This window comes from Oncorhynchus tshawytscha, linkage group LG21 (assembly GCF_018296145.1).
Source record: "Oncorhynchus tshawytscha isolate Ot180627B linkage group LG21, Otsh_v2.0, whole genome shotgun sequence".
Taxonomy (NCBI): Eukaryota; Metazoa; Chordata; class Actinopteri; order Salmoniformes; family Salmonidae; genus Oncorhynchus; species Oncorhynchus tshawytscha.
The window spans coordinates 40,945,192-41,007,890 of NC_056449.1; the positions used below are offsets into that span (position 1 = coordinate 40,945,192).

The window sequence follows — 62,699 nt, forward strand, 5'->3', positions numbered from 1 at the left end:
TACATACCCTCTACCACCTATAAACACCCTATACACCCTCTACCCCTATAAATACCCTATACACCCTATACACACCCTATACACCCTATATACACCCTATACCCCCTATAAACACCCTATACACCCTCTACCCCCTATAAACACCCTATACACTCTCTACACCCTATACACCCTCTACCCCCTATAAACACCCTATACACTCTCTACACCCTATACACCCTATACACACCATATACACACTGTATACGCCATATACACACCCTAAACACCCTATGCAGCCGAAACACCATATGCACCCTATACACCTTATAAAGACCCTATACACACCCTATACACCTTATAAAGACCCTATACACACTGTATACACCCTATAAACACCATATACACACCCTATACACCATATACACCCTATACACCCTACACACACCCTATACACACCCTACACACACCCTATACAGCATATACACACCCTATACACACCCTATACACCCTACACACACCCTATACAGCATATACACCCTATTAACCCTATTCACATCCTATACACCCTATAAACCCTATACACCCTCCTCATCTACCCTCTACACACACCCTATACACCCTACACCCCAAATACACACCCTATCCACCCTACACACACCCTATACACACCCTATACACCCTACACACACCCTATACAGCATATACACCCTATACACCCTACACACCCTACACACACCCTATACAGCATATACACCCTATTAACCCTATTCACATCCTATACACCCTATACACCCTCTACCCCCTATAAACACCCTATACACCCTATACACACCCTATACAGCCTATACAGCATATACACCCTATATACACCCTATTAACCCTATTCACATCCTATACCTCCTTCTCTGTACCTCCTCCTCCTCTCTACCTCCTCCTCTCTACCTTCTCCTCCTCTCTACTCCTTCTCCTCTCTACTCCTCCTCTCTACCTCCTCCTCCTCCACCTCCACCTCCTCCTCTCCACCTCCTCCTCCTCTCTACCTCCTCCTCCTCTCTCTCTCTCACCTGTGATGAGTGAGTGTGGCTCTGACATGAGATCCACTATTTATTTGGACTTTAGTGTTCCTCATCCTTCCCACAGGCAGAGTGTTTTCGTCCCACATGGAATAGCAGAATTCCTGTATCCTAGTATAGAGTTCACCACTGATAGGACCAGATACTGCAGGACAGCCAGATGGACAGAAAGACAGAAAGAGAGGGGGAGAGAGAGAGCGAGGGGGGAGAGAGAGAGAGAGAGAGAGAGAGAGAGAGAGAGAGAGGGAGAGGGGGAGAGAGAAAGAGATAGAAAGAGAGAGAGGGAGACCCAGGATCTCCAAAAAGACCCATGCTGTAGAACAGTGGTGAGAAAATCAATCAATCAAATGTATTTATATTATACTGTATTTATAATAATAAAGCCCTTCGTACATCAGCTGATGTCTCAAAGTGCTGTACAGAAACCCAGCCTAAAACCCCAAACAGCAAGCAATGCGGAGAAGTGGAGAATTGGGGACTATAGTGGAGAAAATAGGGAACTATAGTGGAGAGAAATAAGGTGGTGGTGAGAATAGGGGTGGTGGTGAGAATAGGGAACTATAGTAGAGAGAATAGGGGACTATAGTGGTGAGAATAGGGGACTATAGTAGAGAGAATAGGGGTTGTGGTGAGAATAGGGGACTATAGTGGAGAGAATAGGGAACTATAGTGGAGAGAATAGGGAACTATAGTAGAGAGAATAGGGGTTGTGGTGAGAATAGGGAACTATAGTAGAGAGAATAGGGGACTATAGTGGTGAGAATAGGGGACTATAGTAGAGAGAATAGGGGTTGTGGTGAGAATAGGGGACTATAGTGGTGAGAATAGGGAACTATAGTGGAGAGAATAGGGGACTATAGTGGTGAGAATAGGGGACTATAGTAGAGAGAATAGGGGTTGTGGTGAGAATAGGGGACTATAGTAGAGAGAATAGGGAACTATAGTGGTGAGAATAGGGGACTATAGTGGAGAGAATAGGGGACTATAGTGGTGAGAATAGGGGTGGTGGTGAGAATAGGGAACTATAGTGGAGAGAATAGGGAACTATAGTGGAGAGAATAGGGGACTATAGTGAAGAGAATAGGGGTGGTGGTGACAATAGGGGACTATAGTGGAGAGAATAGGGAACTATAGTGGAGAGAATAGGGGACTATAGTGGTGAGAATTGGGGTGGTGGTGAGAATAGAGGACTATAGTGGAGAGAATAGGGGACTATAGTGGTGAGAATAGTGGACTATAGTGGTGAGAATAGGGGACTAAAGTGGTGAGAATAGGGGACTAAAGTGGTGAGAATAGGGGACTAAAGTGGAGAGAATAGGGGACTAAAGTGGAGAGAATAGGGGACTATAGTAGAGAGAATAGGGGACTATAGTAGAGAGAATAGGGGACTATAGTGGTGAGAATAGGAGTGGTGGTGAGAATAGGGGACTATAGGGGTGAGAATTGAGAACTATTGTTTGCTAAAACAACCCTAACCTCTGGAGCACCTCTGGGGCGCAGGGCTACAATAACACCTACAGCTCAGAGGGAGAAGAGAGAGAGAGAGGGAGAGGGAAAGAGAAAGAGAGATAGAGATAGAGGAGATAGAGATAGAGGAGATAGAGATAGAGGAGATAGAGATAGAGGAGATAGAGATAGAAAGAGGGCGAAAGAGAGAGACAGACAGATAGAGAGAGCGCGAAAGAGAGAGACAGACAGACAGACAGACAGACAGACAGACAGACAGACAGACAGACAGACAGACAGACAGACAGACAGACAGACAGACAGACAGACAGACAGACAGACAGACAGAGAGACAGAGAGACAGAGAGACAGAGAGAACGAGAATGAACAGAGGAGAGATAGAGGCCTAGAATAACACCCACAGCTGAGGTCTGGTTTCTAGGATGATCAGATCAAGCAGAAGTATGCGTACAAAAAACACCCTGCTAAAAGGCTCTATATGTCCTCTACTAGCTGGGACTGATGGGATTAATAGGTTCTCTACTAGCTGGGACTGATGGGATTAATACATCTCCTCTACTAGCTGGGACTGATGGGATTAATAGGTTCTCTACTAGCTGGGACTGGTGGGATTAATACATCTCCTCTACTAGCTGGGACTGATAGCTGGGATTGTGATTAATAGGTTCTCTACTAGCTGGGACTGATGGGATTAATAGGTTCTCTACTAGCTGGGACTGATGGGATTAATAGGTTCTCTACTAGCTGGGACTGATGGGATTAATAGGTTCTCTACTAGCTGGGACTGATGGGATTAATAGGTTCTCTACTAGCTGGGATTGATGGGATTAATAGGTTCTCTACTAGCTGGGACTGATGGGATTAATACATCTCCTCTACTAGCTGGGACTGATGGGATTAATTAATACATCTCCTCTACTAACTGGGATTAATGGGATTAATAGGTTCTCTACTAGCTGGGATTGATGGGATTAATAGGTTCTCTACTAGCTGGGACTGATGGGATTAATACATCTCCTCTACTAGCTGGGACTGATGGGATTAATAGGTTCTCTACTAGCTGGGATTGATGGGATTAATACATCTCCTCTACTAGCTGGGACTGATGGGATTAATACATCTCCTCTACTAGCTGGGATTGATGGGATTAATACATCTCCTCTACTAGCTGGGATTGATGGGATTAATACATCTCCTCTACTAGCTGGGACTGATGGGATTAATAGGTTCTCTACTAGCTGGGACTGATGGGATTAATAGGTTCTCTACTAGCTGGGACTGATGGGATTAATAGGTTCTCTACTAGCTGGGACTGATGGGATTAATAGGTTCTCTACTAGCTGGGACTGATGGGATTAATACATCTCCTCTACTAGCTGGGACTGATGGGATTAATAGGTTCTCTACTAGCTGGGACTGATGGGATTAATAGGTTCTCTACTAGCTGGGACTGATGGGATTAATACATCTCCTCTACTAGCTGGGACTGATGGGATTAATACATCTCCTCTACTAGCTGGGACTGATGGGATTAATAGGTTCTCTACTAGCTGGGACTGATGGGATTAATACATCTCCTCTACTAGCTGGGACTGATGGGATTAATACATCTCCTCTACTAGCTGGGACTGATGTGATTAATAGGTTCTCTACTAGCTGGGACTGATGGGATTAATAGGTTCTCTACTAGCTGGGACTGATGGGATTAATACATCTCCTCTACTAGCTGGAACTGATGGGATTAATAGGTTCTCTAATCAAATCAAATCAAATCAAATCAAATTTTATTTGTCACATACACATGGTTAGCAGATGTTAATGCGAGTGTAGCGAAATGCTTGTGCTTCTAGTTCCGACAATGCAGTAATAACGAGCAAGTAATCTAACTAACAATTCCAAAAAAAAAAACTACTGTCTTATACACAGTGTAAGGGGATAAAGAATATGTACATAAGGATATATGAATGAGTGATGGTACAGAGCAGCATAGGCAAGATACAGTAGATGATATCGAGTACAGTATATACATATGAGATAAGTATGTAAACCAAGGGCATAGTTAAAGTGGCTAGTGATACATGTATTACATAAGGATGCAGTCGATGATATAGAGTACAGTATCAACGTATGCATATGAGATGAACAATGTAGTAAGTAACATTATATAAGGTAGCATTGTTTAAAGTGGCTAGTGATATATTTACATAATTTCCCATCAATTCCCATGATTAAAGTGGCTGGAGTAGAGTCAGTGTCATTGACAGTGTGTTGGCAGTAGCCACTCAATGTTAGTGGTGGCTGTTTAACAGTCTGATGGCCTTGAGATAGAAGCTGTTTTTCAGTCTCTCGGTCCCAGCTTTGATGCACCTGTACTGACCTCGCCTTCTGGATGACAGCGGGGTGAACAGGCAGTGGCTCGGGTGGTTGATGTCCTTGATGATCTTTATGGCCTTCCTGTAGCATCGGGTGGTGTAGGTGTCCTGGAGGGCAGGTGTTTGCCCCGATGCGTTGTGCAGACCTCACTACCCTCTGGAGAGCCTTACGGTTGAGGGCGGTGCAGTTGCCATACCAGGCGGTGATACAGCCCGCCAGGATGCTCTCGATTGTGCATCTGTAGAAGTTTGTGAGTGCTTTTGGTGACAAGCCGAATTTCTTCAGCCTCCTGAGGTTGAAGAGGCGCTGCTGCGCCTTCCTCACGATGCTGTCTGTGTGAGTGGACCAATTCAGTTTGTCTGTGATGTGTATGCCGAGGAACTTAAAACTGCTACCCTCTCCACTACTGTTCCATCGATGTGGATGGGGGGGTGTTCCCTCTGCTGTTTCCTGAAGTCCACAATCATCTCCTTAGTTTTGTTGACGTTGAGTGTGAGGTTATTTTCCTGACACCACACTCCGAGGGCCCTCACCTCCTCCCTGTAGGCCGATGTCGTTGTTGGTAATCAAGCCTACCACTGTTGTGTCGTCCGCAAACTTGATGATTGAGTTGGAGGCGTGCATGGCCACGCAGTCGTGGGTGAACAGGGAGTACAGGAGGGGGCTCAGAACGCACCCTTGTGGGGCCCCAGTGTTGAGGATCAGCGGGGAGGAGATGTTGTTGCCTACCCTCACCACCTGGGGGCGGCCCGTCAGGAAGTCCAGTACCCAGTTGCACAGGGCGGGGTGGACCCAGGGTCTCGAGCTGATGACGAGCTTGGAGGGTACTATGGTGTTGAATGCCGAGCTGTAGTCGATGAACAGCATTCTCTACTAGCTGGGACTGATGGGATTAATAGGTTCTCTACTAGCTGGGACTGATGGGATTAATAGGTTCTCTACTAGCTGGGATTGATGTGATTAATAGGTTCTCTACTAGCTGGGACTGATGGCATTAATACATCTCCTCTCCACCCTGGTTGTGAGGAGAGCTGGGCTGAGACTGTCCTCAGTGGACTGATGGGGATTTCGTTCCTTTCTGTTCTCTTCTGGTCAGAGCTAGGCCTGGGCTAGGTCGGGGCTAGTTCTGGGTTAGGTCAGGGCTAGGTCGGGGCTAGGTCAGGGCTATGTCAGGGGCTATGTCAGGGCTATGTCGGGGCTAGGTCAGGGCTATGTCAGGGCTAGGTCGGGGCTAGGTCTGGGCTAGGTCGGGGCTAGGTCGGGGCTTTGTCAGGGCTAGGTCGGGGCTAGGTCGGGGCTAGGTCGGCAGGGTAGCCTAGTGTTTAGAGCGTTGGACTAGTAACCGAAAGGTTGCAAATTCAAATCCCCGAGCTGACAAGGTACAAATCTGTCGTTCTGCCCCTGAACAGGCAGTTAACCCACTGTTCCTGCCGTCATTGAAAATAAGAATTTGTTCTTAACTGACTTGCCTAGTAAAATAAAGGTAAAATTAAAAATAAAATAAAAAAAGGTCTGAGCTAGGTTGGGGCTTTGTCAGGGCTAGGTCCTGGGCTAGGTGTGGGCTAGGTCCTGGGCTAGGTCGGGGCTAGTCCTGGGCTAGGTCCTGGGCTAGGTCGGGGCTAGGTCGGGGCTAGGTCTGGGCTAGGTCCTGGGCTAGGTCGGGGCTAGGTTGGGGCTAGATCTGGGCTAGGCCGGGGCTAGGTCGGGGCTAGGTCGGGGCTAGTCCTGGGCTAGGTCGGGGCTAGGTCGGGGCTAGGTCGGAGCAAGACATTATATTTTTTCAAAATACTAACAACCCTGTTAAAAATCTGGGATGTGGTTCTCGGTTATGGCCAGACGGCTCATGACGAGAGGCGGGAAGTAATCTAGCCGGTCGGCAGGTAGGCTAGCGGTTATTAAGAGCATTGGGCCAGTAACCGACAAGTCGCTGTTTCGAATCCCCGAGCTGACAAGGTAAAAGGCTCCTGTAAGTCACTATGGATAAGAGCGTCTGCTAAATGCTAAAATGTTGGCTGAGATACGATGGTAGGGAGATTTGAATTTCAAATCGAGCTTCAATCATTCCTTACCGACCGGTTCGACTATAACTCAGGCTAACACTGACCTGTTCAACAGCAGAAGAAAGAAAATATCTCAGAGTCCAGTATGTTCAGCTCAGGGCTAACTAATAGACACACAGGCCTCTATTTGGGTCAACTACCAGAGCCATATTACAATGTATGTTCAGCTCAGGGCTAACTAATAGACACACAGGCCTCTATTTCAACTACCAGAGCCATATTACAATGTATGTTCAGCTCAGGGCTAACTAATAGACACACAGGCCTCTATTTGGGTCAACTACCAGAGCCATATTACAATGTATGTTCAGCTCAGGGCTAACTAATAGACACACAGGCCTCTATTTGGGTCAACTACCAGAGCCATATTACAATGTATGTTCAGCTCAGGGCTAACTAATAGACACACAGGCCTCTATTTGGGTCAACTACCAGAGCCATATTACAATGTATGTTCAGCTCAGGGCTAACTAATAGACACACAGGCCTCTATTTGGGTCAACTACCAGAGCCATATTACAATGTATGTTCAGCTCAGGGCTAACTAATAGACACACAGGCCTCTATTTGGGTCAACTACCAGAGCCATATTACAATGTATGTTCAGCTCAGGGCTAACTAATAGACACACAGGCCTCTATTTGGGTCAACTACCAGAGCCATATTACAATGTATGTTCAGCTCAGGGCTAACTAATAGACACACAGGCCTCTATTTGGGTCAACTACCAGAGCCATATTACAATGTATGTTCAGCTCAGGGCTAACTAATAGACACACAGGCCTCTATTTGGGTCAACTACCAGAGCCATATTACAATGTATGTTCAGCTCAGGGCTAACTAATAGACACACAGGCCTCTATTTGGGTCAACTACCAGAGCCATATTACAATGTATGTTCAGCTCAGGGCTAACTAATAGACACACAGGCCTCTATTTGGGTCAACTACCAGAGCCGTATTACAATAAGCACATCATCCTGATGTGATATGGCTCCACATGATTCAATTGGAGGTCTGTGTATCTATTATACCCCCTAGCTGTATGTTAGCCCCTAGCTGTATGTTAGCCCCTGTCTGTATGTTAGCTCCTGTCTGTATGTTAGCCCCTGTCTGTATGTTAGCCCCCAGCTGAACATGCAGGTTTCAGTCTGTGAATTCATGGTTAAAAAATATGGCTGTTGTTTTCAATTTCCTGAACATTTTCTGTCTTGGAGATAAGAGGTTTTCATCAGACAGCGATGATATGAAAAGAGAATCGAGGTCTGCGGTGTGGAGTAATGAGTAAGAATGAAACCTGCGTGTTGAGGTATTATCTCTGGTCTTCATGAACAGCTTTTTGAACACCAATCAATGATGAATAACTTTCACACAGCTCTACACTGAAACCTGCATATTCAGCTATACGGGCACATGTTCATATAACAGGCTTAACACCAGGTATCTCTGGCCTTCAAACTGGAATCCTTACCGGTGAAACTGCCACGTCCATTTGGGATATCACAACAACAAAGAAGTTAAAACAACAAACACCGTTTTTATTCCCCCCTCTGACGTCATAATATGTACCGCCATGTTTTTTTTACTGCGCTGCTGGACGGTGCTCACTTCCATGCTCACGCGCTGTTTTCCCTCCACTGCAGATTCCATCTTTAAATGACCAGCGGTTCAACACCAATCAATGACGAATAACTTTCAGGCAGAGTACACTACACTACGACCTGCATGTTGAGCTATGGGAACATTCCCATATGGACTTTTCAGCAATCAGCAATCAATCATGAAAAATAATAACTTTCACACTAAAACAATTTTGTTAAGTGTCATTTATCACAAAATGTCATCTTGAGTCACTGACATTAAGATCTGTACTTATCTATTTCATAATTATTATTATGTTTCCTGGTCAGATATTATGCTTTTTAACAATATTTTAAAAAACATTCTCATTACCGTAACAGTTTTTCGAAGTCCAAAAAGTTATGAACAAAACAAATGTTAACATTGCTGCGCTAATGAAAATGCCTGAACACTAAAAATACTAATATTTCAGATGAAATTATTAAATTATTATAAAATCGGATCAGACATTTCCCAATTGGATATCAATCGATCAATTCTTTAGCCGTTTCAGTAATGAGAAGGCCAATTGGGGTAAAGGGGGTGTTGGAGAATAAGAACCTCATTCTGAAGGCATATTAGCAAATAAATTAACATAACTTGTTCTCATCTATGGACTACTACATATAAAATAAACTAACTCGAGAATTTAACCGGGACGCATTTCGGTAATGAGAATTTACGGTGAAAATGTTACAAAATTCTGGCGGAAAAATGCCAAATGTATTTATAAAATGACACAGGTTTTTTTTCAGATGCATCATGGATTTGTTACTCAATTTGCCACAGACATTTTAAAACTGGTTTCATGAGAATCACCCAGCTAGGGACTAACACACACGGACCTCCAACTCGATCAACTAGAGCCATATTAGGAGACGAGTGATAGAATAATGAAATTAAACAAGGATGTTGAGCTATTCTCTCTTTATGTCTTTATGAACAGCTGTTCAACACCAATCAATAATGAGAATAACTTTCACACTGCTTGTTGAGCTACAGACACATCTCCATATAACACGGGCTGAATCCTGCTGGCTAACATAAACACACAGAAACCATATTCAGCATCAATCAATGATGAACAAGAATAAAGCTCATGACTCCAACCTGTATGTTCACCAGCAGACACCTGGTAGTCTATCTGGCCTTTTTTACTTTTTTTTTAAAATGTAATATTTATTTAACTAGGCAAGTCAGTTAAGAACAAATTCTTAATTACAATAACGGACTACACCGGGCCAAACCCGGACGACGCTGGGCCAATTGCGCGCCACCCTATGGGAGCTCCCAATCACTGCCGGTTGTGATACAGCCTGGATTCAAACCAGGGTGTCTGTAGTGATGCCTCTAGCACTGAGATGCAGTGCTTTAGACCACTGGGCCACTCAGGAGCCCAAATGACCAGCTGTTCAACACCAATCAATACTGCATTTAACACAGGTTAATAACAGAGACAGACTTACAGACACATTTACAATGTAAATACATATAAATACGGTTATATTTTATATGTAAAACAGGATAACATCCATCCATCCAGTCAGTTCATTTAATGAAACCTACTACTGGTAACCAGGCTGAGGGTTCCTCAGTCCCTAACCAGGCTGAGGGTTCCTCAGACTCTAACCAGGCTGAGGGTTCCTCAGTCCCTAACCAGGCTGAGGGTTCCTCAGACTCTAACCAGGCTGAGGGTTCCTCAGACTCTAACCAGGCTGAGGGTTCCTCAGTCCCTAACCAGGCTGAGGGTTCCTCAGTCCCTAACCAGGCTGAGGGTTCCTCAGTCCCTAACCAGGCTGAGGGTTCCTCAGACTCTAACCAGGCTGAGGGTTCCTCAGTCCCTAACCAGGCTGAGGGTTCCTCAGTCCCTAAACAGGCTGAGGGTTCCTCAGACTCTAACCAGGCTGAGGGTTCCTCAGAGGTTTCTCTAACCAGGCTGAGGGTTCCTCAGACTCTAACCAGGCTGAGGGTTCCTCAGACTCTAACCAGGCTGAGGGTTCCTCAGAGGGTTCCTCAGTCCCTAACCAGGCTGAGGGTTCCTCAGTCCCTAACCAGGCTGAGGGTTCCTCAGTCCCTAAACAGGGAGGTTCCTCAGACTCTAACCAGGCTGAGGGTTCCTCCTCAGTCCCTAACCAGCTGAGGGTTCCTCAGACTCTAGTTCCAGACTCTAACCAGGCTGAGGGTTCCTCAGCTGAGGGTTCCTCCCTAACCAGGCTGAGGGTTCCTCAGACTCTAACCAGAGGGTTCCTCAGACTGAGGGTTCCTCAGTCCCTAACCAGGCTGAGGGTTCCTCAGTCCCTAACCAGGCTGAGGGTTCCTCAGTCCCTAAACAGGCTGAGGGTTCCTCAGACTCTAACCAGGCTGAGGGTTCCTCAGTCCTAACCAGGCTGAGGGTTCCTCAGTCCCTAACCAGGCTGAGGGTTCCTCAGACCCTAACCAGGCTGAGGGTTCCTCAGACCCTAACCAGGCTGAGGGTTCCTCAGTCCCTAACCAGGCTGAGGGTTCCTCAGACCCTAACCAGGCTGAGGGTTCCTCAGACCCTAACCAGCCTGAGGGTTCCTCAGACCCTAACCAGGCTGAGGGTTCCTCAGACCCTAACCAGGCTGAGGGTTCCTCAGACCCTAACCCCCTATTTATCCTGTGGCTGGTATGTTGGTACTCTAGGGTTGCCTCCCAAACTAAACCCTATTCCCTACATAGTACACTACTTTTGGCCATTTGACCAGGGCCCATAGAGTTCTGGTCAGAAGCAGTGCACTATGAAAGGTAATAGGGTTTCATTTGAACGCACCCTAAGACTCCCCCTAGTGACGGTGCGTTTTATAATGACACTAAACCATCCTGTATCTAATGAATGTATCTTTCTCCACAGACCATCAATCACATCGTGGTCCGGAGCCAAAGCTGTTTTCCCATTCATTCACAAGTAAGCAATCGTACTTTTAAAAGCGATTGTTTAAAAAAATAAAATAAACAATGAATAAGAAAAACCCTGAGTTAGGTCGATAGCTGAAGTATGACAACCTCATATTCAGATGGACCCGTAGTTTTAGAGTTAGGCTATATTTCAAAAGGAATTTTCCCTGCGCATTTAGAAAATGATCACATCTACTTTATAACTCAATCTGTATTTTAGGATGATTTTTGACTTATCAAACTTCTGTCATATCAGATTGTAATGTCAATTAATATGACAATCAAGTCGGCCGGTTGAGTTGGTGAAGATTTCTTTTGAACTTTTTGCTAATTAAAACTAACAGGAAAAACTATTTAACTATTGTTAAAAAACAATTGGTTGTTATTATTCTATTCAACATCTGTTACAAAACTCTGATCAACACACGATAAAGATGCTATCCGAATCCCCACACCTCCCTCCCCCAACTTGTTGCCGCTGTTAGCTGCTGCGTGCAGATATTCAAAAACGGTCTGATAATCAAACAAAACGCCTTTCTCCACTTACCTGAAGCAGCAACGATCCCAAACCAAATCCGACAGAAACACGTCAAATCTCTCTTCATTTCCAGTTCTCCAGTCCCGCGAAGGTTTAACCGATGATTATTTTACTACAAAACGTCGCGTGTTTGAGGTGTTGATGAGTGCAGGGAGAGAGAGAAAGGAGGAAAAAGTCTTATGAGTTGAATGGGACAAACTCAGGTGCGCTTGCTGTGGAACCGGGAAACCGTGATTCTGTCACCAGAACCACGCGAGGAGGATGTGCATGGGTGAAATAGAGGAGAGAGAGAGAGGGGGAAAACGCGTTTTTCTCTTTTCCTGTTAAAAAACAAAAGGATTCAGCAAGACTTGAATGGACACCACAATAATTTTACTGGGACGGGCACATTGGACACACACACACACACACACACACACACACACACCCACACACACAACTCTCGTTACTAATTTAGGCTAAGCCCTCCAGTCACCGTAGAGGAATGACAAATGTCCTTCCTGGAGTGAAGATGTGATCCCAACACTATATTATCACCCCGTCAGACTGCTTCCTTTAACTGGTAGGTCACTGTTGCTTCTCTTGAAATTCAACACTTCACATCCAAGTCATTTACCAATTCACCGTTTTTAACTGTAACCTTAGACATAAATAGACGAGTTAATGAAAGCAATATGCTTGACTCAGACTCCTCCTAATTTCCCGATTACAACTTGAACCTTCTGGCATTTAAATTAGTTAATGAGAGTTTATTATTATAGACTTGATTCAGTCCCCCTCCATTTATTTCAGGATGATATGAAAACAATAACTTTTTAGCAGAATTGTAAACTTATTTTAATGGTTAACAATATACAATTGGATTCTGGTAAGGTCATGCCAAAAGTGTCTGTCAATATCAATTTCAGGCTCAGAGATCTTTAAGTCCATCAGAGATGCTATATATTTCGTCCATCACTATCTACCATGCATGAGAACATGTTGTTCCCACCCAATAACACAACTGACACACACACACACACACACACACACACACACACAGAGACACACACACACACACACACACACACACACACACACACACACGCACGCACGCGCGCGCACACACACACACGCGCACACACACACACACACACACACACGCGCACACACACACCCCTACTCTTACAGACAGGCGGTAAACAGAGGACCTGAGGTATCACTTCCACTCAACACACACACCGGACACACAAACACACACACATGCTTGCACGCACGCACACACACGCACGCACAAGGCTGTTGGGAATAAGCATCTCAGCAGTATCCTTATTTATCACCGTTGATGGAAGATCACATGTGGTATCAGTGGCATCAAGCTAATAACATTTCCAATAAAACACAAATTAAAGCTAATTTTCTGCTAACCTCCCCCTCTCCTCCTCCTCTCCTCCCTTCCTTCTCCTCCTTCACCTCTTCCCCTCCTCCTCTCCTCCCCTCCTTCACCTCCTCCTCTTCTCTCCTCTTCCTCTTCTCTCCTCCTCCCCTCATCCCCCTCTTCTCCTCTCCTTCTCCTCCCCATTTCTCTCTCTTCCTTCTCTCTTAATCCCCCCCTCCTCCTCCCCTCTCCTCTTATTCTCCTCCCCCTTTTCTCTCCTCCTCTCCTTTCCTCCTCCTCTTTTAATCCCCCCTCCTCCCCCTCTCCTCTTATTCTCCTCCTCCCCCTCTCCTCTCTCCCTCTCATCCTCCCCCTCTTCTCTCCTCCTCCCCTCATCCCCCTCTTCTCCTCTCCTTCTCCTCCCCCTTTTCTCTCCTCCTTCTCTCTTAATCCCCCCTCCTCGTCCCCCTCTCCTCTTATTCTCCTCCCCCTCTCCTCTCTCCCTCTCATCCTCCCCCTCTTCTCTCCTCCTCCCCTCATCCCCCTCTTCTCCTCTCCTTCTCCTCCCCCCCCTTTCTCTCCTCCTTCTCTCTTAATCCCCCCTCCCCCTGTCCTCTCTCCCTCTCATCCTCCCCGTCTTCTCTCCTCCTCCTCCTCCTCCTCTCCACCAGCCCTCCTCTACAGGGACTGGTTGGGGTGTGAAAGGGAAACATGTGTTAAGTGCCGGCCCAGTTCTGTGTGAACAGAGCCCAACATAGGGAATAGGGAATAGGGTGCCATTTGGGACACAGTTCAAGCTTGCTATCAGCCTTATGTTAGAGGAAGATACAGTTGAAACATTAAAGGAGAGTCGAACACTCTAGGATCTCAGATGCAATAATTGAATAACCTAAAAACCAATGTATGGACAGACAAGCTGTCTTCATCAGGGTATAATATGACAAACACTGTGGGTCACTAGTTTATATCGTGTTAAAGGACACACACAGGAGTCTGTAATCATGTCTGGGTGTGGCCTGATATCATTGGTTCATTCTCAGATATTAAAATAACATACCATAAACATGAATGGATAACGTACGATCTTAGATACAACTTAGGTACATAAGCCTACAAACATTTACTATAGCAAAATCATAATAATCACAAGAATGGCTTCAGATCAAAGTCTACGTTGAGACTGAAGGGAGCAAGAGTCTTTAATTAAAGATCCAGGCAGCCTCTCATTTTACCAAAGATTGTCGAGGTCACCCCCTCTCCTAGGGAGGGTGATGTGTTCGATGCTGATATAACTGATGCTGATGTAGGGACGAAATCGAGCGGTTCAATTCCAAAAAGTGGGCCGCAACTGGGTACATCGAGTTTTTGCACCTAATGGTGCTACAATGCTCCGAGATTCGTACTTTTAATTCACGCTTTGTTTCACCCACATAGATATAAGACATCTGGAAATGGACAGGCTCCACCCCCCACCAGGCTGTCACACCCTGATCTGTTTTATCTGTCTTTGTGATTGGCTCCACCCCCACCAGGCTGTCACACCCTGATCTGTTTTATCTGTCTTTGTGATTGGCTCCACCCCCACCAGGCTGTCACACCCTGATCTGTTTTATCTGTCTTTGTGATTGTCTCCACCCCCACCAGGCTGTCACACCCTGATCTGTTTTATCTGTCTTTGTGATTGTCTCCACCCCCACCAGGCTGTCACACCCTGATCTGTTTTATCTGTCTTTGTGATTGTCTCCACCCCCCACCAGGCTGTCACACCCTGATCTGTTTTATCTGTCTTTGTGATTGTCTCCACCCCCCACCAGGTGTCACACCCTGATCTGTTTTATCTGTCTTTGTGATTGTCTCCACCCCCACCAGGTGTCACACCCTGATCTGTTTTATCTGTCTTTGTGATTGTCTCCACCCCCACCAGGTGTCACACCCTGATCTGTTTTATCTGTCTTTGTGATTGTCTCCACCCCCCACCAGGTGTCACACCCTGATCTGTTTTATCTGTCTTTGTGATTGTCTCCACCCCCACCAGGCTGTCACACCCTGATCTGTTTCACCTGTCTTTGTGATTGTCTCCACCCCCCACCAGGCTGTCACACCCTGATCTGTTTTATCTGTCTTTGTGATTGTCTCCACCCCCACCAGGCTGTCACACCCTGATCTGTTTTACCTGTCTTTTGATTGTCTCCACCCCCACCAGGCTGTCACACCCTGATCTGTTTTATCTGTCTTTGTGATTGTCTCCACCCCCACCAGGCTGTCACACCCTGATCTGTTTTATCTGTCTTTGTGATTGTCTCCACCCCCCACCAGGCTGTCACACCCTGATCTGTTTCACCTGTCTTTGTGATTGTCTCCACCCCCCACCAGGTGTCACACCCTGATCTGTTTCACCTGTCTTTGTGATTGTCTCCACCCCCACCAGGTGTCACACCCTGATCTGTTTTATCTGTCTTTGTGATTGTCTCCACCCCCACCAGGCTGTCACACCCTGATCTGTTTTATCTGTCTTTGTGATTGTCTCCACCCCCACCAGGCTGTCACACCCTGATCTGTTTCACCTGTCTTTGTGATTGTCTCCACCCCCACCAGGCTGTCACACCCTGATCTGTTTTATCTGTCTTTGTGATTGTCTCCACCCCCCACCAGGCTGTCACACCCTGATCTGTTTCACCTGTCTTTGTGATTGTCTCCACCCCCACCAGGCTGTCACACCCTGATCTGTTTTATCTGTCTTTGTGATTGTCTCCACCCCCACCAGGCTGTCACACCCTGATCTGTTTTATCTGTCTTTGTGATTGTCTCCACCCCCACCAGGCTGTCACACCCTGATCTGTTTCACCTGTCTTTGTGATTGTCTCCACCCCCACCAGGTGTCACACCCTGATCTGTTTCACCTGTCTTTGTGATTGTCTCCACCCCCACCAGGTGTCACACCCTGATCTGTTTTATCTGTCTTTGTGATTGTCTCCACCCCCACCAGGCTGTCACACCCTGATCTGTTTTATCTGTCTTTGTGATTGTCTCCACCCCCCACCAGGCTGTCACACCCTGATCTGTTTTATCTGTCTTTGTGATTGTCTCCACCCCCACCAGGTGTCACACCCTGATCTGTTTTATCTGTCTTTGTGATTGTCTCCACCCCCCCACCAGGCTGTCACACCCTGATCTGTTTTATCTGTCTTTGTGATTGTCTCCACCCCCCACCAGGCTGTCACACCCTGATCTGTTTCACCTGTCTTTGTGATTGTCTCCACCCCCACCAGGCTGTCACACCCTGATCTGTTTTATCTGTCTTTGTGATTGTCTCCACCCCCCACCAGGTGTCACACCCTGATCTGTTTTATCTGTCTTTGTGATTGTCTCCACCCCCACCAGGTGTCACACCCTGATCTGTTTTATCTGTCTTTGTGATTGTCTCCACCCCCACCAGGCTGTCACACCCTGATCTGTTTCACCAGTCTTTGTGATTGTCTCCACCCCCACCAGGCTGTCACACCCTGATCTGTTTCACCTGTCTTTGTGATTGTCTCCACCCCCACCAGGTGTCACACCCTGATCTGTTTTATCTGTCTTTGTGATTGTCTCCACCCCCCACCAGGCTGTCACACCCTGATCTGTTTCACCTGTCTTTGTGATTGTCTCCACCCCCCCACCAGGCTGTCACACCCTGATCTGTTTTATCTGTCTTTGTGATTGTCTCCACCCCCACCAGGTGTCACACCCTGATCTGTTTTATCTGTCTTTGTGATTGTCTCCACCCCCCACCAGGTGTCACACCCTGATCTGTTTTATCTGTCTTTGTGATTGTCTCCACCCCCACCAGGCTGTCACACCCTGATCTGTTTTATCTGTCTTTGTGATTGTCTCCACCCCCACCAGGCTGTCACACCCTGATCTGTTTCACCTGTCTTTGTGATTGTCTCCACCCCCACCAGGTGTCACACCCTGATCTGTTTCACCTGTCTTTGTGATTGTCTCCACCCCCACCAGGTGTCACACCCTGATCTGTTTTACCTGTCTTTGTGATTGTCTCCACCCCCCACCAGGTGTCACACCCTGATCTGTTTCATCTGTCTTTGTGATTGTCTCCACCCCCCACCAGGCTGTCACACCCTGATCTGTTTCATCTGTCTTTGTGATTGTCTCCACCCCCACCAGGCTGTCACACCCTGATCTGTTTCACCTGTCTTTGTGATTGTCTCCACCCCCACCAGGCTGTCACACCCTGATCTGTTTCACCTGTCTTTGTGATTGTCTCCACCCCCCACCAGGCTGTCACACCCTGATCTGTTTCACCTGTCTTTGTGATTGTCTACACCCCCACCAGGTGTCACACCCTGATCTGTTTTATCTGTCTTTGTGATTGTCTCCACCCCCACCAGGCTGTCACACCCTGATCTGTTTTATCTGTCTTTGTGATTGTCTTGTCACACCCTGATCTGTTTCACCTGTCTTTGTGATTGTCTCCCCCCCCCCACCAGGCTGTCACACCCTGATCTGTTTTATCTGTCTTTGTGATTGTCTCCACCCCCACCAGGCTGTCACACCCTGATCTGTTTTATCTGTCTTTGTGATTGTCTCCACCCCCACCAGGTGTCACACCCTGATCTGTTTTATCTGTCTTTGTGATTGTCTCCACCCCCCCACCAGGTGTCACACCCTGATCTGTTTTATCTGTCTTTGTGATTGTCTCCACCCCCACCAGGCTGTCACACCCTGATCTGTTTCACCTGTCTTTGTGATTGTCTCCACCCCCCACCAGGTGTCACACCCTGATCTGTTTTATCTGTCTTTGTGATTGTCTCCACCCCCCACCAGGTGTCACAACCTGATCTGTTTTATCTGTCTTTGTGATTGTCTCCACCCCCACCAGGTGTCACACCCTGATCTGTTTTATCTGTCTTTGTGATTGTCTCCACCCCCACCAGGTGTCACACCCTGATCTGTTTTATCTGTCTTTGTGATTGTCTCCACCCCCCACCAGGTGTCACACCCTGATCTGTTTCACCTGTCTTTGTGATTGTCTCCACCCCCACCAGGTGTCACACCCTGATCTGTTTTATCTGTCTTTGTGATTGTCTCCACCCCCACCAGGCTGTCACACCCTGATCTGTTTCACCTGTCTTTGTGATTGTCTCCACCCCCACCAGGCTGTCACACCCTGATCTGTTTCACCTGTCTTTGTGATTGTCTCCACCCCCACCAGGCTGTCACACCCTGATCTGTTTCACCTGTCTTTGTGATTGTCTCCACCCCCACCAGGCTGTCACACCCTGATCTGTTTCACCTGTCTTTGTGATTGTCTCCACCCCCACCAGGCTGTCACACCCTGATCTGTTTTACCTGTCTTTGTGATTGTCTCCACCCCACCAGGTGTCACACCCTGATCTGTTTCACCTGTCTTTGTGATTGTCTCCACCCCCCCAGGTGTCACACCCTGATCTGTTTTATCTGTCTTTGTGATTGTCTCCACCCCCACCAGGTGTCACACCCTGATCTGTTTCACCTGTCTTTGTGATTGTCTCCACCCCACCAGGTGTCACACCCTGATCTGTTTTACCTGTCTTTGTGATTGTCTCCACCCCCCACCAGGTGTCACACCCTGATCTGTTTTACCTGTCTTTGTGATTGTCTCCACCCCCACCAGGCTGTCACACCCTGATCTGTTTTACCTGTCTTTGTGATTGTCTCCACCCCCACCAGGTGTCACACCCTGATCTGTTTCACCTGTCTTTGTGATTGTCTCCACCCCCACCAGGTGTCACACCCTGATCTGTTTTATCTGTCTTTGTGATTGTCTCCACCCCCACCAGGCTGTCACACCCTGATCTGTTTTATCTGTCTTTGTGATTGTCTCCACCCCCACCAGGTGTCACACCCTGATCTGTTTCACCTGTCTTTGTGATTGTCTCCACCCCCCACCAGGCTGTCACACCCTGATCTGTTTTATCTGTCTTTGTGATTGTCTCCACCCCCACCAGGCTGTCACACCCTGATCTGTTTTATCTGTCTTTGTGATTGTCTCCACCCCCACCAGGTGTCACACCCTGATCTGTTTTATCTGTCTTTGTGATTGTCTCCACCCCCACCAGGTGTCACACCCTGATCTGTTTTATCTGTCTTTGTGATTGTCTCCACCCCCCACCAGGCTGTCACACCCTGATCTGTTTCACCTGTCTTTGTGATTGTCTCCACCCCCACCAGGTGTCACACCCTGATCTGTTTTATCTGTCTTTGTGATTGTCTCCACCCCCCACCAGGTGTCACACCTGATCTGTTTTATCTGTCTTTGTGATTGTCTCCACCCCCCCACCAGGTGTCACACCCTGATCTGTTTTATCTGTCTTTGTGATTGTCTCCACCCCCACCAGGTGTCACACCCTGATCTGTTTTATCTGTCTTTGTGATTGTCTCCACCCCCACCAGGTGTCACACCCTGATCTGTTTCACCTGTCTTTGTGATTGTCTCCACCCCCACCAGGTGTCACACCCTGATCTGTTTTATCTGTCTTTGTGATTGTCTCCACCCCCACCAGGCTGTCACACCCTGATCTGTTTCACCTGTCTTTGTGATTGTCTCCACCCCCACCAGGCTGTCACACCCTGATCTGTTTCACCTGTCTTTGTGATTGTCTCCACCCCCCACCAGGCTGTCACACCCTGATCTGTTTCACCTGTCTTTGTGATTGTCTCCACCCCCACCAGGCTGTCACACCCTGATCTGTTTCACCTGTCTTTGTGATTGTCTCCACCCCCACCAGGCTGTCACACCCTGATCTGTTTTACCTGTCTTTGTGATTGTCTCCACCCCCCACCAGGTGTCACACCCTGATCTGTTTCACCTGTCTTTGTGATTGTCTCCACCCCCACCAGGTGTCACACCCTGATCTGTTTTATCTGTCTTTGTGATTGTCTCCACCCCCACCAGGTGTCACACCCTGATCTGTTTCACCTGTCTTTGTGATTGTCTCCACCCACCAGGTGTCACACCCTGATCTGTTTTACCTGTCTTTGTGATTGTCTCCACCCCCACCAGGTGTCACACCCTGATCTGTTTTACCTGTCTTTGTGATTGTCTCCACCCCCACCAGGTGTCACACCCTGATCTGTTTTACTGTCTTTGTGATTGTCTCCACCCCCACCAGGTGTCACACCCTGATCTGTTTCACCTGTCTTTGTGATTGTCTCCACCCCCACCAGGTGTCACACCCTGATCTGTTTTATCTGTCTTTGTGATTGTCTCCACCCCCACCAGGCTGTCACACCCTGATCTGTTTTATCTGTCTTTGTGATTGTCTCCACCCCCACCAGGTGTCACACCCTGATCTGTTTCACCTGTCTTTGTGATTGTCTCCACCCCCACCAGGCTGTCACACCCTGATCTGTTTTATCTGTCTTTGTGATTGTCTCCACCCCCACCAGGCTGTCACACCCTGATCTGTTTTATCTGTCTTTGTGATTGTCTCCACCCCCCACCAGGTGTCACACCCTGATCTGTTTTATCTGTCTTTGTGATTGTCTCCACCCCCACCAGGTGTCACACCCTGATCTGTTTTATCTGTCTTTGTGATTGTCTCCACCCCCACCAGGCTGTCACACCCTGATCTGTTTCACCTGTCTTTGTGATTGTCTCCACCCCCCACCAGGTGTCACACCCTGATCTGTTTTATCTGTCTTTGTGATTGTCTCCACCCCCACCAGGTGTCACAACCTGATCTGTTTTATCTGTCTTTGTGATTGTCTCCACCCCCACCAGGTGTCACACCCTGATCTGTTTTATCTGTCTTTGTGATTGTCTCCACCCCCACCAGGTGTCACACCCTGATCTGTTTTATCTGTCTTTGTGATTGTCTCCACCCCCACCAGGTGTCACACCCTGATCTGTTTCACCTGTCTTTGTGATTGTCTCCACCCCCACCAGGTGTCACACCCTGATCTGTTTTATCTGTCTTTGTGATTGTCTCCACCCCCACCAGGCTGTCACACCCTGATCTGTTTCACCTGTCTTTGTGATTGTCTCCACCCCCACCAGGCTGTCACACCCTGATCTGTTTCACCTGTCTTTGTGATTGTCTCCACCCCCACCAGGCTGTCACACCCTGATCTGTTTCACCTGTCTTTGTGATTGTCTCCACCCCCACCAGGCTGTCACACCCTGATCTGTTTCACCTGTCTTTGTGATTGTCTCCACCCCCACCAGGCTGTCACACCCTGATCTGTTTTACCTGTCTTTGTGATTGTCTCCACCCCCACCAGGTGTCACACCCTGATCTGTTTCACCTGTCTTTGTGATTGTCTCCACCCCCACCAGGTGTCACACCCTGATCTGTTTTATCTGTCTTTGTGATTGTCTCCACCCCCACCAGGTGTCACACCCTGATCTGTTTCACCTGTCTTTGTGATTGTCTCCACCCCCACCAGGTGTCACACCCTGATCTGTTTTACCTGTCTTTGTGATTGTCTCCACCCCCCACCAGGTGTCACACCCTGATCTGTTTTACCTGTCTTTGTGATTGTCTCCACCCCCCACCAGGTGTCACACCCTGATCTGTTTCACCTGTCTTTGTGATTGTCTCCACTCCCCACCAGGTGTCGACCATTATCCCCAGTGTATTTATACCTGTGTTCTCTGTTTGTCTGTTGCCAGTTAGTTTTGTTCATCAAGTCTACCAGTGTTTTCCCCCTTGCTCCTGTCTGTTTCTAGGCCCTGTTTTATAGTTTTCCTGGTTTTGACCATTCTGCCTGCCCTGACCCTCAGCCTGCTGTTCTGTACCTTGTGGACTCTGGTCTGGATTACTGAGACTGCCTGCCGTTCTGTACCTTATGGACTCTGGCCTGGATTACTGACCTCTGCCTGCCGTTCTGTACCTTATGGACTCTGGTCTGGATTACTGAGACTGCCTGCCGTTCTGTACCTTATGGACTCTGGTCTGGATTCCTGACCTCTGCCTGCCCTGACCCTGAGACTGCCTGCCGTTCTGTACCTTTTCGACTCTGGTCTGGATTACTGACCTCTGCCTGCCTTTGACCTGTCGTTTTGCCTGAACCCTGTTCTAGTAATAAACTTTTGTTGCTTCAACACTGTCTGCATCTGGGTATTCCCTGAAACGTGATACAGGCCTGCTATCAGCTTTATGTTAGAGTAAGATACAGGACATCTGGAAATGAGAAACCTCTGTAGTAAAACACACACACCTAGGCATGCAGGCTTGCTCACAGACTAACACACAGGCATGCAGGCTTGCTCACAGACTAACACACACACACACACACAGGCATGCAGGCTTGCTCACAGACTAACACACAGACACACAGACATGCAGGCATGCTCACAGACTAACACACAGACACACAGACATGCAGGCATGCTCACAGACTAACACACAGACACACAGACATGCAGGCTTGCTCACAGACTAACACACACACACACAGGCATGCAGGCTTGCTCACAGACTAACACACAGACACACAGACATGCAGGCATGCTCACAGACTAACACACAGACATGCAGGCTTGCTCACAGACTAACACACACACACACAGACATGCAGGCATGCTCACAGACTAACACACACACACCTAGGCATGCAGGCTTGCTCACAGACTAACACACACACACCTAGGCATGCAGGCTTGCTCACAGACTAACACACACACACAGACATGCAGGCAGTGCTGTAAAGTACTTAAGTAAAAATACTTTAAAGTACTACTTAAGTAGTTTTTTTTTTTTTTGGGGGGGTCTGTACTTTACTATTTGTATTTTTGACTACTTTTACTTTTACTTCACTACATTCCTGAAGAAAATGATGTGTTTTTTACTCCTTACATTTTCCCTGACAACCAAATGTACCTGTTACATTTTGAATGCTTAGCAGGACAGGAAAATGGTCTAATTCACACACTTATCAAGAGAACATCCTGGTCATCCCTACTGCCTCTGATCTGGCAGACTCACTAAACACATGCTTCCTTTGTAAATGATGTCTGAGTTGGGGCGTAACACCGGCTATCAGTAAATAAATAAAAAACTAGAAAATGTGGCCATTTGCTTAACATAAGGAATTTTTAATTATTTATAATAATTGTTATTATGAGACTGTGGTGTTATTATGAGACTGTGGTGTGTTATTATGAGACTGTGGTGTTATTATTAGACTGTGGTGTGTTATTATGAGACTGTGGTGTGTTATTATGAGACTGTGGTGTTATTATGAGACTGTGGTGTGTTATTATGAGACTGTGGTGTTATTATGAGACTGTGGTGTTATTATGAGACTGTGGTGTGTTATTATGAGACTGTGGTGTTATTATGAGACTGTGGTGTTATTATGAGACTGTGGTGTGTTATTATGAGACTGTGGTGTGTTATTATGAGACCGTGGTGTTATTATGAGACTGCGGTGTTATTATGAGACTGTGGTGTGTTATTATGAGACTGGGGTGTGAGACTGCGGTGTTATTATGAGACTGTGGTGTGTTATTATGAGACTGTGGTGTGTTATTATGAGACTGTGGTGTGTTATTATGAGACTGTGGTGTTATTATTAGACTGTGGTGTGTTATTATGAGACTGTGGTGTGTTATTATGAGACTGTGGTGTTATTATGAGACTGTGGTGTGTTATTATGAGACTGTGGTGTTATTATGAGACTGTGGTGTTATTATGAGACTGTGGTGTGTTATTATGAGACTGTGGTGTTATTATGAGACTGTGGTGTTATTATGAGACTGTGGTGTGTTATTATGAGACTGTGGTGTGTTATTATGAGACCGTGGTGTTATTATGAGACTGCGGTGTTATTATGAGACTGTGGTGTGTTATTATGAGACTGGGGTGTGTTATTATGAGACTGCGGTGTTATTATGAGACTGTGGTGTGTTATTATGAGACTGTGGTGTGTTATTATGAGACTGTGGTGTGTTATTATGAGACTGTGGTGTTATTATTAGACTGTGGTGTGTTATTATGAGACTGTGGTGTGTTATTATGAGACTGTGGTGTGTTATTATGAGACTGTGGTGTTTATTATGAGACTGTGGTGTTATTATGAGACTGTGGTGTGTTATTATGAGACTGGGGTGTGTTATTATGAGACTGTGGTGTTATTATGAGACTGTGGTGTTATTATGAGACTGTGGTGTGTTATTATGAGACTGTGGTGTGTTATTATGAGACTGTGGTGTTTATTATGAGACTGTGGTGTTATTATGAGACTGTGGTGTGTTATTATGAGACTGGGGTGTGTTATTATGAGACTGTGGTGTTTATTATGAGACTGTGGTGTGTTATTATGAGACTGTGGTGTGTTATTATGAGACTGTGGTGTTATTATGAGACTGTGGTGTTTATTATGAGACTGTATGAGACTGTGGTGTGTTATTATGAGACTGTGTGGTGTTATTATGAGACTGTGGTGTGTTATTATGAGACTGTGGTGTTATTATGAGACTGTGGTGTTATTATGAGACTGTGGTGTGTTATTATGAGACTGTGGTGTTATTATGAGACTGTGGTGTTATTATGAGACTGTGGTGTGTTATTATGAGACTGTGGTGTGTTATTATGAGACTGTGGTGTTATTATGAGACTGTGGTGTTATTATGAGACTGTGGTGTGTTATTATGAGACTGTGGTGTGTTATTATGAGACTGTGGTGTTATTATGAGACTGTGGTGTGTTATTATGAGACTGGTGTGTTATTATGAGACTGTGGTGTGTTATTATGAGACTGTGGTGTTATTATGAGACTGTGGTGGTGTTATTATGAGACTGTGGTGTGTTATTATGAGACTGTGGTGTTATTATGAGACTGTGGTGTTATTATGAGACTGTGGTGTTATTATGAGACTGTGGTGTTATTATGAGACTGTGGTGTGTTATTATGAGACTGTGGTGTTTATGAGACTGTGGTGTTTATTATGAGACTGTGGTGTTATTATGAGACTGTGGTGTGTTATTATGAGACTGTGGTGTGTTATTATGAGACTGTGGTGTTATTATGAGACTGTGGTGTTATTATGAGACTGTGGTGTGTTATTATGAGACTGTGGTGTGTTATTATGAGACTGCGGTGTTATTATGAGACTGTGGTGTGTTATTATGAGACTGTGGTGTGTTATTATGAGACTGTGGTGTGTTATTATGAGACTGTGATGTTATTATGAGACTGTGGTGTGTTATTATGAGACTGTGGTGTGTTATTATGATACTGTGGTGTGTTATTATGAGACTGTGGTGTGTTATTATGAGACTGTGGTGTTATTATGAGACTGTGGTGTGTTATTATGAGACTGGGGTGTGTTATTATGAGACTGTGGTGTTATTATGAGACTGCGGTGTTATTATGAGACTGTGGTGTGTTATTATGATACTGTGGTGTGTTATTATGAGACTGTGGTGTGTTATTATGAGACTGTGGTGTTATTATGAGACTGTGTGTGTTATTATGAGACTGTGGTGTTATTATGAGACTGTGGTGTATTATTATGAGACTGTGGTGTGTTATTATGATACTGTGGTGTGTTATTATGAGACGGTGGTGTGTTATTATGAGGCTGTGGTGTAATTATGAGACTGTGGTGTTATTATGAGACTGTGGTGTTATTATGAGACTGTGGTGTGGTATTATGAGACTGTGGTGTGTTATTATGAGACTGTGGTGTGTTATTATGAGACTGTGGTGTGTTATTGTGAGACTGTGGTGTTATTATGACACTATGGTGTGTTATTATGAGACTGTGGTGTTATTATGAGACTGTAGTGTGTTATTATGAGACTGTGGTGTTATTATGAGACTGTGGTGTGTTATTATGAGACTGTGGTGTTATTATGAGACTGTGGTGTGTTATTATGAGACTGTGGTGTGTTATTATGAGACTGTGGTGTTATTATGAGACTGTGAGGTGTTATTATGAGACTGGGGTGTGTTATTATGAGACTGTGGTGTTATTAGGAGACTGCGGTGTTATTATGATACTGTGGTGTGTTATTATGATACTGTGGTGTGTTATTATGAGACTGTGGTGTGTTATTATGAGACTGTGGTGTTATTATGAGACTGTGGTGTGTTATTATGAGACTGTGGTGTTATTATGAGACTGTGGTGTAATTATGAGACTGTAGTGTGTTATTATGAGACGGTGGTGTTATTATGAGACTGTGGTGTTATTATGAGACTGTAGTGTGTTATTATGAGACTGTGGTGTGTTATTATGAGACTGTGGTGTGTTATTATGAGACTGTGGTGTGTTATTATGAGACTGTGGTGTTTATTATGAGACTGTGGTGTTATTATGAGACTGTGGTGTGTTATTATGAGACTGTGGTGTGTTATTATGAGACTGTGGTGGTTATGAGACTGTTATTATGAGACTGTGGTGTTATTATGAGACTGTGGTGTGTTATTATGAGACTGTGGTGGAGACTGTGTTATTATGAGACTGTGGTGTTATTATGAGACTGTGTGGTGTTATTATGAGACTGTGGTGTTATTATGAGACTGGTGTGTTATTTTGAGACTGTGGTGTTATTATGAGACTGTGGTGTTATTATGAGACTGTGGTGGAATTATGAGACTGTAGTACGTTATTATGAGACGATGGTGTTATTATGAGACTGTGGTGTTATTATGAGACTGTGGTGTTATTATGAGACTGTGGTGTGCTATTATGAGACTGTGGTGTTATTATGAGACTTTGGTGTCATTATGAGACTGTGGTGTGTTATTATGAGACTGGTGTGTTATTATGAGACTGTGGTGTGTTATTATGAGACTGTGGTGTTATTATGAGACTGTGGTGAGACTGTTATTATGAGACTGTGGTGTTTATTATGAGACTGTGGTGTTATTATGAGACTGTGTGAGACTGTGTATTATTATGAGACTGAGACTGTGGTGTGTTATTATGAGACTGTGGTGTTATTATGAGACTGTGGTGTTATTATGAGACTGGTGTGTGTATTTATTTGAGACTGTGGTGTTATTATGAGACTGTGGTGTTATTATGAGACTGTGGAGACTGTGTGTTATTATGAGACTGGTGTGTTATTATGAGACTGTGGTGTGTTATTATGAGACTGTGTGAGACTGTTATTATGAGACTGTGGTGTTTATTATGAGACTGTGGTGTGTTATTTTGAGACTGTGGTGTTATTATGAGACTGTGGTGTTATTATGAGACTGTGGTGTGTTATTATGAGACTGTGGTGTGTTATTATGAGACTGTGGTGTGTTATTATGAGACTGTGGTGTGTTATTATAAGACTGTGGTGTGTTATTATAAGACTGTGGTGTGTTATTATGAGACTGGGGTGTGTTATTATGAGACTGTGGTGTGTTATTATAAGACTGTGGTGTGTTATTATGAGACTGTGGTGTGTTATTATGAGAGAGTTTTTTAAATTGTATTTTTTATTTAACCTTTATTTAACCAGATAGGCCAGTTGAGAACAAGTTCTCATTTAAATCTGCGATCTGCCAAGATGAGGCAAAGCAGTTCGACAGAAACAACAACACAGAGGTGCATAAACAAATGTACAGTCAATAACACAATAGAAAAATATAGAATTGCACTATATAAGGAATAGGAGGCCGTTTTGGACACAGAAAATATCCAGTCCCCTGCAGTATGAGAGGAACCACAGACACAGACACAGTCCCCTGCAGTATGAGATGAACCACAGACACAGTCACAGTCCCCTGCAGTATAAGAGGAACCACAGACACAGACACAGTCCCCTGCAGTATGAGAGGAACCACAGACACAGTCCCCTGCAGTATGAGAGGAACCACAGACACAGACACCTGCAGTATGAGAGGAACCACAGACACAGTCCCCCCTGCAGTATGAGAGGAACCACAGACACAGACACAGTCCCCTGCTGTATGAGAGGAACCACAGACACAGTCCCCTGCAGTATGAGAGGAACCACAGACACAGACACCTGCAGTATGAGAGGAACCACAGACACAGTCCCCTGCAGTATGAGAGGAACCACAGACCCAGATCCAGTCCCCTGCAGTATGAGAGGATCCACAGATCCAGTCCCCTGCAGTATGAGAGGAACCACAGACCCAGATCCAGTCCCCTGCAGTATGAGAGGATCCACAGATCCAGTCCCCTGCAGTATGAGAGGAACCACAGACACAGTCCCCTGCAGTATGAGAGGAACCACAGACACAGTCCCCTGCAGTATGAGAGGAACCACAGACACAGTCCCCTGCAGTATGAGAGGAACCACAGACACAGTCCCCTGCAGTATGAGAGGAACCACAGACACAGTCCCCTGCAGTATGAGAGGAACCACAGACACAGTCCCCTGCAGTATGAGAGGAACCACAAACAAAAATCAGGAAATGTCCAACTGAGAACAATAAGCAATTACCTTACTTTCACACCCTGACTCAGAGAAGCAGACTCCACAGAAAACAGAAAGTTGAGAACCAAACAGACAGTCCATTAGGCTACACACGATGGCTGTGACGTTTAGCTTCAACCAAGGACTTAGAGCTCATTCTAAATATAAACGTCCTTGGTTATTGAAAGGTACACCTCGTGTAGCTAGTTACCTCATAGTTAGACAGTGTGTTTATGCCAAATGCCACCTTATCCCATATAAAGTGCAATGGGCTCTGGTCCAAAGCAGTATTTTATTTTATTTATATAACCTTTATTTAACAGAACACTACGAAGGGAATAGGACCAGCGTGTTGATGTGCCAACACGTCTTCCTCAGTCTCTCCATGTAGCCAGCTAGCAGCACCACAGTGACCCTCAGTCTCTCCATGTAGCCAGCTAGCAGCACCACAGTGACCCTCAGTCTCTCCATGTAGCCAACTAGCAGCACCACAGTGACCCTCAGTCTCTCCATGTAGCCAGCTAGCAGCACCACAGTGACCCTCAGTCTCTCCATGTAGCCAGCTAGCAGCACCACAGTGACCCTCAGTCTCTCCATGTAGCCAGCTAGCAGCACCACAGTGACCCTCAGTCTCTCCATGTAGCCAACTAGCAGCACCACAGTGACCCTCAGTCTCTCCCTGGAGCCAGCTAGCAGCACCACAGTGACCCTCAGTCTCTCCCTGGAGCCAGCTAGCAGCACATCTTCCTCAGTCTCTCCCTGGAGCCAGCAAGCAGCACATCTTCCTCAGTCTCTCCCTGGAGCCAGCTAGCAGCACATCTTCCTCAGTCTCTCCCTGGAGCCAGCTAGCAGCACATCTTCCTCAGTCTCTCCCTGGAGCCAGCTAGCAGCACATCTTCCTCAGTCTCTCCCTGGAGCCAGCCAGCTCCTCGTCTTCCTCAGTCCCTCCCTGGAGCCAGCCAGCACCACCAGTGTCACTCAACCACATTGTGACTGAATGCAGGGCTAACAGACAGAGGTACAGACACACCCTTATGTTCCCAGGGCTAACAGAGAGGTACAGACACACCCTTGGTTTCCCAGGGCTAACAGACAGAGGTACAGACACACCCCTGGGTTCCCAGGGCTAACAGAGAGAGGTACAGACACACCCTTGGTTTCCCAGGGCTAACAGACAGAGGTACAGACACAAACACACTTGTTCATCTAGCTGTCTGTTGTCTGTCTGTGTCTGTAATACATCGTCACAGGGCTAACACACTATAACAAACCACAACCAATAACAACAAGGAAAACATATGGTAGTTTGTTGGTTTCAACGATGCATGTTATTTTGGTTTACTGTGGATTCTTGAGTGAATCATAAGTCTGAGGTTTTAGGGGAAGACTCTGAGACATGAGGGACAGGCAATACTAACCATGCTAGCAATACTAACCATGGTAACAATACTAACCATGCTAACAATACTAACCGTGCTAACAATACTAACCATGCTAACAATGCTAACCATGCTAACAATACTAACCATGCTAACAATACTAACCATGCTAGCAATACTAACCATGCTAACAATACTAACCATGCTAACAATACTAACCATCCCTAACAGCAGTCTGGAGATCTGATCTCTGATCTCTGTACCCCCTAAGCAGCAGTCTGGAGGTCTGATCTCTGTACCCCCTAACAGCAGTCTGGAGGCCTGATCTCTGATCTCTGTACCCCCTAGCAGCAGTCTGGAGGTCTGATCTCTGTACCCCCTAACAGCAGTCTGGAGGTCTGATCTCTGATCTCTGTACCCCCTAGCAGCAGTCTGGAGGTCTGATCTCTGATCTCTGTACCCCCTAGCAGCAGTCTGGAGGTCTGATCTCTGATCTCTGTACGCCCTAGCAGCAGTCTGGAGGTCTGATCTCTGATCTCTGTACGCCCTAGCAGCAGTCTGGAGGCACCACCCCTACTGTCCCGGTCCTGGCCATCCTGCACAGTGCTAACCATAACCCCCCCAGGGGCCGGTTAGTTAGCTAGCTAGAAGGCTGCAGGACTAATCCCCAACCCTCCCTCCAGTCAGTGTGTTTGTGTGACCTCTGACCCTTGCAAGAGGAAACAGGACGTGGTTGAGAGGTGCATCCTCACTGGGTGACTGGCAGGGGGATGTCAGGGATGTTACTCAGGGATACAACACACTTCCTCCCCAATGTGCACTGTGCTAACCCCCACAACAGCCCCCCAGGCCTAACCTGGTTATTTACAGCTACGCTAACCCCCACAACAGCCCCCCAGGCCTGGCCTGGTTAGTTACAGCTACGCTAACCCCCACTACAGCCCCCAGGCCTGGCCTGGTTAGTTACAGCTACGCTAACCCCCACAACAGCCCCCAGGCCTAACCTGGTTAGTTACAGCTACGCTAACCCCCACAACAGCCCCCAGGCCTGGCCTGGTTAGTTACAGTTACGGTAACCCCCACAACAGCCCCCAGGCCTGGCCTGGTTAGTTACAGCTACGCTAACCCCCAGCCCCCAGGCCTGGCCTGGTTAGTTACAGCCCCCAGGCCTGGCCTGGTTAGTTACAGCTACGCTAACCCCCACAACAGCCCCCCAGGCCTGGCCTGGTTAGTTACAGCTACGCTAACCCCTACTACAGCCCCCCAGGCCTGGCCTGGTTAGTTACAGCTACGCTAACCCCCACACAGCCCCCCAGGCCTGGCCTGGTTAGTTACAGCTACGCTAACCCCCACAACAGCCCCCCAGGCCTGGCCTGGTTAGTTACAGCTACGCTAACCCCCACAACAGCCCCCCAGGCCTGGCCTGGTTAGTTACAGCTACGCCCCCCCACAACAGCCCCCAGGCCTGGCCTGGTTAGTTACAGCTACGCTAACCCCCACAACAGCCCCCAGGCCTAACCTGGTTAGTTTAGCTGCTAACCCCCACAACAGCCCCCCAGGCCTAACCTGGTTAGTTACAGCTACGCTAACCCCCACAACAGCCCCCCAGGCCTGGCCTGGTTAGTTACAGTTACGGTAACCCCCACAACAGCCCCCCAGGCCTGGCCTGGTTAGTTACAGCTAGGGAGGGAATCATTTTTTTTTCATTAATTGTCAGTTTGTCTGTCAAAAGTTCAAACACCACTCTATTGTTTTTGGACGAGCTGCACACGACAAAAAGGCTGCCATATTGGGATTTCTTTTTTTAATGGACAATTACTGTCCACCATGTCAACAGATGACTCCCGTTGAAAACAATTGACTCAATCTGTAATTTGCAGGTTCAAAAACAGGTCATCAGAAAACTATGTTGAGATCTGAACACCAGAGACATAAAATCAAATCAAATCTATTTATAAAGCCCTTCTTACATCAGCTGATGTCTCAAAGTGCTGTACAGGAACCCAGCCTAAAACCCCAAACAGCAAGCAATGCAGGTGTAGAAGCACGGTGGCTAGGAAAAACTCCCTAGAAAGGCCAGAACCTAGGAGGAAACCTAGAGAGGAACCAGGGTATGAGAGGTGGCCAATCCTCTTCTGGCTGTGCTGGGTGGAGATTATAACAGAACATGGCCAAGATGTTCAAATGTTCATAGATGACCAGCAGGGTCAAATAATAATAATCACAGTGGTTGTCGAGGGTGTAACAGGTCAGCACCTCAGGAGTAAATGTCAGTTGGCTTTTGATAGCCGATCATTAAGAGTATCTCTACCGCTCCTGCTGTCTCTAGAGAGTTGAAATCAGCAGGTCTGGGACAAGGTAGCACGTCCGGTGAACAGGTCAGGGTTCCATAGCCGCAGGCAGAACAGTTGAAACTGGAGCAGGAGCACGGCCAGATGAACTGGGGACAGCAAGGAGTCATCATGCCAGGTAGTCCTGAGGCATGGTCCTAGGGCTCAGGTCCTCAAAGAGAGAGAAAAAAGAAAGAATTAGAGAGACCATACTTAAATTCACACAGGACACCAGATAAGAGAGGAGAAATACTTCAGACATAACAGACTGATCCTAGCCCCCCGACACATAAACTACTGCAGCATAAATACTGGAGGCTGAGACAGGAGTGGTCAGGAGACACTGAGGCCCTGTCCGACAATACCCCCGGACAGGGCCAAACAGGCAGGATATAACCCCACCCACTTTGCCAAAGCACAGCCCCCACACCACTAGAGGCATATCTTCAACGACACAGTAGAAAAAAAAGTCTCTATACAGTGTGTGCAAAGGCATGAGATATAGTTGATGTTTAAAGTTGTTGAGGGAAATAAAAGTCTATATACAGTGTGTGCAAAGGCATGAGAGAGAGTTGATGTTTAAAGTTGGTGAGGGAAATAAAAGTCTCCAGCTTCAGCGATTTTTGCAATTCGTTCCAGTCACTTGCAGCAGAGAACTGGAAGGAAAGGCGGCCAAAGGAGGTGTTGGCATTGGGGGTGATCAGTGAGATATACCTGCTGGAACGTGTGCTACGGGTGGGTGTTGTTATCGTTACCAGAGAACTGGAAGGAAAGGCACCCAAAGGAGGTGTTGGCTTTGGGGATGATCATTGAGATATACCTGTTGGAACGTGTGCTACGGGTGGGTGTTGTTATCGTGACCAGTAAACTGAGATAAGGCGGAGCTTTACCTAGCATAGACTTATAGATGACCTGGAGCCAGTGGGTCTGGCGACGAATATGTAGCCTGGGCCAGCCGACTAGAGCATACAGGTCACAGTGGTTGGTGGTATAAGGTGATTTGGTAACAAAACGGATTGCACTGTGATAGACTGCATCCAGTTTGCTGAGTAGAGTGTTGGAAGCTATTTTGTAGATGACATCGCCAAAGTCGAGGATCGGTAGGATAGTCAGTTTTACTAGGGTAAGTTTGGCGGCGTGAGTGAAGGAGGCTTTGTTGCGGAAAAGAAAGCCGACTCTAGATTTGATTTTAAATTTTTGATGTTTAATATGAGTCTGGAAGGAGAGTTTACAGTCTAGCCAGACACCTAGGTACTTATAGATATCCACATATTCAAGGTCAGATGTGATTGGTCCAGAGGGGGTCCAATCTATGAGGTAGTTTAAACAGAGGAAGAGTCGGCTTTTCATTTGTAGTATTTGTAGTTGTCAACATATTCTCGGTCGGAACCGGTGGTGATGCTAGTCGGGCGGGCGGGTGACGGCATTGAACGGTTGAAAAGTATGAATTTGATTTTACTAACGTTTAAGAGCAGTTGGAGGCCACGGAAGGAGAGTTGTATGGCATTGAAGCTCGTTTGGAGGTTAGTTAGCACAGTATCCAAGAAAGGGCCAGAAGTATACAGAATGGTGTCGTCTGCGTAGAGGTGAATCAGGGAATTGACCGCAGCAAGAGCGACATCATTGATGTATACAGAGAAAAGAGTCGGCCTGAGAATTGAACCCTGTGGTACCCCCATAGAGACTGCCAGAGGTCCGGACAACATGCCCACCTATTTGACACACTGAACTCTGTCTACAAAGTAGTTGGTGAACCAGGCGAGGCAGTCATTAGAAGAACCAAGGCTATTGAGTCTGCCGATAAGAATACGGTGATTGACAGAGTCAAAAGCCTTGGCCAGGTCGATGAAGATGGCTGCACAGTACTGTCTTTTATCGATGGCGGTTATGATATCGTTTAGTACCTTGAGCATGGCTGAGGTGCACCCGTGACCGGCTCGGAAACCGGATTGCACAGCGGAGAAGGTACGGTGGGATTCAAAATGGTCAGTGATCTGTTTATTAACTTGGCTTTTGAAGACTTCAGATAGGCAGGGAAGGATGGATATAGGTCTGTAACAGTTTGGGTCTAGGGTGTCACCCCCTTTGAAGAGGGGGATGACCGCGGCAGCTTTCCAATCTTTAGGGATCTCGGACCATACAAAAGAGAGGTTGAACAGGCTGGTAATAGGGGTTGCAACAATGGCGGCGGATAGTTTTAGAAAAAGAGGGTCCAGATTGTCTAGCCCAGCTGATTTGTAGAGGTACAGGTTTTGCAGCTCTTTTTATATTTTAGTTCAGTATAAAGTAAGTTATATCAGTTCGGTGGTTAACTGATGTTTCTCCTCTGACATCCTTGGGTAGGTGGAGGGAGTCTTCAATGGCATCTAGGAATCTTTGGGTTGTTTGAGATTTTATAGCACAACTTTTGATGATCCTTGGTTGGGGTCTGAGCAGATTATTTGTTCCGATTGCAAACCCTAATAAAATGGTGGTCCGATAGTCCAGGATTATGAGGAAAAACATTAAGATCCACAACATTTATTCCACGGGACAAAACTAGGTCCAGAGTATGACTGTGGCAGTGAGTAGGTCCGGAGGCATCCTCCGGACCTACCTAGATCGAGGTACAGACACGGCCTCAATGGGGATAACTGAGCTGACTACACTGACTATGCTAGTAGCAAACTCCACTAAGCTGGCAGGCTGGCTAACAGCCAGTGCCTGGAATGGGCCAGCGCTGTGTGTAGAGAGGAGGATGCGGCATTGGACCATTTTGAGGAGTTCATCCGCCATTTCAGGACAGCATTTCCGGATAGTTTTCGACCACCCACCCGAAGGCAAAGCGGCGGGTGAGCACCTCTATCATCTGAGGCAGGAGACGAGGAGTGCACAGGAGTTTGCTTTGAAGTTTAGGACCTTGGCTGCCGGCGCTGGATGGAGCGACAGGGCCCTGATCGACCATTACCATTGTAGTCTACGTGAGGACGTCCGTCGGGAGCTGGCCTGTAGAGACACCACCCTCACCTTCGACCAGCTGGTGGACATGTCCATCAGGCTGGACAACATGCTGGCTACTCGTGGACGTCTAGATCGGGGTCTGGTTGTTCCATCCTCCCGCACCCTCTCTCCCGAACCTATGGAATTGGGAGGGATGGTGCGCAGGGAGACCGGAGGGGGTTCCCGCTCGAGCACCATCTATGGTCGCAGAGAGCACACTGCTGGTTGGTGCCGGGTTGGTTCCTCTGATAGAGAAGGCAGGCAGGGCACTTTGGCATCACCCCAGGTGAGTAGGCACCATTCTCATCCAGAGCTCTTGCACTAATGTTTGTCTCTGTCACTTTTCTGGATTCCCAGTATAAGGCGCTAGTAGATTCAGGCGTGGCTGGGAATTTCGTTAATAAAACTTAGCTCATAGTTTAGGGATCCCCATTGTTTCTGTGGATATGCCTTTCCCTATTCATGCCTTAGATAGTCGACCATTAGGGTCAGGGTTTATCAGGGAGGTCACCGCACCTTTGTGTATGATAACACAGGAGGGTCACAAGGAGAAGATTAGTATTTTCCTTATTGATTCTCCTGCGTATTCTGTGGTGCTAGGCCTACCCTGGTTAGCTTGTCATAACCCCACTGTTTCTTGGCCACAGAGGGCTCTCACTGGGTGGTCGCGAGAGTCCTCAGGTAGGTGTTTAGGGGTTTCCGTTGGTGCTACCACGGTGGAAAGACCAGGTCTCCACCGTGAGCATTCCCCCCGAATATGCCGATTTGGCTTTCGCCTTCTGTAAAAAGAAGGCCGACTCAATTACCACCCCATCGACGGGAGGATTGTGCGATAGATCTCCTGGTAGACGCTTGCATATCCCAGGAGTCATGTGTATCCCTGTCACTAGCGTAGACGGTGGCTATGGAGTCTCTGAATCCCTGTGTCAGGGGTACATTCGGCCATCCATTTCACTTTGAGTTTCTTTTTTGTGAAAAAAATGGTTTACGCCCATGCATTGATTATCGAGATCTAAATAAAACTACTGTGAAATATAGTTCCCCGCTACCTCTGATAAATACGGGTATTAAGTCAATGCACGGGGCACACTTCTTCACAAAATTGGATCTCAGGAGTGCGTACAATCTGGTGCGTATTCGGAAGGGTGATGAGTGGAAGACGGCATTTAGCACCACCTCAGGTCATTATGAGTACCTTGTCATGCCATATGGGTTGATGAATGCTCCATCAGTCTTCCAATCATTTGTAGATGAGATCTTCAGGGACCTGCACGGGCAGGGGGTAGTGGTGTATATCGATGATATTCTGATATACTCCGCGCCGAGCATGTGTCCCTGGTGCGCAGGGTGCTTGGTCGCCTGTTGGAGCATGATCTATATGTCAAGGCTGAGAAATGCGTGTTCTTCCAACAATCCATCTCACTTCAGGAGTGGAAATGCAGCCGTGCGTAATTGGCCGACTCCAACCACGGTAAAGGAGGTGCAGCGTTTTTTAGGGTTTGCCAATTACTACGGGGTTTATCTGGGGTTTTGGTCAGGTTGATGCTCCCATTACCTCACTGTTAAAGGGGGGCCCGGTGCGCTTGCAGTGGTCGGCTGAGGCGAACAGGGCTTTTCGACACCTGAAGACTCTGTTTACATCGGTGCCTGTGTTGGCTCATCCGGATCCCTCTTTGCCATTCATAGTGGAGGTGGACACATCCGAAGCTGGGATAGGAGCAGTGCTCTCTCAGCATTCGGGTACGCCACTGAAGCTTCGCCCCTGTGCATTCTTTTCGAAGAAGCTCAGCCCGGCGGAGCGAAACTATGATGTGGGGAACCGGGAGCTGTTAGCTGTCGTAAAAGGCTTGACGGCATGGAGGCATTGGCTTGAGGGGGCTAAACACCCTTTTCTCATCTGGACTGACCACCGCAATCTAAAGTACATCCGGCAGGCGAAGAGACTGAATCCTCGCCAGGCAAGGTGGGCCATGTTTTTCACTCGTTTTGTGTTTACTCTTTCTTACAGAACAGGCTCCCAGAACGTCAAGGCAGACGCATTGTCTCGGCTGTATGACACAGAGGAACGGTCCATGGATCCCACTCCCATACTCCCAGCTTCGTGTTTGGTGGCGCCAATAGTGTGGGAGCTGGACGCGGACATTGAGCGGGAGTCACGTGCAGAGCCCTCACGCCCTGAGTGTCCAGCTGGTCATCTGTACGTTCCGTCTGCTGTCCGCGACCGATTGATCTATTGGGTTCACACGTCACCCTCCTCAGGTCATCCTGGGATAGGTTGGACGATGCGCTGTCTTGATGGGAGGTACTGGTGGTCCACTTTAGCTATGGACGTGAGGATGTATGTTTCCTCCTGCTCGGTGTGCGCCCAGTGCAAGGCTCCTAGACACCTGCCCAGAGGTAAGCTACAACCTTTACCCGTTCCTCAACGGCCGTGGTCGCACCTGTCGGTGGATTTTTTGACTGATCTTCCACCTTCACAGGGTTACACCACGATCCTGGTCGTTGTGGATCGGTTTTCTAAGTCCTGTCGTCTCCTCCCTCCTCCCTCTCCCTACGACCTTACAAACTGCAGAGGCCCTGTTTACACACGTTTTCCGGCACTATGGGGTGCCTGAGGATATAGTGTCTGATCGGGGTCCCCAGTTCACATCAAGGGTCTGGAAGGCGTTCATGGAACGTCTGGGGATCTCGGTTAGTCTTACCTCAGGTTTTCACCCCGAGAGTAATGAGCAGGTGGAGAGAGTTAACCAGGATGTGGGTAGGTTTCTGCGGTCTTATTGCCAGGACCGGCGAAGTTCGTGCCCTGGGCAGAGATGGCCCAGAACTCGCTACGTCACTCCTCCACTAACCTTACTCCTTTTCAATGTGTATTAGGGTATCAGCCGGTTCTGGCTCCTTGGCATCAGAGTCAGACCGAGGCTCCTGCGGTGGACAATTGGTTTCGGCACGCTGAGGAAACCTGGGAGGCAGCCCACGTCCACCTTCAGTGCGCCATTGAAACACCTTACTAGTACAGGATACTCATGTCATCAGCGTTATAGAAGGACACCTTCCTCTCATCACAGTCCAGGAGCACCCAACCTGCAGGACACAACATGGAGGAGAGAGAGAAACAACCAGATGTTATCAGGTGAAGCAGTACTGGATCAATGTGTTTTAAATAATCACTTTAAGCTCCAATACTCCATGGGTCTCACGCTTAGGAAAAAAATAACCCTTTGAAGAACCCTTTTTGGTTCCAGGTGCCTGCAGAGTACTGGTCTCCCTCCCTCAGTCGTAGGGTCCAGGAACCGCTCTCAGGACTCAGCTTGACCCGGACCTGACTGTCAACCCTCAACACTCCACGCCCAGGTCCCACTTGGCCTTGCTGCCCACGCCTAGCTAGAGGGAGGGAGGGATAGATATGAGTAAATAAATACCACAATACAATATCCTGTTATAGAATAAACACTGAAAGACTAGTGTCCTGTCCAGCGGGTGTACTGGTACTTCAAGCTGTCTCACTACATAAACAGGAAATAGACTAGTGTCCTGTCCAGAGGGTGTACTGGTACATCAAGCTGTCTCACTACAGAAACAGGAGATAGACTAGTGTCCTGTCCAGGGGGGTGTACTGGTACATCAAGCTGTCTCACTACAGAAACAGGAGATAGACTAGTGTCCTGTCCGGGGGGTGGCCTGGTACATCAAGCTGTCTCACTACAGAAACAGGAGATAGACTAGTGTCCTGTCCAGGGGGTGGCCTGGTACATCAAGCTGTCTCACTACAGAAACAGGAGATAGACTAGTGTCCTATCCAGGGGGTGGCCTGGTACATCAAGCTGTCTCACTACAGAAACAGGAGATAGACTAGTGTCCTGTCCAGGGGGTGTCCTATACATCAGAAACGGGAGATATGATTGGACAAGGCTACTTAACAACACAGGAACATTAGTAGTACTTATATTTACTGTGTACACACACACACACACACACACACACAAATCTACCTCCCAGTAGTGTAAGCCCTGAGGAGCCCCCAGCACATTGACAGGCTGTAGGAACCTCTTAGGGTTGGGCTGGTAAGGGACCATGCTACCACAGTCTACTGCTATGGTTCTGTCTCTGGATACATAGACACTGGGGTGGGCCGTGTCCATATCTAACGTTAACCGGGGCCGGACCTGAGGGGAGAAGGGTTACATAAAGGTCGCTTTCCAATTGGTCATTTTATTCTATTTAATTTTACAGGGAGGTCAACATTGAGGCCCAGGTCTCTTTTTCCAGTGAGCCCTGAAGAGACATAGAAAATACACGCCTTAATGCTTTAAAAACAACCGTAGGATACACGCAGCTTTAAAAAAAAAACTAGGATACAGCATCTTGTAAACAACCGTAGGATAAAACATCTTTAAAACAACCGTAGGATAAAACATCTTGTAAACAACCGTAGGATACAACATCTTGTAAACAACCGTAGGATACAACATCTTGTAAACAACCGTAGGATAAAACATCTTTAAAACAACCATAGGATAAAACATCTTGTAAACAACCGTAGGATACAACATCTTGTAAACAACCGTAGGATACAACATCTTGTAAACAACCGTAGGATACAACATCTTGTAAACAACCGTAGGATACAACATCTTGTAAACAACCGTAGGATAAAACATCTTGAAAACAACCGTAGGATAAAACATCTTGTAAACAACCGTAGGATAAAACATCTTTAAAACAACCGTAGGATACAACATCTTGTAAACAACCGTAGGATACAACATCTTGTAAACAACCGTAGGATACAACATCTTGTAAACAACCGTAGGATACAACATCTTGTAAACAACCGTAGGATAAAACATCTTTAAAACAACCATAGGATAAAACATCTTTAAAACAACCGTAGGATACAACATCTTGTAAACAACCGTAGGATAAAACATCTTTAAAACAACCATAGGATACAGCTGTACAAACAACCGCAAGATATAGCAGTTTCCTGCTTTAAGTGACGCTGTACTTGGTTCCATGTTTAAGAGACTAAAAACAGTTCTCCCTAGAGTAACAAAGTACATGAAAGACAAGCCAGTCCTGAGATCGTGCTGGATAAATGCTGACTACACTGGCCACTATTAGGTGCTGACTACACTGGCCACTCTTAGGTGCTGACTACACTGGCCACTCTTAGATGCTGACTACACTGGCCACTCTTAGATGCTGACTACACTGGCCACTCTTAGATGCTGACTACACTGGCCACTCTTAGATGCTGACTACACTGGCCACTCTTAGATGCTGACTACACTGGCCACTCTTAGGGCCACTGCTGAATACACTGGCCACTCTTAGATGCTGACTAACTCTTAGATGCTGACTACACTGGCCACTCTTAGATGCTGACTACACTGGCCACTCTTAGATGCTGACTACACTGGCCACTCTTAGATGCTGACTACACTGGCCACTCTTAGATGCTGACTACACTGGCCACTCTTAGATGCTGACTACACTGGCCACTCTTAGATGCTGACTACACTGGCCACTCTTAGATGCTGACTACACTGGCCACTCTTAGATGCTGACTACACTGGCCACTCTTAGATGCCACTGGCCACTCTTAGATGCTGACTACACTGGCCATTTTTAGATGCTAACTACACTGGCCATTCTTAGATGCTGACTACACTGGCCACTCTTAGATGCTGACTACACTGGCCACTCTTAGATGCTGACTACACTGGCCACTCTTAGATGCTGACTACACTGGCCACTCTTAGATGCTGACTACACTGGCCACTCTTAGATGCTGAATACACTGGCCACTCTTAGATGCTGACTACACTGGCCACTCTTAGATGCTAACTACACTGGCCACTCTTAGATGCTGACTACACTGGCCACTCTTAGATGCTGACTACACTGGCCACTCTTAGATGCTGACTACACTGGCCACTCTTAGATGCTGACTACACTGGCCACTCTTAGATGCTGACTACACTGGCCACTCTTAGATGCTGACTACACTGGCCATTCTTAGATGCTGACTACACTGGCCACTTTAGATGCTGACTACACTGGCCATTTTTAGATGCTGAATACACTGGCCACTCTTAGATGCTGACTACACTGGCCATTCTTAGATGCTAACTACACTGGCCACTCTTAGATGCTGACTACACTGGCCACTCTTAGATGCTGACTACACTGGCCACTCTTAGATGCTGACTACACTGGCCATTTTTAGATGCTAACTACACTGGCCATTCTTAGATGCTGACTACACTGGCCACTCTTAGATGCTGACTACACTGGCCATTCTTAGATGCTGACTACACTGGCCACTCTTAGATGCTGACTACACTGGCCACTCTTAGATGCTGACTACACTGGCCACTCTTAGATGCTGACTACACTGGCCACTCTTAGATGCTGACTACACTGGCCACTCTTAGATGCTGACTACACTGGCCATTTTTAGATGCTAACTACACTGGCCATTCTTAGATGCTGACTACACTGGCCACTCTTAGATGCTGACTACACTGGCCACTCTTAGGTGCTGACTACACTGGCCACTCTTAGATGCTGACTACACTGGCCACTCTTAGATGCTGACTACACTGGCCATTTTTAGATGCTAACTACACTGGCCATTCTTAGATGCTGACTACACTGGCCACTCTTAGATGCTGACTACACTGGCCATTCTTAGATGCTGACTACACTGGCCACTCTTAGATGCTGACTACACTGGCCACTCTTAGATGCTGACTACACTGGCCACTCTTAGATGCTGACTACACTGGCCACTCTTAGATGCTGACTACACTGGCCACTCTTAGATGCTGACTACACTGGCCATTTTTAGATGCTAACTACACTGGCCATTCTTAGATGCTGAATACACTGGCCACTCTTAGATGCTGACTACACTGGCCACACTTAGATGCTGACTACCCTGGCCATTGCTAGCTTATTTGTCCTGGGAGATTAACATGTTTTGGGTTGACATTTTACTTGAAATGCATATGGTTCTTTTTTGAGCTGGATCTTGTAGAATTTTCATGCGGAGTCATACTCCGACTATCAACACTAGAAAAGCTGGGCATTTGGCTATCCCATTCTGAGCCAAAGCATTCGAACAGTCCAATAAATACATCGCTATTGCAAATAAATATAATCTGGTTGTATCCACCGGATGTGTTCCAAACTCACTAAAAGTGGCAGTAACAAAGCTACACTTGAAAGAGCCAAACCTTGACCCAGAAAATATAAAGGACTATCGGCCTATATCAAATCTTCTATTCCTCTCAAAAATGTTAGAAAAATCTGTTGCGCAGCAACTCACTGCCTTCCTGAAGACAAACAATGTATACGAAATGCTTCAGTCTGGTTTTAGACCCCATCATAGCACTGAGACTGCACTTAAGAAGGTGGTATAAATGAACTTTTAATGGAGTCAGACTGAGGCCTGGCATCTGTTCTCGTGCTCCTAGACCTTAGTGTTGCATTTGATACCATCGATCACCACATTCTTTTGGAGAGATTGGAAACCCAAATTGGTCTTCATGGACAAGTTCTGGCCTGGTTTAGATCTTATCTGTCGGAAAGATATCAGTTTGTCTCTGTGGATGGTTTGTCCTCTAACCAATCAACTGTAAGTTTCGGTGTTCCTCAAGGTTCTGCTTTAGGACCACTATTGTTTCCACTATATATTTTACCTCTTGGTGATGTCATTCGAAAACATAATGTTAACTTTCACTGCTATGCAGATGACACACAGCTGTACATTTCGATGAAACATGGTGAAGCCCCAAAATTGCCCTCGCTGGAAGCCTGTGTTTCAGACATAAGGAAGTGGATGGCTGCAAATGTTCTACTTTTAAACTCGGACAAAACAGAGATTCTTGTTCTAGGTCCCAAGAAACAAAGAGATCTTGTGTTGAATCTGACAATTAATCTTGATGGTTGTGTCAAATAAAACTGTGAAGGGCCTCGGCGTTACTCTGGAACCTGATCTTTCTTTTGACAAATGTATCAAGACTGTTTCAAGAAACCTTCTGTCCAAAAATGATGCAGAAACATTAATCCATGCTTTTGTCACTTTTAGGTTAGACTACTGCAATTCTCTACTTTCCGGCTACCCGGATAAAGCACCAAATAAACTTCAGTTAGTGCTAAATACGGCTGCTAGAATCTTGACTACAACTAAAAAAATGTATCATATTACTGCAGTGCTAGCCTCTCTACACTGGCTTCCTGTTAAGGCAAGGGCTGATTTCAAGGTTTTACTGCTAACCTACAAAGCATTACATGGGCTTGCTCCTACCTCTCTCTCTGATTTGGTCCTGCCGTACATACCTACACGTACGCTATGGTCACAAGACGCAGGCCTCCTTACTGTCCCTAGAATTTCTAAGCAAACAGCTGGAGGCAGAGCTTTCTCCTATAGAGCTACATTTTAATGGAATGGTCTGCCTACCCATGTGAGAGACGCAAACTCGGTCTCAACCTTAAAGTCTTTATTGAAGACTCATCTCTTCAGTAGGTCCTATGATTGAGTGTAATCTGGCCCAGGAGTGTGAAGGTGAACCGAAAGGCACTGGAGCAACGAACCGCCCTTGCTGTCTCTGCCTGGCCGGTTCCCCTCTCTCCACTGGGATTCTTTGCCTCTAACCCTGTTACAGGGGCTGAGTCACTGGCTTACTGGTGCTCTTCCATGGCATCCTTGGGAGGGGTGCGTCACTTGAGTGGGTTGAGTCATTGACGTGATCTTCCTGCCTGGGTTGGCACCCCCTCTCTTTGTGGGCTATACTCGGCCTTGTCTCAGGATGGTAAGTTGGTGGTTGAAGATATCCCTCTGGGGTTGTGCGGGCTGTGCTTTGACAAAGTGGGTGGGGTTATATCCTGCCTGTTTGGCCCCATTGTCGGATGGGGCCACAGTGTCTCCCGACCACTCCTGTCTCAGCCTCCAGTATTTATGCTGCAGTACTTTATGTGTCGGGGGGCTAGGGTCAGTCTGTTATATCTGGAGTATTTCCCCTGTCTTATCCAGTGTCCTGTGTGAATTTAAGTATGCTTTCTCTCTTTCTCTCTTTCTTTCTCTCTTTTTCTCTTTGTTTCTTTCTCTCTCTCTGAGGACCTGAGCCCTAGGACCATGCCTCAGGACTATCTGGCCTGATGACTCCTTGCTGTCCCCAGTCCACCTGGCCGTGCTGCTGCTCCAGTTTCAACTGTTCTGCCTGCGACTATGGAATCCTGACCTGTTCACCGGACGTGCTACCTTTTCCAGACCTGCTGTTTTCAACTCTCTAGAGACAGCAGGAGTGGTAGAGATACTCTCAATGATCGGCTATGAAAAGCCAAGTGACATTTACTCCTGAGGTGCTGACCTGTTGCACCCTCGACAACTACTGTGATTATTATTATTTGACCATGCTGGTCTTCTATGAACATTTGAACATCTTCTATGAGGGGTGGCCATGTTCTGTTATAATCTCCACCCGGCACAGCCAGAAGAGGACTGGCCACCCCTCATACCCTGGTACCTCTCTAGGTTTCTTCCTAGGTTCTGGCCTTTCTAGGGAGTTTTTCCTAGCCACCGTGCTTCTACACCTGCATTGCTTGCTGTTTGGGGTTTTAGGCTGGGTTTCTGTACAGCACTTTTGAGATATCAGCTGATGTAAGAAGGGCTTTATAAATACATTTGATTTGATTTGACTAGGATGAAAGCCCACCCACTGGGGAGCCAGGCACAGCCAATCAGAAAGAGTTTTTCCCCACAAAGGGGCTTTATTTTAGCCAGAAATACTCCTCAGTTTAATCTACTGTCCGGTTGGCTGGTCTCAGATGATCCCGCAGGTGAAGAAGCAGGATGTGGAGGTCCTGGGTTGGCATGGTTACGCGTGTTCTATGGTTGTGAGGCCGGATGGACGTACTCCCACATTTAGACAGATTTCCAATGTCCACTGCTGTTGTTTCTTTGCCCAGGCAAGTTTCTTCTCATAGGTGTCCTTTAGGTTTATTTGCAGCAATTCGACCATGAAGGCCTGATATTCCCTATATAGTGAACTACTTTAGACCAGAGCCCTATTCCCTATATAGTACACTACTTTAGACCAGAGTCCTATTCCCTATGTAGTGAACTACTTTAGACCAGATCCCTATTCCCTATGTAGTCCACTACGTTTAGACCAGAGCCCTATTCCCTATATAGTGCACTACTTTAGACCAGAGCCCTATTCCCTATATAGTGAACTACTTTAGACCAGAGCCCTATTCCCTATATAGTACACTACTTTAGACCAGAGTCCTATTCCCTATGTAGTGAACTACTTTAGACCAGATCCCTATTCCCTATGTAGTCCACTATTTTAGGCCACAGACTTTTCCCTATATAGTGCACTTCTTCAGACCAGGGCCCTATTCCCTATATAGTGCACTACTTTAGACCAGAGCCCTATTCCCTATATAGTGCACTACTTTAGACCAGAGCCCTATTCCCTATATAGTGCACTACTTTAGACCAGAGCCCTATTCCCTATATAGTGCACAATTTTAGACCAGAGCCCTATTCCCTATATAGTGCACTACGTTAGACCAGAGCCCTATTTCCTATATAGTGTACTACTTTAGACCAGAGGCCCTATTCCCTATATAGTGCACTACTTTAGACCAGGGCCCTATTCCCTATATAGTGCACTACTTTAGACCAGAGCCCTATTCCCTATATAGTGCACTACTTTAGACCAGAGCCCTCTTCCCTATATAGTGCACTACTTTAAACCAGAGCCCTATTCCCTATATAGTACACTACGTTAGACCAGAGCCCTATTCCCTATATAGTACACTACTTTAGACCAGAGTCATATTCCCTATGTAGTGAACTACTTTAGACCAGATCCCTATTCCCTATGTAGTCCACTATTTTAGGCCACAGACTTTTCCCTATATAGTGCACTTCTTCAGACCAGGGCCCTATTCTCTATATAGTACACTACTTTAGACCAGAGCCCTATTCCCTATATAGTGCACTACTTCTGTATGAGCACTGGATAAACGGAGTGCCCTATGAAGCATGTGTGCTCCTTTACTAACACAAATCATCTTTTGACATTATATTAAAACAAACATGTTAGACAGTGAAGAAGTTCAATAACACTGTTGTCCATGACATCAGAGGAGGGGTAGCAGTCAGAGATGAACATTATCACCGTGGAAACTGCAGATGGGGACATCAGTGAAAGGTGTTAATTCCACTGAGACAGAGAGAGAGACAGAGAGACGGAGAGATGGAGAGAGAGACAGAGACAGACACAGCCAGAGAGAGACGGAGAGAGAGACAGAGAGACAGAGAGACAGAGAGAGAGAGAGACGGAGAGAGAGACAGAGAGACGGAGAGAGAGACAGAGAGAGAGACAAAGAGACTTAGTACAGACTTAGTGAGCATAGCCTTGCTAAAGAGAAAGGCTGCCATAGGCAGACATGGCTCTCAAGAGAAGACAGGCTATGTGCTCACTGCTCACTGCCCACAAAATGAGGTGGAAACTGAGCTGCACTTCCTAACCTCCTGCCCAATGTATGACCATATTAGAGAGACATATTTCCGTCATATTACACAGATCCACAAAGAATTTGAAAACAAATCCAAGTTTGATAAACTCCCATATCTACTGGGTGAAATTCCACAGTGTGCCATCACAGCAGCAAGATTTGTGACCTGTTGCCACAAGAAAAGGGCAACCAGTGTAAATACAACCCATATGTATGCTTATTTATTTTCCCTTGTGTTCTTTAACCATTTGTACATCGTTACAACACTGTATATATATATATATGTATAATACGACATTTGTAATGTCTTTATTGTTTTGAAATATCTGTATGTGTAATGTTTACTGTTAATTTGTATTGTTTATTTCACTTTTGTATATTATCTACCTCACAGAGACAGAGACAGAGACAGAGTGACAGACAGACAGACAGACAGAGAGAGACAGAGAGAGACAAAGAGAGACAGAGAGAGACAGAGACAGAGACAGAGAGAGAGAGAGAGAGAGAGAGAGACAGACAGTGAGAGAGACAGAGAGAGAGACAGAAAGAGAGAGATTGGACAGAGAGAGAGAGAGAGATTGGAAAGAATGTCTGTCAAACTAGAATGCTATTTGGCCCTAAACAGAGAGTACACAGTGGCAGAATACCCTTAACCATTTGTACATTGTTGCAACACTGTATATACATATTTATACGTAATATGACAAATGTCTTTATTGTTTTGAAACTTCTGTATGTGTAATGTTTACTGTTAATTTATTGTTTATTTCACTTTTGTATATTATCTACCTAAATTGCTTTGGCAATGTTAACACGTTTACCATGCCAATAAAGCCCCTTGAATTGAATTGAATTGAGACGGAGAGAGAGACAGAGATAGACACAGACAGAGAGAGACAGAAAGAGAGACACCGAGAGATGGAGAGAGAGAGAGAGAGAGAGAGACTGAGAGAGAGAGAGAGACTGAGAGAGACTGAGAGAGACAGAGAGAGAGAGAGAGAGACAGAGACAGAGAGAGACAGAAAGAGAGACACAGAGAGATGGAGAGAGAGAGAGAGAAAGACAGAGATAGACAGACAGAGACACAGAAAGTGAGAGACAGAGAGATGGAGAGAGAGAGACAGAGAGAGACAGAGAGAGACAGAGAGAGACAGAGAGAGACAGAGACAGAGAGAAAACTGGAATACTGTCGACAATAATAAACACTTTGAATACCATACAATGGACTTCCCAACTGGAATATGAGGATTTTTCTGCCATTGAAATCCTTCTGCATACTTACAGTTGAAGTCAGAAGTTTACATACACCTTAGCCAAATACATTTAAACTCAGTTTTTCACAATTCCTGACATTTAATCCTAGTAAAAATTCCCTGTCTTAGGTCAGTTAGGATCACCACTTTATTTTAAGAATGTGAAATGTCAGAATAATACTAGAGAGAATTATTTATTTAAGCATTTATTTATTTCATCACATTCCCAGTTGGTCAGAAGTTCACATACACTCAATTAGTATTTGGTAGCATTGCCTTTAAATTGATTAACTTGGGTCAAACGTTTCGGTGAGCCTTCCACAAGCTTCCCACAATAAGTTGGGTGAATTTTGGCCCATTCCTCCTGACAGAGTTGGTGTAACTGAGTCAGATTTATAGGCCTCCTTGCTCGCACATGCTTTTTCAGTTCCTCCCACACATTTTCTATAGGATTGAGGTCAGGGCTTTGTGATGGCCACTCCAATACCTTGACTTTGTTGTTCTTAAGCAATTTTGCCACAACTTTGGAAGTATGCTTGGGGTCATTGTCCATTTGGAAAACACATTTGTGACCAAGCTTTAACTTCCTGACTGATGTCTTGAGGTGTTGCTTGAATATATCCACATAATTTCCCTATCTCATGATGCCATCTATTTTGTGAAGTGCACCAGTCCTTTCTGCAGCAAAGCACCCCCACAAACATGATGCTGCCACCCCCGTGCTTTACTGTTGGGATGGTGTCCTTCGGCTTGCAAGCCTCCTCCTTTTTCCTCCAAACATAACGATGGTTATTATGGCCGTACAGTTATATTTTTGTTTCATTAGACCAGAGGACATTTCTCCAAGAAGTACGATCTTTGTCCCCATGTGCAGTTGCAAACCGTAGTCTGTTTTTTTAATGGCGGTTTTGGAGCAGTGGCTTCTTCCTTGCTGAGCTGCCTTTCAGGTTATTTCGATATAGGACTCGTTAGGACTCGTGCTTTTCATCAATCTACAAGCAATCTACAAGCAATACCGCATAATGACAAAGAGATAACAGGGTAAGACATTTTTTGCAAATTTACACAAGACTATAGAGGTCGAAGGAATTGTCTGTAGAGACAGGATTATGTCATGGTACAGATATGGGGAAGGGTACTCAAAAATTGCATTGAAGGTCCCCAGAACACATAATTCTTACATATAAGAAGTTTGGAACCACCAACACTCTTCCTAGAGTCCACCTGGCCAAACTGAGCAATCGAGAGAGAAGGGCCTTGGTCAGGGAGGTGACCCAAGAACCTGATTGTCATCTGACAGAGCTCCAGAGTTCCTCTGTGGAGATGGCAGAAACTTCCAGAAGGACAACCATCTCTGCAGCACTCAGGCCTTTATGCTAGAGTGGCCAGATGGAAGCCACTCCTCAGTAAAAGGCACATGACAGCCCACTTGGAGTTTGCCAAAAGGCACCTAAAGGACAGTGTCCTTGAGTGGCCCAGACAGAGCCCGGACTTGAACCCGATCGAACATCTCTGTAGAGACCTGAAAATAGCTGTGCAGTGATGCTCCCCATCCTGACAGAGCTTGAGAGGATCTGCAGAGAAGAATGGGAGAAGCTCCCCAAATACAGATGTGCCAAGCTTGTAGCGTCATACCCACAAAACAAAATCAATCGCTTCCAAAGGTACTTCAAAAGTAAAGGATCTTACTTTCCTTTAAATGTGATATTTCAGTTTTAAACACATTTGACAGATTAAAAAAAAAATACATTTCAGAATAAGGCTGTAACAAAATGCAATCTCCATAGACAAACATTGGCAGAAGAATGGACTTACTGAAGAGCTCAGTGACTTTCAACGTGGCACTGTCATAGGATGCCACCATTCCAACAAGTCAGTTGGTCAAATTTCTGCCCTGCTAGAGATTCCCCGGTCAACTGTAAGTGCTGTTACTGTGAAGTGGAAACGTCTAGGAGCAACAACGGCTCAGCCGTGAAGTGGTAGGCCACACAAGCTCACAGAAGCAACGTCAGCACAAGAACTGTTCCATGGGAGCTTATTGAAATGGGTTTCCATGGCTGAGCAGCCGCATACAAGCCTAAGATCACCATGCAATGCCAAGTGTCAGCTGGAATGGTGTAAAGCTCGCCGCCATTGGACTCTGGAGCAGTGGAAACACGTTCTCTGAAGTGATGAATCACGCTCCACCATCTGGCAGTCCGACGGACAAATCTGGGTTTGGAGAACGCATAGTGCCAACTGTAAGGTTTGGTGGAGGAGGAATAATGGTCTGGGGCTGTTTTTCATGGTTCGGGCTCCTTATTTCCAGTGAAGGGAAATTTTAACGCTACAGAATACAATGGCATTCTAGACAATTCTGTGCTTCCAACTTTGTGGCAACAGAGGCCCTTTCCTGTTTCAGCATGACAATGCCCCTGTGCACAAAGTGACGTCCATACAGAAATGGTTTGTCGAGATCGGTGTGGAAGTACTTGACTGGCCTGCACAGAGCCCTGACCTCAACCCCATTGAACACCTTTGGGATGAATTGGAACGCTGACTGTGAGCCAGGCCTTATCGCCCAACATCAATACCGACCTCACTAATGCTCTTGTGGCTGAATGGAAGCAAGTCCCTGCAGCAATGTTCCAACATCGAGTAGACAGCCTTCCCAGAAGAGTGGAGGCTGTTATAGCAGCAATGTTCCAACATCTTGTGGAAAGCCTTCCCAGAAGAGTGGAGGCTGTTATAGCAGCAATGTTCCAACATCTAGTGGAAAGCCTTCCCAGAAGAGTGGAGGCTGTTATAGCAGCAATGTTCCAACATCTAGTGGAAAGCCTTCCCAGAAGAGTGGAGGCTGTTATAGCAGCAATGTTCCAACATCTAGTGGAAAGCCTTCCCAGAAGAGTGGAGGCTGTTATAGCAGCAATGTTCCAACATCTAGTGGAAAGCCTTCCCAGAAGAGTGGAGGCTGTTATAGCAGCAATGTTCCAACATCTTGTGGAAAGCCTTCCCAGAAGAGTGGAGGCTGTTATAGCAGCAATGTTCCAACATCTAGTGGAAAGCCTTCCCAGAAGAGTGGAGGCTGTTATAGCAGCAATGTTCCAACATCTAGTGGAAAGCCTTCCCAGAAGAGTGGAGGCTGTTATAGCAGCAATGTTCCAACATCTAGTGGAAAGCATTCCCAGAAGAGTGGAGGCTGTTATAGCAGCAATGTTCCAACATCTTGTGGAAAGCCTTCCCAGAAGAGTGGAGGCTGTTATAGCAGCAATGTTCCAACATCTAGTGGAAAGCCTTCCCAGAAGAGTGGAGGCTGTTATAGCAGCAATGTTCCAACATCTAGTGGAAAGCCTTCCCAGGAGAGTGGAGGCTGTTATAGCAGCAATGTTCCAACATCTAGTGGAAAGCCTTCCCAGAAGAGTGGGGGCTGTTATAGCAGCAATGTTCCAACATCTAGTGGAAAGCCTTCCTTGACGAGTGGAGGCTGTTGTAGCAGCAAAGGGGGGGACCAACTCCATATTAATGCCCATGATTTTAGAATGAGATGTTGGAAGAGCAGGTCTCCACATCCTGTTGGTCATGTAGTGTATATACCTACTTGGGATTTCTATAAACCCTGAAGAACTCTTCAATACCTCTACTAGTCCAGTCTGGTGCGTGGTAGTAGCAGCCTCATGCAAGATTCTGTGATCCAGCTGACCGACAGCCTCCAGGTGGCGTTGCAGCTGTTCCAGAGTAGCGCTCCTGCTCCCTCCGCAAGCCGTTCCAACACACGCCTCCTGCTCCCTCCGCAAGCCGTTCCAACACACACGCCTCCTGCTCCCTCCGCAAGCCGTTCCAACATACACGCCTCCTGCTCCACCTGCAACGCCTGGATCTCCCCCTGGATCCGCACCTGCAGCTCAGAGCCAATTCTCTACAGGGACAGAGAGAAGGATGGACTTCAAACTGGATATATGTTGACACCATCAATAAATCAACTCCATTAAATGAAATGTCCCTCTGGCAATATTAAGTTGACTGACTGAACGATTGACGATGTATCAATAGTCGTGTGTGTGTGTGTGTGTGTGTGTGTGTGTGTGTGTGTGTGTGTGTGTGTGTGTGTGGTGTGCATCACCTGAGATTAACTGACCTAAGAGTGCACAAACACACGCATGAATCAGGAAAACACACGGACAGAGACATATACACACTAATAACCAAACACATCCACCCCATATACACACACAGTAATAACCAAACCCCATCCATAAGGGAGGAACATAAATAACTCTTATCTACAGTCTACAGACCTCAACTTTAACACACTAATGATCTGAACCGACCGTGCCACGAGTATGTCGAAAGAATCAAGCCTTTAGACATTCGTCATAATTATCCTTCAATATACTTGTCAAACATGGCGTTTAGCCAATATTTACGTAATTAATTAAGTCTCATTAGGCTGTAGCTGGTATTCATATCATCATGTTAGCATCGGTTTGGACATGAGGCTGAAGCTAGTATTCATATCATCATGTTAGCATCGGTTTGGACATGAGGCTGTAGCTAGTATTCATATCATCACGTTAGCATCGGTTTGGACATGAGGCTGTAGCTAGTATTCATATCATCACCACACATGCAGTCAGAGCCAGTCCTAGCAGTGGCTCCCAGGGCTGAGTACCTTAACTTAATGTCATGTCTCATCTCGTGCCCTGTACATACATGTTAATGTCATGTCTCATCTCATGGGGGGATATGTATCTGCAGGCTTACAGGGCCACCAGTTGCCCCTCCCTGATATTAGGGCAAATAAAGAAATATGAAGGCAGAGGAAAGTGACCTTTGGCTGGAGATCATGCATCCCAAATGGCACCCTATTCCTTATATAGTGCACTACCACCCTGGTCGTAAGTAGTAGTGGACTATAAATGCTACAGGGTCATTTTGGGATGACCACGAGTAAATTGTCATTACACTGTGCTGCTTGGGGTGGGGGGGACAGAAAGGGGATGGGGGAGAGAGAGACAGAGGGAGAGAGACAGAGGGAGAGAGACAGAGGGAGAGAGACAGAGAGAAAACGAAAGAGTAACAGACAGAGACGAGAAGCCATTTTTTCCCCAATTCCTTAACTCAAAGGTCACTTTCCTTTCCTGCTTAGATATGACGACCAGGGTCTGAAGGCACAGTGATGCCAAAACCGTTGGTTTACATTACTGGAAGCTTGTATATAGATTTCTGACAAAAACATTTTTTTACAGCCGTCAGTTTACTAGCTGTTACCAACGTTTTGGGGTGTGAGCCAACTCATGCTTTTCATTAGTATAATAATAACAACAAAACACCACCACACAAAATTACACAAACGAAACCAACTCCCAACGAAACCACAACACCTCAAACCAAACAACTCACCTCAAACCACACCACCTCAAACCAACCAGCTCACCTCAAACCACAACACCTTAAACCAACCAACTCACCTCAAACCACACCACCTCAAACCAACCAACTCACCTCAAACCACACCACCTCAAACCAACCAACACCTCAAACCACCAACTCAAAACCAACCAACTCACCTCAAACCAACCAACTCACCTCAAACCAACCAACTCACCTCAAACCAACAACTCAAAACCAACAACTCACCTCAAACCAACCAACTCACAAACCAACCAACTCACCTCAAACCAACCAACTCAAACCAACCCACCAAACAACTCAAAACCACACCACCTCAAACCAACCAACCAGAAAACCAACCAACCACCAAACCAACCAACTCAAACCAACCAACTCACCTCACCTCAAACCAAACCACCTCAAACCAACCACCACCAAACAAACCAAACAACCAACTCACCTCAAACCAACAACTCACCTCAAACCAAACAAAACCACACCACCTCAAACCAAACAACCAACTCACCTCAAACCAAACAACTCACCTCAAACCAACCAACTCACCTCAAACCAAACCAACCAACTCACCTCAAACCAACCAACTCACCTCAAACCACAACTCACCTCAAACAACTCACCTCAAACCAAAACTCACCTCAAACCACAACACCTCAAACCAACCAACTCACCTCAAACCACACCACAAACCAACCAACTCACCTCAAACCACAACACCTCAAACCAACCAACTCACCTCAAACCACACCACCTCAAACCAACCAACTCACCTCAAACCACAACACCTCAAACCAACCAACTCACCTCAAACCAACCAACTCACCAAACCAACCAACTCAAAACCACAACACCTCAAACCAACCAACTCACCTCAAACCACAACCACCTCAAACCAACCAACTCACCTCAAACCACAACACCTCAAACCAACCAACTCACCTCAAACCAAACAACTCAAAACCAACCAACTCAAAACCATCCCAACCAACTCACAAACCAAACCTCAAACTCAAACCACAAACCAACCCACCTCAAACCAACCAACCCACCTCAAACCAAAACCACCTCAAACCAAAACCAGCCAGAAAACCAACCCGCCTCAAACCAAACCAACTCACCAACAAAAACCAACCAGCCACCACAAACCAAACCAACCTCAAACCAAACCACCAAACCAAACCACCTCAAACCAAACCACCTCAAACCAAACCACCTCAATCCAACCCGCCTGGGGCGGCAGGGTAGCCTAGTGGTTAGAGCATTGGACTAGTAACCGGAAGGTTGCAAGTTCAAACCCCCGAGCTCACAAGGTACAAATCTGTCGTTCTGCCCCTGAACAGGCAGTTAACCCACTGTTCCTAGGCCGCGATTGAAAATAAGAATTTGTTCTTAACTGACTTGCCTAGTTAAATAAAGGTAAAATAAAAAAATCCAACCCACCCCAAACCAACCCACCTCAAACATACCCACAACAAACCAACAAACCGGCAGGTAGTCTAGTGGTTAGAGCGTTGGACTAGTAACCGGAAGGTTGCAAGTTCTGCCCCTGAACAGGCAGTTAACCCACTGTTCCTAGGCCATCATTGAAAATAAGAATTTGTTCTTAACTGACTTGCCTAGTTAAATAAAGGTAAAAAAAAGAATTAAAAAACCCCACCTCAAACCAACACTAAACCAACCCACCTCAAACCAAACCAAACCAACCCAACCCCACAAACTGCAAAAGACAACCCTCTCTTAAAATAACTAACTCACATTCTGGACATAACAGTCCGAGGTGGAGGCCCTAACCTTCTCCACCATGGCCGTCACCAGATAGTTGGTCTGGAAGTGTTTGTTGGTGAACTCCTTCCTACACTGGGGACAGGAAACCGGTGTCTTGGTACTGATACAGTGCTTACAGAAGTGATGCATGCACCCCAGCATCACCGGCTCAGTAAAGAGGTCACAGCAGATGGCACAGGTCAAGTCTTCTCTGAGACTGGACTGGCTCTTACTGTTGGGAGCTGCCGCAGACATGATGGGGACGGTCTGTTCTTTTATAATGAGGCACTTCAGTTCATAGACAGGCTAGAGGCAGACCACAGGTCGGATAATGCTTTTTTTGTGTTGATAAAACACAGACACGCCGCTTTAAGCTTATTCCTATCAGTACAGTAACTGCACGCCGAGCTACACTGATAGACTCTGTGATATCAACTGACAGTAGGCTAATAGTTTACCCCATTAGCTTTCTAAACTCGGCACCATCTATTGTGGAATTTGTTGAAACACGAACTGTGTTTTCAGCCAGGCTACAATATAAACATCAGCCTTCAGAGAGTGGGCACCTAGCCAGCAAATGACATTAGTTCTATTACATAGCTGTTGGAGTTCTGTCTCTTAGAGATGAATGTACTTTGGTGCGAAAAGTGCAAATCAATCCCAGAACAACAGCAAAGGACCTTATGAAGATGCTGGAGGAAACAGGTACAAAACAATCTATATCCACAGTAAAACGAGTCCTATATCGAAATAACCTGAAAGGCCGCTCAGCAAGGAAGAAGCCACTGCTCCAAAACCGCCATTAAAAAAACAGACTACGGTTTGCAACTGCACAAGGGGACAAAGATTGTACTTCTTGGAGAAATGTCCTCTGGTCTAATGAAACAAAAATATAACTGTACGGCCATAATGACCATCGTTATGTTTGGAGGGAAAAGGAGGAGGCTTGCAAGCCGACGAACACCATCCTGACCTATGACCTGGAAACCCTGACTGTTGCTGTAATTCACAAGCGATACGGTAGCAGCTAACTAGCATCTGGGGAGAAAAAAAAACATTTAAAAAACATTGCGTTAGTTAGCTAGTTAGCTAGTTAGTTAGTTAGTATGCTAGTTAGTTAGTTAGTTAGTTATCTAGTTAGTTATCTAGTTAGCTAGTTAGTTAGTTAGCTAGTTAGTATGCTAGATAGTTTGCCAGCTAACTATAAACCCAGAGGTACAACATCTCGAGGCATCCGGGAACGCTTTCAAGGCAGACCAAACCGACCAGGCCCGGGGTTTGGGGTTTGAGAAGGCAATGAGAGAAGTAAAACATTATTCTTTCTCTGTTCATTTTCTCGAAATCTAAAGGCACAACGTAGATTCAAGCCAATGTCTTAAGTAGTTAACCACTTAAATACTCTAACATTTATATTTTGAATATGCTTCACTGCTCCCACTGATGTAATCCTTTGAAATATCTGTATATATTCTTAAAAAACAAATAACAACGACTATCTATATATCTCTCCACACACCGTCTCACGTCCCCATTCTCTCCTGCCCTAAATCGTGTCCACATCTATACTTGGTTTCAGGAAAAATCAAGGGAGGAACGTTCCCCAATGCTGGCCATGGATCACTGGATCATTCACATACCACTGTTTACTTTGTACTGACCAGATGGACCAATTACGGCAGCCTTTGTACTTTTGGGACGTGCCCAGGACATCTTGTATTCTGTTCAGGGTTGCCATGTCTGCGATTTACCAGGAAAATTGAGCTACTTTGAAATGTCGCAGGTGAAAATGTATTTCAGGTTTTTGGGCCTACTTCTAAATTGTACTAAATTGCAATATATATTTGACTGTGACCTGCAACTGCTGACTATCCGGCAGTGAGGCAGCCTGTTGTTGAATGTGTGAATAGTGGGGAGAGCCAGAGGGCTGTGTGTTGAGACTGAGCGCTGCAGCTGAGTCACATGCTGACACGAGCATTGCAAAATACATTTTGAAGACTGGCAGGTCGGATAGGGGAGACTTGTTTGTGGAGAGGATGGTGCTGTTAATGGGATTGGAGAGGATGGTGCTGTTAATGGGATTGGAGAGGATGGTGCTGTTAATGGGATTGGAGAGGATGGTGCTGTTAATGGGATTGGAGAGGATGGTGCTGTTAATGGGATTGGAGAGGATGGTGCTGTTAATGGGATTGGAGAGGATGGTGCTGTTAATGGGATTGGAGAGGATGGTGCTGTTAATGGGATTGGAGAGGATGGTGCTGTTAATGGGATTGGAGAGGATGGTGCTGTTAATGGGATTGGTGTGGTGTCTCAAAGTGGTGTATCTATTTCACTTTCTAAGAGGAACAGGACTAATGAAGAGAATTTAATGTAGGTAGGCCGTAACTGGCCTCACACTCCAGTAGGGGGCGCTGTATGCGCCATTGGAAGTTGGATGCGGATCCCGTCAGCCCAATCCCACAGCAGAAGAAGAATGATCCAGTTGGGTTGTGAAAGATGGTGGAAAATGAGGCTTAGTTTGAAACTGCTAGAGAGTCGGGTGACGATAATAGCACAGAGAATGAGAGGGAATGGGTTACAATGGCAAAGAAGAAGGAAAACAAGAGAAGTAACGCTGTGGTGGACAATAGGAAACCCCTAGACTCGGTTTTAGTCGGAATGAGGGTGTTGGACCAATGCTACATGGGAAATCGGTTCAACGTCTCGAGGAACATTTGGAATGTGTTGGAGGAAAGTGTGGAGTTGGTGAGTTACAAGAAGCCATCTAATTTAGATTTTTTTGTGTGTCTGCGGAGTAGAAGAAGCGCTTGTAAGCCTCAACAAGATATCAGAGTGGAACGTTTCCTGTATTGTTTTTTGAAGCAGGGTGCTCATCAAGGGGGTTATTTCTGGGGTGTCTCAAGAAGTAAAGGCAGAGGATTGAACCTTTCTAGGGCAGGCGTTCCGCTAGCGGAACCCCTCGACAACATTCCGCTGAAAAGGCAGCACGCGAAATTCTAAAATATTTGTTTGAAATATGTAACTTTCACACATTAACAAGTCCAAATGATCAGATGGTCATGTACAGGTAGAGATATTGGTGTGCAAAAGAGCAGAAAAGTAAATAAATATAAACAGTATGGGGATGAGGTAGGTAAAATTGGGTGGGCTATTTACCGATAGACTATGTACAGCTGCAGCGATCGGTTAACTGCTCAGATAGCAGATGTTTGAAGTTGGTGAGGGAGATAAAAGTCTCCAACTTCAGAGTTATTTGCAATTCATTCCAGTCACAGGCAGCAGAGAACTGGAAGGAAAGGTGGCTAAATGAGGTGTTGGCTTTAGGGATGATCAGTGAGATACACCTGCTGGAGCGCGTGCTACGGATGGGTGTTGCCATCGTGACCAGTGAACTGAGATAAGGCGGAGCTTTACCTAGCATGGACTTGTAGATGACCTGGAGCCAGTGGGTCTGGTGACGAATATGTAGCGAGGGCTAGCCGACTAGAGCATACAGGTCGCAGTGGTGGGTGGTATAAGGTGCTTTAGTAACAAAACGGATGGCACTGTGATAAACTGCATCCAGTTTGCTGAGTAGAGTATTGGAAGCTATTTTGTAGATGACATCGCCGAAGTCGAGGATCGGTAGGATAGTCAGTTTTACTAGGGTAAGTTTGGCGGCGTGAGTGAAGGAGGCTTTGTTGCGGAATAGAAAGCCGACTCTTGATTTGATTTTAGATTGGAGATGTTTGATATGAGTCTGGAAGGAGAGTTTACAGTCTAGCCAGACACCTAGGTACTTATAGATGTCCACATATTCTAGGTCGGAACCATCCAGGGTGGTGATGCTAGTCGGGCGTGCGGGTGCAGAAGGAGAACCTGGAGAGGCTTGGGCAAGTAGCTGCGGGGGGGGGGGCAGTTGGCCGAGGTTGGAGTAGCCAGGAGGAAGGCATGGCCAGCCGTTGAGAAATGCTTGTTGAAGTTTTCGATAATCATGGATTTATCGGTGGTGACCGTGTTACCTAGCCTCAGTGCAGTGGGCAGCTGGGAGGAGGTGCTCTTGTTCTCCATGGACTTCACAGTGTCCCAGAACTTTTTGGAGTTAGAGCTACAGGATGCAAATTTCTGCCTGAAGAAGCTGGCCTTTGCTTTCCTGACTGACTGCGTGTATTGGTTCCTGACTTCCCTGAACAGTTGCATATCGCGGGGACTATTCGATGCTATTGCAGTCCGCCACAGGATGTTTTTGTGCTGGTCGAGGGCAGTCAGGTCTGGAGTGAACCAAGGGCTATATCGGTTCTTAATTCTGCATTTTTTGAAAGGAGCATGCTTATCTAAAATGGTGAGGAAGTTACTTTTAAAGAATGACCAGGCATCCTCAACTGACGGGATGAGGTCAATATCCTTCCAGGATACCCGGGCCAGGTCGATTAGAAAGGCCTGCTCACAGAAGTGTTTTAGGGAGCGTTTGACAGTGATGAGGGGTGGTCGTTTGACTGCGGATCCGTATCGGATACAGGCAATGAGGCAGTGATCACTGAGATCCTGGTTGAAGACAGCGGAGGTGTATTTGGAGGGCCAGTTGGTCAGGATGACGTCTATGAGGGTGCCCTTGTTTACAGATTTAGCGTTGTACCTGGTGGGTTCCTTGATGATTTGTTTGAGATTGAGGGCATCTAGCTTAGATTGTAGGACTGCCGGGGTGTTAAGCATATCCCAGTTTAGGTCACCTAACAGAACAAACTCTGAAGCTAGATGTGGGGCGATCAATTCACAAATGGTGTCCAGGGCACAGCTGGGAGCTGAGGGGGGTCGGTAGCAGGCGGCAACAGTGAGAGACTTATTTCTGGAGAGAGTAATTTTTTTAATTAGTAGTTCGAACTGTTTGGGTATGGACCTGGAAAGTATGACATTACTTTGCAGGCTATCTCTGCAGTAGACAGAACTGCCAAAGGGGGAGGAGTTGCAATCTTGACGGAAAATGTTATAGTTGGGTATGGAAATCTCAGAATTTTTGGTGGCCTTCCAGAGCCAGGACTCAGACACGGCAAGGACATCAGGGTTAGCAGAGTGTGCTAAAGCAGTGAGTAAAACAAACTTAGGGAGGAGGCTTCTGATGTTGACATGCATGAAACCAAGGCTTTTTCGGTTGGACCGAAAACCCACAGGACGGTAGATCTCCAGGAAGAGGGTTGGACTGAAATCCCACAGGACGGTAGATCTCCAGGAAGAGGGTTGGACTGAAATCCCACAGGACGGTAGATCTCCAGGAAGAGGGTTGGGCAGCCCTGCTCTATATGAATGGTATCAGCTCTATCAAACTGGACTTTTTCTGTAGGTCTTTCAAGACTCTCTATACGAATGATAACAGCTCTATCAAACTGGACTTGTTAAAGAGAGGAACCAGGCTAGGTTGTCCCATCTCACCGTATCTGTTTTAATTAGTCACCCAGCTTTTTACAAATGCTATTAACAATAGTCCTGTAGTAGGTATTTCCATAGCAAATAGATGTTTATAAGCTGGCTGACGATACTACACTTTTTCTTAAAGATGCTGGTCAGATTCCCATATCAATCAATGTGATTGATTATTTTCCAAAGCATCTGATGTATGTCTTATGTCACGTAGAGTTGTGTTATGTCATTATGGGATATTGTGATGTCACTATGGGGTATTGTGATGTCATTATGCCATTATGGGGTATTGTGATGTGTCACGTAAGTAGGCCAGATGGCTAAACTGGATAACCTAACCTCTATAAAAATAAAAGATGGCGGAACCGCAAAAGTTCCACATTGTTAACTTATGGTATAATGGTATAATGGCGCAGGGAGGAGTGATGAATATGTGTGTGCGTTAAAGAACCAAATGCTGCCCGCGGCCATGACGGACTTCTACGTCTTAACATGAATAAATGTGAACTCATGGCTGTCAAAAATTGTGTGACACCTTCATATTATGGTATTTATTCCATTGAAATAAAACTTACATATTTAGACATAACCATTTACTAAGGATCAGAAGTCTAGAGGCTTCCTAATATTAACCTTGTTATTCAGAAAACCCAGTGTCACGACTTCTACCGAAGGTAGTTCCTCTCCCTGTTCGTGCGGTGCTCGGCACTCGGCGTCGCCGGTTTACTAGCCGCCACCGATCCCTTTTTCCTTTTCTGTTTGTTTTGTCTGTGTTCCTTTTCACACCTGGTTTCATTTGTGTTTAATTCTGTGTGCATAAGGGTAACCTGTTGCCTGCCTTAGTTCGTACGCGATTATACTTGTGGTTGTTGTGCTTGTTTGTTTGATGTTTGATGTTTGTTGTTTTCACGGTTACGCACGTGTATTTAAAGAGTCGGAACTGTGTTCCTCCGTGTGGATGCACGAGTTCTGAGTTTCTAGAGCGTAGTTTTGGATTTTTCGTCTGTGCCATTTTTGTATTGGTGGACTACATTATTAAACACACTTCTCAGACATCCCTGCTCTCCTGTGCCTGACTCCTACACCTCTCAACAAGACGCACGCTATCACACCCAGAAGAAGCTAAATCAATGGCTACAGTGGAACTTGTCTTTAAAAGGACGAGTCCCAATAACCAAGGCTGAGGGGGGGACTCTAGACGAACATATGCTCTTCTCTTCCATATATTGACAGGAAAATAACATCAATTGGATAAGACAATTCCTAAGAAGACCCTCGGAAGTTAACTTCCATTACCCCTGTTGACTCATCAGTTGGACAGTTTAATTTTTCTTTTGGTCCATACAATAACAGAGCTATATGTGCCTTGTTTCTACAGGATGTTGTATCTATATATTTTATGTCATACCTTATTGAAATTGCGTTTTGGTCCTCCGATCCTTCTCGCTACTCGTCCTCAGAAGAGGTGGACGAGATCCCTTACAACACCCATAAAGTGTCACACCTTTTTCCACCTGGGTTTTGTGGGTGTTTATTTCCTGTTTAGTGTTTTGTCATTCACCTTGTATTAATGTAAAGAATAAATGGCAAGAGGTAAATTGAACATTTCTGAAGATTTTACTGAACAAAAAAGTCTCAGACGATCCCGCAGGTGAAGAAGTTGGATGTGGAGGTCCTGGGCGTGCGTGGTTACATGTGGTCTGCGATAGGCCAGATTGGACGTAGTGCCAAATTCTCTGAAACGACATTGGCAACAGCTCTGGGGAATTCTTTGGCAACAGCTCTGGTGGACATTGCTGCAGTCAGGGACGTCAAAACTTGAGACATCTGTTAGAGTGGCCTTTTATTTTCCCAAGATACAGCTGTGTAATGATCATTCTGCTAAAACAGCTTCTTGATATGCAACACCTGTCAGGTGGAT

The 62,699-nt window shown here is 46.2% G+C and overlaps 2 protein-coding genes and 1 pseudogene across 3 annotated transcripts in view; 1 reads left to right on the forward strand and 2 right to left on the reverse strand.

Annotated features, from left to right (window-relative positions):
• LOC112241499 (vascular endothelial growth factor receptor 3) overlaps nt 1-12,440 on the reverse strand; it is a 241,298-nt gene extending 228,858 nt beyond the window's left edge. Inside the window, exon 1 of one of the 2 annotated variants that reach the window (XR_006079602.1) lies at nt 12,038-12,440. The gene's annotated coding sequence lies outside the window, so the exon portion shown is untranslated. The remainder of the gene's footprint in view (nt 1-12,037) is intronic. The other variant, XR_006079603.1, reaches the window with a different exon arrangement.
• A 15,630-nt stretch (nt 12,441-28,070) lies between these two features.
• On the forward strand, nt 28,071-28,801 carry LOC121840358 (histidine-rich glycoprotein-like). The gene is made up of 2 exons (XM_042303022.1): nt 28,071-28,207; nt 28,291-28,801. Exons 1-2 carry the CDS (start codon nt 28,071-28,073, stop codon nt 28,799-28,801), a joined length of 648 nt encoding a protein of 215 aa, XP_042158956.1.
• A 9,650-nt stretch (nt 28,802-38,451) lies between these two features.
• Nucleotides 38,452-55,657, reverse strand: LOC121840359 (annotated as a pseudogene).
• Between the last annotated feature and the right edge of the window lie 7,042 nt (nt 55,658-62,699).

What these genes read in the sequence shown, in the direction of transcription:
- LOC121840358 (XM_042303022.1), top strand. Translation starts at nt 28,071, where the DNA reads ATGAACCACAGACACAGTCACAGTCCCCTGCAGTATAAGAGGAACCAC. An exon ending in CACAGACACAGACACCTGCA is followed by an intron (nt 28,208 to 28,290) that starts GTATGAGAGGAA and finishes GCTGTATGAGAG; the next exon opens with GAACCACAGACACAGTCCCC.